Here is a 67,163-nt window from a genome sequence, read left to right as displayed (position 1 = left end):
CTCTGCCCATGTCTACTGCTGGTTCTGTTTTCGCCACAGGTGGGGGAGGCCAGGGGGAGGCACCCACACTGCCTTCATCAGCCTGTGTTCGTGGGAACTCAGGCCCCCAGGAAGCTTGACCAGAGGGCCTAGCAGGGAGGGTCCAGCCCAGCCCAAGGGACCCCAAGGGACCCCAAGGAGCCCAAGATGGTGATAATGGGCAGGTGGTCTCAGCTGGGAGGCAGGGAGCTGCCTCAGTCAGGATGAACACCCTGGGCAGACAGGTTGACACCCAAGTCGGGCATTCACCATAGCAAAAAGCTTCCCTTGGTTAGGACAGCCTGGGAGGTGAGAGGCAGCACCCTGCTTTTCAAGTAGGGAGGCTGAGGGCCGGCCTGAGGCCTGTGGTCAGAAGGTCAGGGCAGGTTGGGTCTGGGCCCTGCTCACATGTGCCTCCTGGAACATGGGGGCCCCAGGGCACATGCCTGAAGGTGGAGGTGGCAATAGGGGAAGGAGCCTTTGCTCTTTCCCAAGTCCATGGGGAACAGCTCCCCTTGCCTGGCCTAGTTGGTCAAGCCAGGGAATCAGCAGGAGGCGGGAACTCAGCTGCTCTCCCTTCCCTTGGGGCTGTGGGGCCAGTTTCTGAGAACCCAGTCCTGGGTTCCACCCCCAGGAGGGTTCCTCCACACCCTGGAGGTCCCTGGGCCACGGCCAAGTTTGGCCTGGACAGGACCCACCCATGCCCTGTCCAGGGCCTCCCCCAGGACATGCTAACAGCCATCTGCATCAAGGGGTTCAGATATGGAGGGGGAGGACCCCACTAGTGGGGGCTAAGCTCAGAGCACACACCCTCACAGAGAGGAGGTCCCAAGGGGGCCCAGGGACACACATGTTGGGTTGCACTCAGCCTGTGGGAATCCAAACAGGAGAAGCAGCTTGGGGTCCAGGCCTCATGCGCTGGAGGAGACCCCAGTGGAGCCTTATACCCCCAGGGGGTCTTATACCCCAGGCCAAGCTCTGTCTGGAACTGCAGGGCCAGGTTTGGGGCCTGAGAGAACAAGGTGACCTGGGAGTGAAGGAGAAAGAGGAGAGCTTTCCAGGAGGACCCAGGGTCCCCCTTGGACAGTCCCAAAGTCCCTGCTGGACCTGCCCTCTGTCCTTGCCAGAGCGACTCAGGGTGGCCCTCCCCCACACACACCCCGTCCCCTCCTCCCAAGGGGACTGTGACCCTCTGGCCTCCCCCACCCTCTCCTCCCAGGGCGTCTATGACCCTCTGCCCCCAGGCAGAAGCTGCATCCATCCTTCAGGCTGAGACCCATTAGCAGACGGCCAGCTGGCAGGGACAAAGGGCTTTTCTGTGCCTGTGGCCTGTCAGGATGTAATTCTTCACAAAGAGCCAAACTCACTGCCTCTCCTAACGTCTGCTGTGTCCACTGGCTCAGGGCCAACGGGTGTCCCGACATCTGCTGTTCCTGGGCTGGGTCAGGCTGCAGGGAACAGAACCTGGGGAGAGGTCCTCAGGTATGGTGCCCCTGGGATGCTCTGCAGCCCCCAGGCAGGTGGCATGGCCCACAGGTGTCTACCACACCTGGCCTGGCCCATGGGCCCCTGCCTGGCCTCTGAAGGTACTTGAGTTGCACCCAGCTTCCAGCTCTTAGTTGTCAACACAAGGGCCTTCCCTGGAGAAGGGTGACTACAGGGCGATTTCTGTTTAAATGGTCATTTTCAGCAGTGGCAATTCAGTGCTTGCCAGACACTGGGCTATGTACCAAATATGTAGCTGGCTTGCCCTCTTCATCCTTACGATGGCCTCATGGGTGGGGACAGTTAGCACTCCCACTTAACAGCTGGGGAAATGGAGACTCAGAAAGGTGCCAGCTGTGGGGTGTGGAGGGAAAGGGAAGTTGAACTGCCCATCATGCTCACTGGGCCAATGGAAGACTTGGGAGCAGATGCAGGCCCAGGAATCCCATTTCTTCCCAGCCACTTCCTCACCCTGCAGAGTGCTCCACCCTCCTCTGGAATATGTTTGTAGATAATTAACTACTTAGTGGAGAGGCAGGCGGGTGTGGGGGTGGGGTGGGAGCAGAGGCACATGGAACTGTGAAACTGGAGGCTAGCGAAAGGCAGAAGATCGATATGGTCTGAAAAGATGCTGCAAGGTTTTGGAGGGCTAAGTCCAGTTCACGGGAACCCTGGTTATGGCGGGGTAGGAGGGGCGGGGGGTTCCTGAGGGTGGGGCAGTGGGGCTGAGCCCTTGCCAAGTTGGTTCAGGGGCGAAGGAGGCCCTGCAGAGCACTGGAAGGGAGGACACCTTTCGGCATGACTGGCTCTGGACAGCACATTCCTCCAGCCAGGGCTACAGGCTGCTGAGAACTCAGGGCCATGAGGAGACAAGTAGGCCCTGATCCTAGCACATTTTGGGTTCCAGCTTAAATCCAGAGCTCAGAGGAGGACTTGCCAGTGTCTCAGAAGGGCCAGCCTTCACTTCCTCTGTGCTACCATCCACTCCTCCCCTGACAGGAAACATTCCACGTTTCTTAGATTTCAAGGACTCTCAGCCTCGCTCTGCCCTCTCCCCCACCCCTCTTCCTAGGGCCCCTGTGGCCTCTGGCTGGTCATCAGGGGTGTCTCTCTAAGGGGCCTGGTTGGAAGTGAGGCAGGAACTAGACGGGCCTCAGGCTGAGCAGCCGGAGTTCATCCGGCCTAGTTCATTTGGGCAGACACTCCAAAATAGCAGGAGTGAGAAGAGCTGAGCCCTGCCCTGATCAGAGATAAAAGCCCCCATACTCCTTGAATTCAAGGAGACCCTCCCAACTACATATGAGCATAAAGGCTCCTCAGAGATGAAAAAGAGAGGAGTGCCACTCCATAGTCGGTGATGTAAACCCACCCATAGGCCTCTGCGGCAGAATCCATCTTGTCTGAGAGATGCATGCATATGTGAGAGGCCCCTGAAGGTAAAAGTGAAGTGAAAGTCATTTAGACATGTCTGACTTTTTGTGATCCCATGGACTGTATTCTCCAGGCCAGAATACTGGAGTGGGTAGCTGTTCTCTTCTCTAGGGGATCTTCCCAACCTGGGATCGAACCCAGGTCTCCCACATTGCAGGAGAATTCTTTACCAGCTGAGCCACCAGGAAAGCCCAGGAATACTGGAGTAGGTAGCCTATCTCTTCTCTGGCAGATCTTCCCAACCCAGGAATCGAACAGAGGTCTATATAGACAGAAACAGCAAGATGATTAGGTGGAGGAAACCCAAAAGAAGTGCTTCACAAAAGTGATTCAAACCACCCTGAGGGCACGACTCTCTCCGAGTCCACCTGCATGTCTATCCACACAGACTCTTTTTCCTCCTAATAAACACTTTACTTTTCCACTACTTTCCCTCTCTCTGTGGGAATTCATTTCTACACAGATGACAGTCCAGGGCCTTGTCCCTGGCCACTGTCCCTGGTGGTCTAGTGGCCAGGATTCAGTCTCTGGTCAGGAACTGAAACCCTGCTTCAAGCCACTGCAGACCAAGGCCCCCACAAGGTCAGAAGCATGTTCAGGTGGGGAGAGCTGAGGGCACGTCCCCTTTGGAGAAATGGCCCCGATTCTCTCACTTTCTTCCTGCATTTGATGGTTTTCCAAATGTTTTTGAAATAAATGGGCAAGGACAGAGACTCAGAGATAGGCTATCTCCCAAAAACCTCAGGGAAGGCATTTGGTCTCCACTGAGGCTGGGCTTCCCAGGTGGTTCAGTGGTAAAGAATCTGCCTGCCAAGGCAGGAGACACAGGTTCGATCCCTGAGTTGGGAGAATCCTTTAGAGAAGGAAATGAATACCTACTCCAGTATTCTCGCCTGGAAAAATCTCATAGACAGAGGAGCCTGGTGGACTATAGTTCGTGGCGTCGCAGAGAGTCTGACACGACTGAGCACGCACATGGGAGGCTGGAGCAGGAGTGGAGCTGTCCGTGGTTCTGACAGCAGGGAGGCCACCAGGGCCAGGAGGCTGCGTGTTTCCCTGTGGCACTTAGAGTGACCCGGGGGCTGGACACTGCACCCCTCCCTCAGGGCCTCACTCTCATGTGTGCTGGACCAGGGCTCCTGTTTGGGGATTTGAACCCCAGGCCAGGCCAGGATCTTCCTAACAGCCCCAGAGAGATGGTGCAAGGGCCAGCCTGGGGCTCTGGTGGGGCAGGGTTCCCTGTCCATGGGGGCAGGGAGAGGTCCAACTGCAGGACTGACTGTGAGGAGTGGGCATGACCTCTGACCTGAAGGAGGGCAGGGTGGCTTGCCAGGACCAGGGAGGCAAGGCCACTAGTCTCACTCTGGATTCATTTCTGATGAAAGATGGGGAGAGGATGAGGAGACAGGAGGTCTCTGAACCCTCCAACTCCCAGCATCCTTCCTTTTGCCTCAGCCAACATGTTACCATCCCTCCCTCCTGGCAGCACCTGCTTGGATGCCAGGACCATCCCTCAACACCAGGATCCTCTCAGTCTGAATATGTGGGGTTCAGCCAGGGTGGGGTTGACAAGTGACACACAGGGGCTCCCCATGGACCCAGCCTCCCTCATGCCTTCTTGCCAGACATGCACTCCCCACTCATCCATCCATCCATGCATTCAACACGTTTACCAGCCCTGCTAAGTGCCCGGGGTGTGTGTGTGTGTGTGTGTGTGTGTGTGTGCAAAACCTAGAGCTTCCATTATTGGTGGTGGTGGGGGTCAGCGGGGAGCAGGGGAGGGGGAATGAAGGTTCTAAGAAGAGAGGGAAGCACTTTCATGGAGCAGAGTGGAGGTGGGGTGAGAAATCCATTCAAGGAGAGCTCTGCCTTGTCAAGCAGCCCCTCTCAGGGGTGTTTGGGTCTTAAAGGACCTCCCTGGCTGGGTTATGTGTGGGGGCGTGGTGCTGAGAGAAGAAGGCCAGAGAGAGGGTGGGAGCAGGGTGGGCCTGGGAGGTGAAGGGGGTTGGGGTTGGTGTCAGGGTGAACCATCCCCTCCCCTATGGGTGAGCCTGGCTGAAAGCCTGGAGAGGAAGTCCCCCAGTGTGTGGATGTATAGGCAGGACCCCTCCTCCTGGTCTGCTGGGCTCCCAGCACTGCCCTTGGGCTCACACGGGGCCTGGTGCTGATGGACCCCCTCTGGTCCACTCCCAGGTCCTCCCTGCTATCTCCCTCAGCCCCCACCTTTAATTCCAACCTCTGTTTATGCCAACAACTGGTTACCATGGGAATGTCCTTGGGACAGGGTGGAGGGCGGAGAGGGCAATGGAGGGAGAGAGGGAGACTGTATCCAGCGGCCCGGCACTGGACGGGGGAGCGTGTGGGGAGGGGTCTTTGGAGGGCCTGTTCCACATTGTACCTACTCTCAGGCCCTGCCCGAGACCACCTCAGAGGACATCATTCCTGCTGCAGGACTCGGGGCAGTTCCCCAAAGCTGGTCTTACTGCTTGTGAATGGGGGTTTTCCTTTCCCTTGAAACAGCACTTTCAGGAGCAGCAGAAGGGAGGGGCTAGAGGCCTGGAGTAAGAGTCTAATTCAGCGATAGGATGATGACTAGGTTCCTGCAATAAGTGCTTTCCAGCCAGGCGCAGGTGGGGAGGGAGGGCCCTGCAAATTAATGAGTTAGGCCCGATTAATCTCTCTGCATTAGCAAATCCACAGGGAAAGCCAAACGAGGTTGGACAGATGTGTGTGAGTGTGGGCACACAGTGGGAGCTCCACTGGGCCTGCCGGGGCCCCGACAATGGGCACTACCCCAGCCTGGCCTCCAGCACGGGAAGAGATGGGCCTGCTGGCCACAGCTGAGTTCCCTGGCTGTGCTCACCCATGGGAATGGCCATGGAGAGGCTCCTTGTCCCCCGTGTGAGCTGGCCAAGGTGAAGGGAAAGGATGCGGAGCTGACCCAGCTGAGTGAAGCTGTAGGCTCCTGAGAGGGCCCAGGCCTTGCTCCCTATTCAGACATGCCCCACCCCTGGCAAGGGTAGCACCTGGACCAGGCCAGGACGCCAGGCTGGGTGGGAGCCTGGCCTGACCCTCTTCCTTGTCCTTGGGCCCAATCGTCTCTGATTCCGAGGCTTCCTGCATTAGGGTGGTCTGGAGACAGTTGTCAGCAGATGGAGATTGGGGCCTTGGCCAAGAATGAGTCCTTGCTGAGGGTGGGGTGCCAGGGTCTGAAACTTAAGGCAACTCCCCAGGCGATTCCCTGTGCACAGCTATGAGCAGACATACACGGTCCCAGGGGCTGCATTCATACATTGGGTACTTCTTCCTCCGGGAAGCCCTCACAGATTGGCCCAGTTCACCCTCTCTCCTGACTCCAACCTAACATTCCCAGGAGCACCCAGATCTCATCACACAGACAAATCCCATCCCTACCTCACCTTTCTAGGTTGCCAGATGAAGGAAGGCTGACCTCTGCTTCCCAGGGATCCTGAGGTGGTTGGAGAAGACTTTGGAGGGACCTGGAGCACAGAAGGCCTCTGCCACCAAGAAAAGGTCATGGAACAGAAACCTTCTGTCCTGGGACAGCACCAAGCAGGGATGGACAGAGAGCCACCAGGGCTCGTCCCCTCCCTGAGGGGGGTTCCCAGGCTCTGAACCTCATGTAATCAAGTGTTTACTGTGAGTGGGGGAGTGGTCCAGGGGAGGCAAGGGGGGAGGTTTGCCAGCCCAGGGCCTGCTCCCCAGCTCCTAGTTCAGGGCAGATCTTCACCTTAGAGAACTTTCTGGATCCTGGCACAGAGCTGACTAGGGGAAGGGAAAGAGGCCACAAACTGGAGCAGGCTCTGGGTCTGCGGGGAATCCGAGGGAAGGCCATGCACTGGGGGGTCATTGTCCAGGAGGACTCCCAGAGGGCAGAGCCCTTGAAGGGCAGACTGTGGGGAGCTCCAATTTGCAGGGGCACAGGCCAGCTTTGGGACACACTATGCCTAAGGCTGGGGGAGGCCAGGGTGCAGACCCAGACCTCCCAGTAGGAACCCTGGTGCTGACTGCATCACCTTGGGGTGTGTCCATCCACCCCTCTGTCCATCCATTTCCTTACTGGGACATAGAGATAACAAAAGAACCCACCTCATAGGGACACTATGGGAGCCATGTCCACCTATCTCAGTAGCTTGGGCCAGTATCTAGGGAGCCCATGGACAGGGTAAGGGAGCAACCGTTGCTGTTGAAGTTGGCCGTTGCCCAGAACCAGGCGTTTCAAAAGCTCTGTAAGCACCAGCCAGAGTGGACAGATTGCTCTGGGTGGGGAACCTTGGAGTCCTCAGAGCATTTGGCCAGAGTGGGGGGAAGGGGGCTTGGGGAAGGTGGGAGAGGGAAATGGGGAGGGGGAGGAGAGATGGAGGAGAGAGAGGGAAGGTGGGGGAGGAGAGGGGAGATGGGGAGGAGGGAGAAGAGGGAATACAGGGAAACCAGCTGGAAGGGGGCAGGAGTTGGGGGATGCAGAGGGGCGGGGTCCTCCCCTGATTGAAGCTGCTACCTTGGGGCCAAGCCTGTTACTTGCAGAGCATCGTCTGTGAGGGGTGGGGACCAGGGGCCTCCGGGACCATCATTCAGTCCCCCTAAAGGCCGGGCGCCAACGCGGGAGGAGCGCGGGGGCAGCTCCAGCCCCTCCTTCTCTGCCCTCATCCTCGACCGGAACCGAAGTCTCGGTTTGGGAGCTGGATTCCCCCCACCCGCCTCCGGCCGCAGATTCCCAGGAGCTGCGCACTGATGGCTGCGGGGTTCGCATTTCTGCCCAGCAGCGCGGTGTGCGCGCCGCAGACTGTGGCTCCTCGGCACAAAGCGGCCCCTCCCGGTCCTCCTTCGAGAACCTGCTGCTCGGCCGGCCGGCGGCCACCTCGACCCACCTAAGGGCGGAGCCCCTGCGGGGTCATCGAGCGTGGCACCAGGTCATCTCGGTTGCGGCCGATGTAGTTCAAGACTAGTCCAGGGGCGCCGCGGACTGCTCTGCGGGGGTCTCAGCCGAGACCCTCCACAGCCGCCCCTCAGCCGCTGCCCACCGCTCGTGGGATGCGGGCTGCCCTCTCGCCGGCTCAGTCCACCCGGCCGCAGACCGTTCAGAGGCGGGGACAGCAGACCCCGGCCCAGGCCCGACCCGGAGGCGGCAAGAAGCGGCTTCGCCTGGGGAGGGGGCGTTAGAGTTCTCCTCGCCCCAGAAAGGCCGGCTGCCGGGTCGAAGCTCTTCTGAACGCTTCCCGGTCCGCGGGGGACAAGTCGATTGGGGGGGATTCTGTCCTGAGCGCCTGGTTGGAGAATACGACCAGGGACCTGTAATTTCCAAACTGCACAGGGGAGCGGGGGTGGTGAAGTTAACCACATCCGCCCGGGCGCCCCTCCTGGCGCCCGGAGAACCTAGGGCACGTCCTGCCTCCAGTCAGGCGGTGGAGGCGCGGGGCTGGGGACAGGGCGAGGGTTGATGTCTCGTGGTCCGCAAACCAGCCCGCGCCGGGATCCCCGAGACGCACGCAGCGATTGCCGGGCCCCCACTCGTGGCTCGGGCACGTGCCCGGCCCTGGGAGGTCAAAGGAAACTTTGCCCCCGCGCGAGCCGACCTCAGCCCCCGCGCCCCCTCTCGGTGCATCCCCCTCCCCCTCTCCTCCCGGTCCTCGCCCTCCCTCCTGCTCCCTCCTCCCCCTCCTCCTTGCCGGCTGGAGGCGGGCAGGTCCGGGCGGGGCCGCGCCGCGGAGCCCACAACCCGCGATCCCGGTCCGGTAGCCGCCGCCGCGCCCTCCGGGAGGAGCGACCGAGCTAGGCTTTGCGGACAGAGCGGCCCGCGCGGCGCGGGGGGCATGAAGTTGGGTGCGCACGGAGCTCAGAGCAGCGGCGCGGCGGAGCCGGGAGCCGCCGGCATCTAGAGCCCGCTCTGTGCGCCATGGAGCTCGGGGGCCCGGGGACGTCGCCGCTGCCGCCGCTGCTGCTGCTGCTGCTGGGGGCCGGCCTCCTGCCTGGTAAGTTTCGGGGCGCTGGAAGGACCCCCTTTCGCCCGGTTCAGGGCGGCCTCGGACCTCCGGAGCCAAAGGAAGGGAGGCCCCCGGCTGCGGTCCCAAGCCGCGGGTGCGCGCAACGGGGCAGCCGCTGAGGCTCCCCCCGCCCGCATCCCCCAGACGCAAAAGACTGTCCTGCGGGCGCGGGCGGAACCAGGCGAAGAAAGAGTTAACCTGTTCGGCAATTCGAAGAAGCGGATTGGGGTGGGTGTGGGGGAGATGCTGTTTCAAGAGCTGGACCCAGAAGCTCACTTGAATGGAGAGAGGTGCGGCCCACCCCCATTTATCCATTCTGCCCAATTTCCTTGCAGGCTGCACTATGCCTGCCCACCCCCCAACCCCTGGGGGCTGGGGAATCAGAGGGCTGGTCTCTGCCCTTGGCAGGGCCCCACCCAAACCCCCTCTGCTCCCCCAGGCTCACTAGGAGTGTCAAGGTTCCAGCCCCCTGCTCCTCCCCATTCCTTGGGAAGCCACCTTGCTATTTCAGGGGTGCATGGAGGGAATTTAATCCTCTGGTCTCCCCAGTGAGGAAGGAATGACACTGTACTGTCAGAGGGACCCTGGGCTGGGAGCGCAGGTCCTGGGGCTCTAGGACTGACCCCAGGCGTACTTGTGAATGCCCTCATGGGTCCAGCTGTAACTCCCAGGTGAGCAGGACCAAGCTGAGAGGAGGAAGTGAGCAAGGGTCTCCTGTCCTGCCCTCAGATGCCCCCCACCATGCAGTGGTCGCAGCACAGGTGCCCAAGAGTGACAGGGAAGCCCTCAGACCACAGATTGGCCACTGCGCTGGGCTGAATGAGGAAGCCCCTCCCCAGGTTCACTCCAGACCTGGTCATCGAGGAGAGACCATCCAGGAATGCAGCGTGCCAGAGTCACTGGGGGTGCCAGGTCACTCATGCATCCAGGATGATCTTCCAGGATGATCGCTTGCAGTTGCTGCAGCCACAGGAAACCCTTGGGGTAGAACCCTCACTCCTCGTCCTTCATCCTTCTCTCCCTGCCTGGGCCTGCCCCCTCTCATCCTGTGGTTACCTTGCTTTCAGACAAGGTGCTCAGGACTGTGCTAGTAGCTCGCGACAGAGCCCCTCTCTCCCGCAGTCACAGTCTGACGGGGAGCTGTCCAGTCAGCAATCATCTCATCAGTGATACCCTCTCACAGTGATGGACCCAGTGATCAGAAGGCTTCCCTTCCCTGTGGTAGAGGAGAAACTGTGAACGGAAGTAGGGCAGCAGGTGCAAAGGTCCTGAGGTAGGAGGGAGGAATGTGCTTTGAGGGGCTGGAAGGGAGCCCTCAAGTGCTGAGTGCGGCCTGGCAGGAGGCCCAAGGGCACAGCCTGGACGGCCACCGTCCCTGCCCCTGAGCCACGCACCCGTGTGTCCCCCCAGTGAGCAGCCACGCAGAGACCCGGGCTCATGCGGAGGAGCGGCTGCTGAAGAAGCTCTTCTCTGGCTATAATAAGTGGTCCCGGCCCGTGGCCAACATCTCGGATGTGGTTCTTGTTCACTTCGGCCTGTCCATCGCGCAGCTCATTGACGTGGTAGGTACTGGGGATGGGGTGGGGGTTGGCAACCTGGGGCCAACCTGTGTCAGGGAGCAACAAGCCTGGAGATGGCCCCGGGGCTGGGGCAGGGGGCTGGATGAGCTGGGAGGGCTGCATTTGAGTTTCAGCCCTGCCTGAGTCCTGCACACACACCTAAGCAACTCAGGGGGCAAGGACTGTTCCATGCGATGCCCCCACAGGCCCTGCCCATTCTTCCCTCTCCACGTAGAAAAGCTCAAAGGGCCAGATTTGCAGCAGGGGATCAGGGCTGTGACCATCAGAGACAGAGAGCAGGAGACATGTCTGTGGGGCCAGTGCAGGGTCTAGGGTAAGTCCTGGTACTGAGTAGGTCAGGGTGGGGCCGTGTGGTGCCCTGGCAGCACCTCTTGACCTTCACTTTGCTCAGGAGGTCCCCCCAACCCGTCTGGAATGGGGCAATTCTGGCGAGTCAGACAGGCTGTCTGTCAGGTGTGTTTACTTTCCTGGATGGGGACCGAAGAGGCTACTGGGAGGAGGCCAAGGTCCAGCCTCCAAGTGGCTGCAGCTCGGGAGGGGCAGGAGCGACCATTCAGGGTGGGGGCCTGTCCCGTGGGTCTAACTGCGTGTTGGCCCCACATCCTGGGGCAGCAGCCAAAAGGCCTTGGAGTGTGGGCCTGGAGGAGTCCTCTGGGAGCTGGCTTGCTGGCTGCAAGGGGGTCTCAGTCTGGCTGGGTTTGGACTGGGGTTTCCAGTTAGCTCAGGTTCCAGGAGGAGCTGCCAGGGGCTGTAGATCTCTCCAAATGTCCACCCCACACCCCTGCCAGGACCGCAACCCCAAGCGGGCTCTGTGAGGGGGAAGCCACCAGTTTCAGAGCCTGGAGGCCCTGGTTTCTGGCTTGTGCCAGGTGTGTTGAGTGGCCCCTGGGGCCCTGGTATTCTCACCTGTGGAATAGGATGAGTGAGCTGGCAACATCTGAGGGGCTTTGGGAGGTGGGCGGTGAGGGCTGTGGCCACATTCACACTGACAGAAAGAGCCATGCTTGTGCCCCATTAGCAGAGAGACCCGGTCAGTCCCCCATCCTGGCCTGTGCTCTCAGGCCTCCTGGAACCAAGCCTCAAATGCTTCCTGTAAAGTACTCCTGGAACTCCTGGCTGGGGTGCAGCCAGAAGGCAGCTCAAGATGGTGGGGGTTCTGATCCACTGCATTCGCAAACACTGTTCCCAGTATGGCTGTGGCTTCATGTTCCACTGTGGCCCGGCCTTCTACCTGAGCTCCTGGGGTTTTCTTGTCCCCCGGCCACCATGTTGCAGCATCTCCCCAACTCCCACGTCACAGCATCTTCCTCCCCTCAATCTCCCTAGTTTGCCCAGGAGAGACAGCCGGAGCACACCAGTCCTGAGACCCCGGTGAGGGCCCTGACGGAGGCCCCATGGCAACACTGGGCTGGACAGGAGCTGCTCCAGCCCTGCTGTCTGCAGCTGAGTTGGCCAAGGACACCCCTGCACCCGTGTGTGCTGACGAGACGTCCTTGCCTGTCCTGGGTGCTGGCCTTTTGTGGAAGGGGTTGCCTCCCTGCCCACTCTTTGAAGGGCTGCAGTGTTTGCTGCAGGTTTGTGCCCTGGTGTGTGTGTGTGTGTGTGTGTTCACGCCTGCAGAGGAGGCTGGGAATCCCTGGGCACCTCTGGGCCCTGGGTTGACGTTTTAGCTGCCCAAATGTACAAAGGGCACTTTATACGGGTGGGGTGGGTGGGTGGAGAGCTGCAAGGGGTGGTGTGAGGGGTGGGCACAAGGGGAAGGAGGCCAGGCCTGGCACCTGGAAGCTTGATTTGGGGGCAGGGAATGGGGCAGAGCCAGGCCAGCTGCTCCCGGGGGGAATGCAGGGACGTGGTGGTGGGAGCAGCACCACTGCAGGACTGCATTGCCAAGGTCGAGGTCGTTGGAATGGTGTCTGGGCCCCACTCAGGTCACACTTATCCTCAGTGTCCTCTGGCAGCTTGTCCCAGGTAGCCCCAAGGGAGATCAGGACCAAGGGCAGTGCCTGGGCTGGCAGGAGATATGGTCCCCTCCCGTGACCCAGTTGACCCAGGGCTTGTCCCCTGGGGGAGCAGGAGGGGAGGCTCCCAGGCCTTGCCTTTAAATAACCATCTGCCCCCGGCCCTGGTCTGGGCACTGGGTGCTTCACTTCTTGAGCATCCTCGGGTTTCTTTGGCCTGAGCAGTTGTCCTGACAACCTGTGTGTCTCTGGTCTAGAGCAGAGAAGGGAAAAATTTGGGCCATCAGAAAGTGGGGAGAGGCTGGTTCAAGCATCACCCCCCCAGTGCCTGTGTCCAGTCCCTCTACCCTCCTCAGGGGAACAGCCCCTGCCCTTCAGGCCCCATGGACACTCTGCTGTCTGAGAAATACCCTCCATCAGCAGCAAGTGTCCCACCCCAAACCTTGTGCAAGGAGCCAGCCCCCTCCAACCCCAACCCAACTGCCCTCTGCATGGGCTGGGTGCGGCATGGTCCCTGGAAGTTCAGGGTGGGGTGAGAGGACCCCTACGTCCATGCACAGAGCCTGGCGTTCTCCAGCCTGTGCTGGGGCCTGACTGCCTGTGTCCAGTGAACAAGGAGGGCTGGAAAGAGGAGTAGAACAAGGAGGGAGCAGGGAGTGTGTGTGTGTGTGTGTGTGTGTGTGTGAGTGTGTGTGTACTGTGTGTGTGTCAGTGTGTTTCAGTGTGTATGCGTGTGTGTGAGTGGTGTATGTAAGTGTGTGACTGTATGTGTGTGTGTATGTGTTGTGTGTGTGTTCCAGCCCTTCTCACCTGGCAGGTGGCTACTCAGTCACCTGGAGAGGAGCCTGCCAGGTCTCCTGCTCCTACTTCACCTGTTCTTGCCCCTCACCTGTCTACCTCCAGGTCCTGAGGCTCCGGGCCTGGAGGGGAAGTTTAGCCAGTGAGTGGGTGGATCAGGGGTAGTGGAGGGGGCAGGCTGGCCAGCTGGGAGGGAGTGATGCAGGTGCGCAGGACGAGCATGGGCTGCTGGGAAGGGGGCAGCTCCTCCAGCAGCCAGGAGCCCTGGGCACCGCATACACCCTTACTTAGGTAGCTGGAGTGGGCCAGGCCACCTGTAAAGTCAGCTGGACACTGTCCTCACTTTCCTTCTCTGAAGGGTCAAGGGGACTTACCCTGTGGCCCTCAGTCCCCTCTGGGCCTGCCATCCTGTGCTTGGTTGCCTCCAGGGGCGAGACCCTCCCTCTCTCCTGAGGTCACCAGTCCTCATGTTCGGCCCTGACCCGTCCTTGTGGGTAAGGAAGCTTGGCCAGAGAGATGTGTCCTGAACCAGAGGGGATCACACCCTGCCTTCCTCTCGTTCGTGCCCTAGGATGAGAAGAACCAGATGATGACGACGAATGTGTGGGTGAAGCAGGTGAGTGGGAGAGAGCCCTCACTGCCCCCTCCCCACCCTCTCCCTACCCCTCTCTTCTGACCCCCTCTTTCCTTTCCTCCCGCAGGAGTGGCACGACTATAAGCTGCACTGGGACCCCGCCGACTATGAGAACGTGACTTCCATCCGAATCCCCTCTGAGCTCATCTGGCGGCCAGACATTGTCCTGTACAATAAGTGAGCCGGGGCCTTAGTGGGTGGGGCCACGTCCAGCCACACCCCCACCAGGAATCTACCAAAGCCAGCCTGAGCAAGAGGCAGACAGCTCAGCCCTCGAACCAGGGCTGAGGCGGAGATAAAGAGGGTGCTGAGGCCCACTGAGAAGCAAAGCGGCAAGGAGATGGGGGCTCTGGGGGCCTGCAGGTGCCTGAGGGCCCCTTCCCTGCCTGTGCCAGCCCTGGGGCCTCAGTCTCTTGGGGGGCAAAGGAAGGGGTCAGAGCCTCTCCCAGGATGACTACAGGCCCTGCAGTTGTTCCCCCTTGGGCTGGAGTTGGTTCCAGAATCAGTCCCTGTCTGGGGAGGCTGGGCCCCTGCACATTGGTCACCCAGTCCTGGAGCAGAGGGCAGGGTACGGGGCATGGAGAGGGAGCCCCCAGAACAGCCTGCCTGCCCCCGCCCTCCCCTGGCCCTCCATCTGTGCTCACAGCTCCCTGCACAGGCATCACTGAAAGTCCCCAAACCCCAGCTCATCACACTCCGCAAACAAAGCCTCTGTCAGGGCTGTGTGTCCCGGCTGCAGAAGCTGAGCTGAAATCTCATCTCTGGAGAGTGTTTTTGTGCTGGGGGGCCAGGGGGCTATGGGCACTGCCGTGGCAGACATGGGCTCCAGAGGGCTGGCCTCCTTGAACGGGTCCTTTCCCAGGACCTTGGCTGGGTCCTTGACCTCGGGGCAACCTGACAGCCTCCCATGTCCCTGGTCTCTGCTGTGTCATTGCCAGGCAAGCTTACCCAGAGCTGAATCCATGCTTAAAGACCCAGGCTCTGGGTGGCCGCGGCCCCACAGCACTGACGAACACAGCCAATGGCAGCACTTGGTCCCCCTGCCCACAGCCCCCTGCCCTCCCACCCGGACCCTGGTGCTTCTGCACAAAAGCCCTCCTGGGCCCCGGGGTTGGGCCTGACCTACAAATGCTATTTGATTAAGAACGACTGGGCTCCACTTGCAGCTTAATTGATTCCAGTAATGGCAGTGGGGAGAGCGGCCGCACGTGGAGGAGAGGGTTTTAGGGATGCATTAAGGGGGGCCGCTTGGAGAGTGGGAGGTGGGGCAGGCTCTCTGTTTTCCCTCTGCAAGCTGCCCGGTCAGATCCTGAGCCCTGGAGTCCTCCACGGCCCCCTAAGGCCACCTGAAGTCCCCACTTAGCTCCCCCCGCCCCCTGCCCCAGGGGACCCAGCACTGAATCTGTCTGAACTTCTCTGACCCAGAACACAGGGACCAGGGTCAGGACTCTGGGACCCAGGGGAGCATCGTGCTCTGGGACTTCTCGAGACTGAGACCAATAAGCGGGTCTGGGAGGCATACAGCCCTCAGGATGGCAGCCCAGCCCCTTCCCTCTCTAGACTCCCTACCGAGACCCAGAGGTAGTGGTTTGGACCCTTAGCTTCCCTTGGGGATGGAGGCTGGCACCAAGGCCCTCTTTGGAGGGGGCTGGGCATGGGCACAGATGGACCCCAGGGCTGGTGGTGATGTTGGCCAGATGGCCACTGGGGAGGCCTGTTTCCAGGGATCAGGCCCATGGGCACTTGCATGTGGCACAGTGGTCAGCGCAGGCTGCTGGGCAAGGGGAAGGGTTGAGGGTGGCTTTTCTGAGAGCTCTGGGGTACCCCTTCAAGGCTGGAGGGAGTGCATGTGAGGCCGTGCTGTCCACGGGGGCTTCCCTCCACTGGCCTGTCAGGCAGAGGGGCTCACGTGGACGGCAGCTTAGGCCTAGAGCAGGAATCTGACCGGCCAGGTTGACCCCTTTCCCCACAAGCTATCCCAACGACCACTCCCCCCAGGCTTGCTGGCCCAGCCTCTGGTGGGTGCTTTGTCCCCTGGCATGGGAAGCCCACTGTGGGGGAGAGGTGGGACTTCCTAGAGCGGTGATGGGGGCGGGGTGGGGGTGGCAGGGAGGTGGGGGTGGTGACAACTTCCCTTGGGAAAGCTTCTTCTTCCTAAGGTTGCCCTGGGCAGCTGGGTCCCAGAGTCCCATATGCAGAGTGAGGGGCCGGCCCGGGGTGGAAGTGCCCTTAGCACAGGAGCGTGAAGACACGGGCTCGGAGACTAGTGTCTGTGGGGCTGTCCCCGGTGGGAGGAGGGGAGGTCTCCCATCAGCATTTCAGAGCTGAAGTCCGGGACAGCTGCTCCCTCACCTGCCTGTGGGTGCCCCACGTGGTCAGTGTGGGCAGCTTAGGCCTTGCAGGGAAACAGGCTGAGAGGGCTCTCCTGATCCAGGCAATAACAGCTTGGGACCCAGACTGGGGACTGGGCACTTCCAGCGGCAGAGGAGAGAGTGGCTGACGCTGGGGGCAGGCAGTGTTCTCAGCGGACTGCGGGCAGGTGTCCCCAGGACCCCATGGCATCAACATGCCCCTCTCCTCACCATGGGCATCTTTGGTGGCTGTCCCTGGAAGGCCCAGGCCTGGGCCAGGACAGCCGCCCCTAGCTCTGTTGCCTGCCAGGTCTATGGACAGGGTGCCCTGAGGCCAAGGAACAGGCAGGAGGGCCGAGGGCCTGGGATGTGATGGCTGGAATCCATGTTCCCCTCTGGGGGGCCGGTCTTTGCCTCGTTGGGCCCTGGAGTCTTCACCTGTGCAAGAAGGGGGGCTCTCACCTCTAAGTTTAGGGGGGATCTGTGAGGGAGAAAACACCGGCCTGGAGCAGGAGAATGTGGTGAGACAGGTCAGACTTCCGTCCAGCTCCCGGGTGACCGCAGGGAACGAGGCACTCTGTGTGCTGCGCTGGGGCCACTAGTGCCTCTGGAGCCCCTGATGTGGCATGGATGGCCCTTCTAGCCCCAAATAATCGTGGTCATCACCACGGTCAAGCTTGGATGGCAAGCGTGGTGTGGGCTCCTAAGACAGTCTCCACGGCGTGTCGCCCCCAAGGGTAGGGGAAACAGCAAGGTGGGCAGGTGAGCAGTGAGCTGGACATGGGCACCATGAGCAATGAGCCCAGAGCTGTCTGGTCCCAGGCGAGGCCTCACTGTGAAGTGAGGGTGTGTGTAGTGGGCAGAGGCATGAGAGCTCTGGACCTCGGGTGTCGGGTGCCTCACCCACCACCTCTCTCTCTCGCCCAGCGCGGACGGGGACTTTGCCGTCACCCACCTGACCAAGGCCCACCTCTTCCACGACGGCCGGGTGCAGTGGACGCCCCCGGCCATCTACAAGAGCTCTTGCAGCATCGACGTCACCTTCTTCCCCTTCGACCAGCAGAACTGCACCATGAAGTTCGGGTCCTGGACCTACGACAAGGCCAAGATCGACCTGGTGAGCATGCACAGCCGCGTGGACCAGCTGGACTTCTGGGACAGCGGTGAGTGGGTCATCGTGGACGCCGTGGGCACCTACAACACACGCAAGTACGAGTGCTGCGCGGAGGTCTACTCGGACATCACCTATGCCTTCATCATCCGGCGCCTGCCGCTCTTCTACACCATCAACCTCATCATCCCCTGCCTGCTCATCTCCTGCCTCACCGTGCTCGTCTTCTACCTGCCCTCCGAGTGCGGCGAGAAGATCACCCTCTGCATCTCCGTGCTGCTGTCGCTCACCGTCTTCCTGCTGCTCATCACCGAGATCATCCCGTCCACCTCGCTGGTCATCCCGCTCATCGGCGAGTACCTGCTCTTCACCATGATCTTCGTCACGCTCTCCATCATCATCACCGTCTTCGTGCTCAACGTGCACCACCGCTCCCCGCGCACACACACCATGCCCGCCTGGGTCCGCCGCGTCTTCCTGGACATCGTGCCGCGCCTGCTCTTCATGAAGCGGCCGTCCGTGGTCAAGGACCACTGCCGGCGGCTCATCGAGTCCATGCACAAGGCAGCCAGCGCTCCGCATTTCTGGCCAGAGCCCCAAGGGGAGCCCGCCCGGTCTCCATCCCTGACCTGTGGGGTGGACCAGCCCAGCAAGCCCCAGACAGCCCGTACAATGCCCTCGGACCAGGTGCCGACTCTGCAGCCTTCAGAGGCTGAGAAGGCCAGCCCCTGCCTATCTCCTGGGCCCTGCCGTCCACCCACCGGCACCCAGGCCCCGGGGCTCACCAAGACCCGGTCCCTAAGTGTCCAGCACGTGTCCAGCCCCAGCAAAGTGGCAGAGGATGGCGTGCGGTGCCGGTCCCGGAGCATCCAGTACTGCGGGCCGCAAGAGGAGGCTGCCTCACCGGCCGCCCGCCTGGCGGATAGCTCCCCCTCCTCTCCGACCAAGGCCCCCTCAGCCGAGCTCCCGCCCCCAGACCAGGCCTCCCCCTGCAAATGCCAGTGCAGGAAGGAGCCGGGGGCCCCAAAAGCCACGCTCAAGACCTCCAGCACCAGAGCGCCGCCCCTGCCCCTGTCGCCAGCTCTGGCACGGGCGGTGGAGGGCGTCCAGTACATCGCAGACCACCTGAAGGCGGAAGACACAGATTTCTCGGTAAGTCCCCACTACAGCCACCTGGGGGGAACCCGCTGCCCTGGCCATGTCGTGGGGACCCACCGCCCCATCCACTTTGAAGGAGGAGGTGACTGGTGAAAGAGAAACCAGGACCCCAACCCAGCTGTTCCCTGTACCCTGAGCCTCCATCAGCTTGGGGGCAGGAGGTCCCCCCAGTGGTGGCCCACTGGCTGTTGGAGCAGAGTGGACCTCTGGCGTCTCCTTTGGGCTTCAGGGCACAAGGAGTCTGCCTGCAGGTGGGGTGTTAGGCAGCCCCCAGCACCATCTGCACCTGGTGAGCACCTCCCTTGACCTCAAGTGCCCCCCACCCTGCTGTGGGCCCCCTGGGGTGGGTCTGCGGTGAGAGGTGCGGAGAGGAGATGGGATGAGATTGAGTGGCCTCTGTGGCCTAGCATGGGGAGAGGAGAAATCAGGCCTGGGACACTGGACCCTCTGGCCAGCACCCTCATGCCTGGCTAGAGAGAGGGCGTCTGGGGTCTGGGCGGACAGGGCAGGTGCTTAGACACGGGTCAGATTCAGGGCCCTGTGGAGTTGGGGACTGCAAGGGTGGGTCCAGGCTGAGGGCCGAGCCCCAGTTCAGATCCTGGGTGGGGTGGGGCAGGGGAACACACAGGCGGGCGGGGGAGGGCACCGCTCAGTGTGCTTGGTCGTTACTGGCCGCTCAACCTGGGCTGTGACCTTGCCCCACATCAGCTTGCTCCTGCAGGAATGCAGGCCTGTGGGCAGGCAGGACACTGCGGTTCCCTCCCCCACCCCTTCATCCCTCTGCCTCCTCAGGAACAGCCCATGATTGTTTCCCAGACACGCATGATCCCTGGGGACTGTCTGTCCTGTGGCTGGGCCACCCCACCCAACAGCGAGCCAGTCCCCTAGCCGACCCCTGAATCCCAAGGGGTTGTGAAGTCATCCGAGGGTTTTTGGAAGGTTCCACCCGGGAGACACTGGCTCTGGGCCCGTTGTGTTCCCCAGTTCTTGAGGAGCTCTGACGTGCAGGTCGGAGGGGCTGCTGAGAAGAGATTGATGCCTTTGAAGTGTCACCAGGATCTCGGAGGTGCCCAGAGGTTCTTAGTGCAGGGCCAGCCCCTTGTCCCCAGACCCCTCCATCCACATCACAGGCCCGGCTGTCATGACCTGGTTCTGGTTCCGGCATTGTGCCCAGGTTCTGGGAAGCAAAGCAACTTCAGAGGAACCAGCCCGGGATGGGGGCTGGGAGGCTTTGTGAGCAACGTTTCAACCTCCGAGGGGGCGGCTGGAAAGACTGTTCCTGCTCAGATGCAGCAGAACCACCGGCTGCTTCCTGGAACAGAGGGTCCTGTCGCTCCCTCGCTTACAAGTGACCCCATTTGCTCTGGTTACCCGAGGATAAACTTGGCCCTTTCAGCTTTGGCTTAAAACTGTCACGATGCTGATGATTACTTTAAACATCAGAGCAGAAAACGGCAGTGAAAAGTTCTCTTTCTCTCAAGGCCCCCCCTAACGGGAGGCTGAGCCTGCCCTTGGACAGAACTGTGGGACCTGCTAGGGTCCAGTGGGCCCGAGCCCAGGTGTCCCTCCTTTCTGGTCACTCAAGTGCCAACAACTACCCACCCAGGATCTGCCTATGGGCTCCCTGAGGCCTTGCCTGGGGGCACCCCAGGTGGGGTCGGGACCTACTACCCCAGCGTGGACATGTAACATGACCTGTCCTGCCTCTGGGCCTCTATGTCCCCCCTGCAGCCCAGATGGTGCAGCCATCTTCCTCATCAGGTCCAGGGAGTGGCCACAGGTGGTGGGCTCAGCGTGTTCCCCACCTCAAGCCTGGGGTCCCCTCCCTTGTCCCCGGGGAGCCCTCCACCCAGCAGCTGCATGCTCAGAGCCTGTTCACAGCACAGGGCTGTGCCTGCATTCATGTGTGACCCTCGCCCTCAGGGGCTTTGGGGACAGACCTGAGCAACCCACTGACCATGAGGGGCTCAGGCCACCTGGGCAGCCAGCCGTGAGCCCCGCCCTGGACAGAGGCAGGAGTGAAGGGCAGTCAGCTGTGAGCACTGCCCTGGGCTTCTTGCTGAAAGTCAGCTCCCCCCGCCACCACCACTATCCAGGATGCTCTGGCTGTTGCCTTGCACCGCAAGGGGCTGTGGGTGCCTGCCGACTCCAGCCTCACTGGCTCCATCTGTAAATGCGAGGGCTGGGTGGTCCCCATGGTGCCACCAACTATCAAAAACCCAGAGCACACTTCACCATGTCACAACCTGGACCCTAGTCTTCTTTCAGAGGCGTCCCCATCGCTACCTCCTTGGAGCTCAGGCACCTGCCAGGCTGGTGGAGTTGGTAGGGCCACCATGCTGGACCCCATTTCCCTCAATGGCTTTGCTGCCACCCACTATAGAGAGCGTTGACACCTGCAGCCCAGGGTTTCTGAGCCCAGACTTCAGACAAAGCTGTTTTGCTACATCCCCTCCACACCCCTTACCTAGTACAGGTATGCCTGCAACCTTGGTGACCCTGGTGGCAAGAATAGGAACAGAGGTTCTAGAAGTTTCTTGCTGTGGCGAGGCCTGAGGGAGGCGGCTGGGAATGACCACGTGTGTCTGTCTGCAGGTGAAAGAGGACTGGAAGTACGTGGCCATGGTCATCGACCGCATCTTTCTCTGGGTGTTCATCATCGTCTGTCTGCTGGGGACTGCTGGCCTCTTCCTGCCGCCCTGGCTGGCCGGCATGATCTAGGGGCCCAGACTCGGGACTCCCTGAACTCGATGGGGTCAGGCCACTTACCAGATTGCCCCCCATCCTCTGTCTGCTATGAGACGGCCTTGGAAGGAGCCGCTGACCCCTGGGGACCTGCCCAGGGGACTGGTGAATGCCTGTCTGTCCGCAGGGCGGTGTCACTGCCTGTCTTATTAAAGTTTAACCAGAACATGGCGACACGATGACCTCCCACAAGGACGTGTGGCTGATGGCTCTCAGCAAACGTCCCAGCATATCCCCAGGCCATGCCACTCAGACACCCTCAGCCCCTCTTAGTCCCAAGAGCCCTTGATCCCTGTGGGATCCCCGAGACCCAGGCACAGATCCCGGCCTGGGGCAACCCTGGGTCCTCATGCTTGCTCTCTCTGACCCCAGAGGTGAGTCAGAAAACACGTGACCCTCACCTGCCAGGGGCAGGGTCCAAGCAGGGGGTGTCTGAGTGGCTAGGGGGGGTCCCAAGCCGGGGAGTGTGGGGGGTTCTGAGCAGGGGCTGGGTTTGGTCTCTTCTGGGCACATTAGTCAAAGCCCAGATTTTGCACCCGAGGAGACTTGGCGTTGGAGTGGTTAGACATGGTTCCCATGGAGGAGAATCAGGTGCAGGTCCCCCTCGGGTGAGGAACCCTCAGTCCCAGGCAGCCCAGATGTCTCCCTGGCAGGGGTGCTTGGGTCTTGGGCAGACACTCTACTGGCCTGGTGATGCCCCCGGGTCACCCATGGACTTGAGACTTTGTGAGGGACCCAGATCTGAGCTCCCCACCCAACATCTCCTTTGATTTCCCCTCTGCTCACAGTCGGCGGACCCCTCGGGGGCATAGTAACAGGTAGGACCTACCTGACATGGCAGCCGTGGTGACTCCGGAGGCCCTGAGGACCGCTTGTCTGGCTAGCTCTGGGGCCCTCTGGAGTGTGGTGCCTTGCAGGGGAGGGGCTGAGAAATGGGGGTGGAGGGGACCCTCCACAGCCCAAAAGCCTCTGCCTCACACCATGTGGAGGTTGCCCTGCCCGAAGTGGCCGGGGGAGGTTGGAGGGCAATGGCCCCAGGGGCCTAGTGTCCCCTCCTCATGAAGGCTGAGCACCAGGGACCACCACAGTGTCCCCTGAGACCCCGGGAAAACACTGGCCTTGTGGTAATGTGGGGGTGGTTTGCCCCTGCTCTCCGGATTCTTGCAAGCCCTTAGGCTCCAGATGCGAGGTGTGTCAGGGATGTAGCTGGTAGGTTGGAGCCCTGGGTCTCCCCCCAGGCTGTGCCTGGGTCACGAGGAACTTGGGAGAATTGAATGAATAATTTAGTGAAGTTCAAAGACATTTCTACAGAGGTTCTGCTGGAGGGCACTGCCCAGGCAGAGGAGACTGGAGTTCACAGCCTCCACCTGGCCACCGGTGAATCGCAGACCAGCCCCCTGGACATTCAGGACCCCATCTGACTGGCACCTGCCCCCTGGGGGCTATTGGGGAACCAATCATCTCAGAATGCTAGGGGAGAGCCCAGACTGGCAGCTCACCAGGACACAGGACGGGCCCCAAGGTCACAGCCCGGACACAGATGTCAGACGTCATCACCCCAATCCTCCTTACGTAAGCGGATCTGGCGCCAGATGTGGGGCAGGAGTGGGGGCCCTGGGGCCCGCGTGCAGATGCTCTTTCCTGGGTGGGGAGAGACCAGGAGCCCCAGGGAGGAGGACAACCCCCACTTTCTAGTTTCCATGTTTTCCGTTTTTTGAGACTCAAAAACAAGTCAGAAAATCCACGTGCAGAATAGATCACCCACATTCCCACCAAATTAACCACAACCACTATTTTGGGCTACTTGCCTCCAGGATTTACCTACGACAAAATGCCTGGTCTTAAGCCCTCAGATCAGTGAGTTTTAACTAGATTCGACCCCAGACCCCTCCAGCCCTTCCATCTCCTCCAGCCTGTGCCTGGTTTTCTCCCCGGAAGGGGGCTTCCCCCACCCTGAACTTGGTCTGAGTGGAGCCCCCGGTTCACGGCCTTTCTGTGCTGTTCCTCCACTGGGTGTGGTGCGGTCAGCACCCACCATGACCATGTCTCCACCCGTAAGCAGTTTGTTGTGCTGAGTCACGTTCTTCTGTCCGAATAAACTAAAACGTGTCTGTGTCTCCGTCGCCTCCACCAGCCTGTGGGCAGGTCTCTCTGGGCGTCCGTTTCCTCTGTTAGTGTTGACTGTGTCTCGTTTTCTGTGTCTTGTGATAACTTGACACCTGGGTGCCTCCCAGACCTGCCTGGGAGGGTTGTTTCAGCACCATTTGTTGAAACACTGACCAGTCCACAGTGAAATGCCTAAAAAGTTTCCCTTGTATATTTTCCCTGCTCTTTAATGGGTTTTGGTTTGGGGTGAGCTACTCCATCAGGGCTAGAAGCAGGAAGCTGTATCTTGCCTTTTAACGCAATCTTTTGAAGAGCTAACCCCCCACCACCACCACTTATTGTAATTTCTGCTCCACCAGTATCTGGTTAGGCCCGCTCCCTTATTTTCCTGTTTGCATGAGTTCTGTCCCCTCCCACAGAAGCAAACCTGATCTAGTTGGCTAATCTTAAAGGTCATGCGTTCAGTCTTTTCCCTCCTGGTGGCTGCCCCTAATACAACAGTGTTTGTAGTCTTCGAGTTCTTCTCAGGTGGCGCTAGTGGTAAAGAACCCACCTACCAGTGCAATGTAAGAAAAGTGGATCTGATCCCTGGGTTGGGAAGACCCCTTGGAGGAGGGCACAGCAACCTACTCCAGTATTCTTGCCTGGAGAATCCCATGGACAGAGGAGACTGGTGGGCTACAGTCCATGCGGTCGCAAAGAGTTGGACATGACTGAAGCGACTGATGCACACACGTATATATTCTTTAAGAGCTTGAGAAGTTGGTATGAAAACTGTCTCCATCAGGCCTCCCACCTCCAGACAAAGCAAGCACCTTGCTGCCCCTTGGGGATTCTGGAGCAACCTGGAATCTAGTTCTAGGTCACTATGGACGTGAGGGTCTGGGGAGGGCTTGATGATTCCGTGAACGGCAAACATCACTAGGGTTTTTTACTCACCCAGGTGTGCGTGCATGTTAAGTCGCATGCATGCTAAGTTGCTTCAGTCGTGTTGACTCTTTGCAACCCTATGGACTGTAGCCCGCCAGGCTCCTCTGTCCATGGGATTCTCCAGGCAAGAATACTGGAGTGAGTTGCTGTGCCCTCCTCCAGGGGGAATCTTCCCCACCCAGGGATTGAACCCGTGCCTCTTACATCTCCTGCATTGGTATGCAGACTCCTTACCACTAACACCACTTGGGAAGCCCACTCACCAGGGATTTCTGGGGTAGTGAGTCTAAATGCTGATGATTTTCCCTTTCTGCTGAAAATGCCCCTAGCCGGGTCAAAGGGATCCTGTGTGATGTGTGACCTGTCTTCTTAGGCTTGGGTCTCAGGATGTGTTTTCATCCTATTAAAATCAGTAATAGTTCTGCCAGGTTTAAGATTCAAGCCTTTCCCTTCAACACTCTGAGGTCATTTTCTCCCGTGTTCTGATGCCAAGCAGCTCTTGTCCTCTTGTAGAAAAGGGTTTAAAGACTTTCCCCACCATCTCTGTGTTTTTGCACCAGTGAATCTAAAGGCATGTTTTAAAACCTGGTCCCATTTGGCCCTTCGAACCCTTCAGTCTTGGATTTTAAGTCTTTAATTCTCAAATCTTTAAAAAGCACTTATTTCAACATTCCGGCCCCTCATAGACTCCCTGCTTCCTCTGGGAGCCCCTCGTGCGGAGGCGACGCTTGCTTTTGCTGTTTTATCCTTTCCCGAGCCTCCTGGGTAGCCTCTCTGGTGATCTCTCAGCCTGTCTGTGGTCAGGCTGTAATTACCAAGCCTGCCTCACTGACTTTATTTCTCCTTTTATGTTTCCATGCTGTATTTCCTCGAGCCTGTTAATTTTGGCTCTGTGTTATTACTACCCATCCTTCCAACTCTTTGAAGATACTGTGATTTTAAATTAAAGGACTAAACGGGGACTCACATTCCCCTTCTTCTCCCGAGTCCTGCTTGGCTCACATGTCATTTTTTCCCGGGTTACCTTGGCTCCCAAACCTGGAAATAGTGCTGCGAGTGTGGATGTGTGAGAGTGAGTGTATGCGCTCACAGGGAGATGCAAGAGTGTGTGTGCAGAGGGGAGATTGGGGAGGGACTTTCACTGTCCTCTGAGGCTTCATGTCAGCCCTTGGTCAGGTCAAACTGTGAAGGGCCAGGGCCCGGCTGGTCTCTCTCCAGCCCTCTGAACCCAGCCAGAGGTGATGCTGGTGGCCACCCACACTCTCATCTATAGGCCGTTCACATAGACACCAGGTCACGGCAGCCCATGCTTGAAACCCAGGGGCTTCCAGACACTCCGAGGACAAAACTCAGACCCATCCCTGCAGCACCCCCACCACGGTCAGCAGGTGACCCCTGGCTCAGCCTGTCCTCAGTTTGCTCTCTCCTCCTGCCGTTTCTGGGTTGGGCCTGGCGAGGCCCAGACCCAGCCTGCTCAGGTGGGTCCCTGCCTGCTCAGGTGGGTCCCTGCCCAGAACATTCCACGGTCTCCCCCTCCCAGCCTGTCCTGCTTCTGCCCCCGGGTCACCTTGGAGCCCTCACTGGCCCCGCCCCCAACTCTTCCTAGTGTTCAGAGAGCTACTGAATGGGCCACAGCAGGTGCCGCCCCAGGGCCCATGGCTGGTGGGTTTCCCTGGCAGAGGGGGAGCAAGGGACACGGTCACTGCACAGGCTGCGGTGCCCAGGTTGGTCGAGGGGAGAGGCACTGGGCAGTGGCAAGGTAAGGGGCCAGTAGGTTGGGGTTCCATGAGGCCAGAGCCCCTGGGGGTGAGCCAGATGTTACTAGAGAGGCCACTACGAGGGAGGTAGGGAGCCCCTGGCTGGGCCCAGGATGGTCACCTCAGCATCTGGGGGTGGGCTGGACATGTTCTCCAAACCCACCCCACCCTGCAGACTCACAGTGTGCCCAAGGCTGAGAGCCCTGAGTAGGGCCTGATCCCTAGAGGGGTGGGGCTGTGGGTACCAGGGCCTGGAGGCTTCAGTGGCCTCACAGGAAGAAGCGGGTGAGGGAGACCATGGTGGGGGCATCCACACAACCAAGGATGAATGGCGGCTTCTCTCTGAGTGGGTTGGGGAGGGAATCTGGGACTCCACTCGATGGGGGATGGGGCAGATGGGGGAATCCCTGGCAATGAGCAGCCACCTCCCTTGACAAGCATGCATGTTTATCTGAACAGGAAACGCACAGAGGGAAGGTTTCCACGCTGGCCTCTGCCTCCTCTCCTTGCACCTCTGGACCCTCTTCTCCAGCAGCTCCAGGGGTTGGATGTCGGATGTCCAGGATCCAGGGGGACATGTGGGCTCACTCGAGGCAGCAGGGGGACCGTCCTGCAGAAGCAGAGGCTGGACAGGTCTGGTGGACAGCTGACACCATCAGGACATGATGCTATGTGCACCAGGCCCCGGGTCCCAGTAGGACAGTGAGCCCTCTATCTGAACCAACTCCTCCGGGCACTGACCCTTGGGCCGGTCCCCAGCCCCGATTCGCCAGCCTGACCAGATGTCCCGGGTGCTGACCCCCATGAGGACCTCCTGGTCTCCAGCACCCACCTGCAGTCCTGCTGGGCCCCTCCGGGGTCCGTGGACCCCCACACGCCAGGCTGCCCATGCCTCTGCGTGCCCTGATTGAGGGCTCCAGGCTCCAAAGGGAAGGAGGATGTGCCTGAGCGAGGGGTGCAGGTAGCACTGCCTTCCTTTCTCAGGGGCCCTGCTCTGACCTGGGGAAGGTGGGTCCTGAACCCCCTAGGGCCTGGGAGCAGCAGGTCCAGCCCTAAAGTTGAGGCTAAAAGTTTAGGGCCAGCAGTCCCTGACCTCAGACAGGCCCTAATCCTTGTTTCATCTCAAAGGCTGAGGTTTAGCATGGTGGTGGGGGGGCTAGGGAGGGTGTCATGACAGCACCTGCCAGCCTTGTCTGGACAGCGGATACAAACTAGGGGGGCGCTTACAGCAAAGGCTGTGTCTGGGGGACTGTGATGGGTGCTGGGTGGCTAGGACCCCTCTCTTTCCACAAATGCATGAGCCTGGGCAAGGTGCTGTGGGTGGGTCCCTTCCCCTTCCCCCGTCCTCCCTCACCCACCTAGGTGCAGAACTGTCCCTCAGCCAGCCTCAGCCCCACCCCCAACCATCTCCTTCATCCCCATCAAGACTGTGAGCTCATCCCCTCATCAGCCCGTCCATCCATCTCAGCATCTGAGCCGTGAGCAGCCGCAGCCCTGTCACACAGACGATCATGACAAGGTCACTGGACCAAGCCTCCCACTGTGTCCCAGCAAGGAGAGAGGAGAGGAGGGAGGGGAAGGGGAGGGGTGGGGAAGGGGAAAGGGGAGGGGGGAGAGGAGGGGAGGGGAAGTGGGGAGGGGCGGTGGCAGGTGGGGGGCAGAAAGGGGACCCTAAGCTCAGGGTTCCTGGGAGGTTGGGGAAGGGGAATTTGGGAGACCCTAGGCAGCCAGGCAGCCCCAGGTCTCTGTGGGCTAAGAGGGCCTGTCCCCTCACCCGTGGCCACTACACTTAGAGCGTGCAGTCCCAGGACTGGGGAAGACCCCTGCCCCAGGAGCCAGTACCTCTGTCCCCAGGGTGGGGGCCACCATGCCCCCCTTCTCCAGGGAGCTGGGCCTTGCTGCTCATGCCAAGGGCCCTGGGGGCTTCCAAGATGGGCATGGGGGGCCGGGTGCTCTCGTGGGTGCAGGTGTGGAGCTTCAACACGTGCGCTGGTGGGGTGGGGGAAGATGTCAGCGGGGGTGGGGAGATCCTCCCTTGCTCCCTGCCTTGCCCAGAGGCAGCGGCCCAGGAGAACTGCTCAAGGCTGGGGCACCAATGACCCGGCGCGGGGCTCCCTTCCCTCCAGTGTGAAGACAGAGGCACTGGGCACCACAGAAGGCGGGGCCACTCACTCTGGATGGCAGACTCGCAGGCCTGGCCCACGAGCTGGTAGATGGTGGCCAGGGACTGTGGCTCTCCCTGCAAGGGAGGACAGGTCACATGGCTGACAGCTCAGGCAGTGTGGGGATCAGTGCCTCCCCGTGCTCCCCCAGGGTCGGCCCAGACCCCAGACTCTGCACACTCACCTTCTCTCCTCGCTCCCCCTTGGGCCCCGGCAGCCCCTGAGTGGGAGGAAAAGGAGAAGTGCCTGGACCCCCCAGCTGTCCAGAGACCCAGGAGTCCCCAGAGAGCAGAGGACCCACCTCTGCTGCTGCAAGAGGGAGACAGTCGGCCAATTCAGGCTTCTCTGTTCCCAGGCCCCACTCAGCCTGCAGGCCCGGTCTGCCGCCACCCTAACCCCTGGAGCCCAAGCGGGGGAGCCCCACCCCCACCTGTCCCCCACTTCTGTCTCGGGCTTGGCAGGGGGCAGTTCAGGGCTCCCTCTGCTCTGAGCTTTGTGTCAGCCTCGTTTTACAAATGTACCAGCTGCTGGGCACCCCTGGGCGTCAGTGCACATGACTGGGCCCCTTGGCTGTTGGGCTGGGTGGGGAGGGGACTTACTGTAGGCCCCACGGCCCCTGGGGGTCCTCGCTCGCCGTTGCTGCCCCTAGCCCCTGCAGTACCTTGGAAGCCCTATGAAAGTGGGAGGTTGGGTTTGGCGACTGCCCCCCGGGGGTGGCCTCTCCCTCCAAGTCCCCCCACCCTGGACCAAGATCAGACTCCTCAGCCTGTCCCCAGCCTCACACCAGCTGAGCCCCACATCCACCCAGCAGGCCCTGCTTTCCTCACCCACCCAGGGCAGTCCCGGCCCATCCTGACCACTGGCACTGGTTCTATAGGAATATGTCCCAGTTGTCCAGGTGTGATTGCAGGCCGGGCCTGCAGGGGTGGCCTCTTGCAGGAGGGGCAGCTTGGCCTCCCTGGAACCCAGTGAGACTGAGCCCAGGAGACCCTGGCCGGGTCTGGGCTGCTGGCCCCAGCCCCCGACACAGGGCAGCTCCCCAGCTCTGAGTTCAGCTAGGACCTCTGGGAACACTGGACTGGGAGGAAGCTACTTCCAAGTGAGGGGGGTGCCCCCACTCTCTAGTGGAAGGGAGCTAGACCCACCCATCCGCCCTCCCCAGGCCCAACCAGGGGCTCAGGCACCTTCCTGCTGTGTGCAGTCAGGGTACAGGCGAGGCTGGGGGCTGCACAAATGCAGCATTTCCTACCAACCTCTCTGGTGGGGTGGGATGATGGGGGGCTACCTCTGTGCTCCTGAGCACAGGACACTCACACCCCACCAAAGTCTAAGTCCCTGCCCCAGCCCAGGAGAGAGAGGCCTCCCTGGGTCACCATGTTCAGCTCAGCCTCAAGGAAACTTGAGGGATGCCAATGGGGTGGGCAGGGCTGGGGGGCTCATGGAGGAGGCAGTGCTTACCCTAGGGCCTGGGGGGCCAGGCAGTCCAGCAGTCCCCTCCAGGCCTCTCATTCCCTGAGGGCAAAGGAAGGGTGGGCAGGGGCAGGGCTGGTATCCTTGCAAGCCCCTCCCATGATGACCCCCAAGACCCACAGCTGTGGGGGGCACATGCCTGTGCCTGGCTGAAGCTGGCCCATCTCAGGGCCTGGCCCCGCCCTGGGCAGTGAGCGCACCTGCCCCTGGTCAGTATGGACTGACACTCCCCTCCCCACTGGCCAGGCCATGCAGAGGGCAGGGTGGGGTAGAGAAGGAAGCCCCCCGCTGCCTCCATCTCAAGACCCTCCAGCCAGGCTTCTCTCCCACCTTTGGTCCCTGAACGCCAACCTTCCCGGGGGTGCCCTGGAGGCCGGGGTGGCCCTGAAATAGAACAGAGGTGCTCGGCCAGGCTGGGGCTGAGGTCCAACCCAGAGGAGGAGGTTCTGCCCCGAGCACATGGCCCTCACATCCCCAGTGTGGTCTGACCTGCAAGCCGGGGTGTCCATGGTCCCCCTTCTCTCCTTTGACCCCTGGCGGACCCTGGAGGGGGAAGATGGACTGGGCGGGAAGGCGAGGGGAGGGGGTGGGGGGACAGGGCGGGGGGAGGCAGCACCTACCACGGGTCCCTGGATGGTGCGGCCCTGGGTGCCCGGTGACCCCTGCTGACCGCCAGGACCCTCGGGTCCCATCTGTCCAGGTGGCCCGGGCTCTCCCTGGAGACATGGGGGTGGGGGGCTGAGGAGGCATGTGGCTCCTCCTGCAGCCCCTCCTTTGATCCTGCCCTGGGTGGCGGGGGCAGACCCACCAGCACACAGGCATCTTCACCCTCACGGCCCACCTTGAGAGGGTCCTGCTGCAACCCCGCTCTATAGATAGGAGCTGGGCTAGCTCTGACCGTCCAGTCACAGAGCTCTGAACCCCAGACACCGGAGCATCCTACCAAACCTCTAAGGGACAGAGGCCACCAACACTGTTTAAACAGCTTGATTTGCAGTTGTTTTTTTTTTTTTAAAGAATGCTTTCAAATAATTGTGAGTTAAAGCGTATCAATGCACCAAATTCTATAGAGAAAACCACAGGCATTCCTATTTGCTAATATCAATGTGAAAATCCTAAATAAAACATGAGCACACAGAAGCCTGCAGCCTATTAAATGAGTGGTGAGGGCTCAGTGACCATGCCGGCTTCTAGTGGGAGCAGGAAGAGTTCAGCATTTGAGAGAGATTAAATCATTCACCAAACTAATAGCTCCAAAAAGGAAAACCATTTGCTTATGTTCAGAGCAGCTGATGAGGCACTAAATCTTATTTAACACCCATTCTTGATTTTTAAAGTCTCCTAATAAAATAAGGTTAGGATTTGATGATCACATGACAAAATCCATCTGTCTCAGCTCCCAGGCCGGCCCCACACTCAACGGGCAAGCCCCAGAAGCACTTCTGCGAAGCCAACATGGATATGTCTGCTATCACCAGGGTTCCTTAACAAACTCTGGAGTGTCACCCACACCAGAGAAATAAGCAAGAAAAATTTTTTAAAAAGAAAGAGAAAATCGAAAAGGAGACAGTGATATGATTTTTCACAGGTGCTGTAAATAAAAACCAGGAAAGTCCAAGGAAACCACATGAAACTAAAAAACAATTGCAAATAAGATAATTGAGTAAGAAATGGGGCCCCAAAACAATACACAGAGAGGACAGGGGGTTTAGGGGAGAGGATGTAGAGCCAGTCACCAGGACCCATCCCTGCCTGGACGGTGTCTGCTCCTGTGTCTGAAGAGCTATTTGGATTCTGGAGTCCGTGCAAAACTGGTGATGTGATTAGACCGCATTTGAAGTGGGGGTGGGGGACTGGCTACTCAATAGAGGGACGAGGGGCAGTGGTCTGGGGAGGAAGGAGGAACCACAGTTCCAGGCTGGAAGGTACTAGAAGCACTTTGAGACCCAGGAGGAGGTGGTTCTCACAGACTAAGGAAGGCCTTTAAATACAAAGCAAGTCAGGAGCCGTGGAGACAGACCCACACAGCCGAAAAGACAAAGGGGATCCTAAATCTGCCTGCCACACATATCATAAGCTAGGTCAGGAGACCACACCTCGGTACACTAGTCACAGCTCAGGGCACAGGGTTCCCATAAAACCTAGAGCCCCTTGAATGAAGGAGAAAAGATAAGCCAGTTGAACTGGGCCAGAGGACATGCATCCAACAACAAAATGCCAACAACTTCCAAGGGGGTGGAGAGGCTAATGGGAGAAACACAGGGGAGGGCAGAGCACACATAGTCCGGGCAGGCACCCAAGACTGCCCGTCACACGGTGCCCAGACTGGGGTCCTCCTCCTGCCTAGGGTTGGACTGCAGGGGGCTCACTCCTGCATCCACCCCCAGGATGCCCCATGACTCACCCTGGGCCCTGGGAAGCCTTGTTCTCCTGGGGCTCCGTTCCTCCCAGGGAGGCCCTGCAAAGGCACAAGCAAGGTTAAGCCAGGCTGCACGTTGGCCCCCCTGGCAGTGCCCTGGACTCCAGTCCCCACCTTCATGGTAGAAGAGGGAGGGACTCCAGGGGCCCGTGCCTCCTGGCCCGCCTCCCCCACAGTCACTGGTTACTGCACACATGGGCTCATGGCTTCCAGCCCTGGCCCCTCCCTGGAGAGGTCTGTGGACCTCCAGCCGAAATGGGTCCTGCAATCTCCAGGCGGCCAGAGGGTCTGGACCTGCCCCACAGTGGGGCCCAGGCCTGGAGCTGTGACTCATGGCCAGGCCATGACCAGCACCATGCTGCAGCCTGACGGGCTGGGCTCCCACCCCCGGGGTGAACATGTGGGCTCCAACACCAGAGAGGGGCTGGCTCAGGAGAAGGCTGAAATGGGAAGGAAGGGGCTTCCAGGAGGGAACTCAAGGGCCAGGGGTGGACGAGGCAGCCAGGACACTCATGAACTCTGGCCATCAGTGAGGCAGGCCCAGGGACATCTGCTGGGGCTTGGGGAGGGGACCATATCCATCACCACTGGCAGTGAAATGTTGCTGGGGTCCCTGGTTACCCCAGGGAGGAACTGCTGGACTCACCGGAGGTCCTTGGGGGCCTGGGGGCCCAGGGGTCTGCGAGGAACATGCACAGGCAGAAGGGAAGGCAGGGCAGGACTCTCCCTCCTGCTGGGAGAAAGGAGACCCTCGCCATTAAATGCACCCCCTCCTCAGCTCTTGTTTAACCCCAGAGCTCAGTATCTGCACTGGCACCAGGGTCCAGGGAGGCAAGGGGTAAAGGGTGGGGACCTGGTCCTGGCTGCTACCTTCCTGGCTGCCTGGTACAAGCCTGCTGACAGGATGCTGTCTCTCACTCCCTTGCAAGCCCTCGGCAGGGCCAAGTCCAGTGTGGACACACAGGGGAGTCAGTGAGGACCCCTTCCTGCACCTTAGCCCACAGAAAAGGGTAGTGGCCCTGAGTACATGGCAGCAGCCATCCTGGAGCTGGGGGCTGCCTGGCCTGCTCTAGGTCTCCTTGCCCCAGGGCCTCCAGGACACCCATCCAGCTGCCCTGAGCTCCAGCTCCAGCCCTGTGGGTCACCTCCTCCAGGAAGTCTGTCCGGATTTCTTCCAGAGCGGTGATGACCTGGATGGCCTGTCTACCCCCAGACTCTTGCCCTCAGTGAGCACTTGGCCACCTACCGATGCTGGGAGCTCACAGCACCTGTCCTCCTCTGCCCAGGAGTCATTGCACACAATCTGTAGCACCTGGAGCTGGAACTTCGGAGAGGAGGAGAGAGGGGTGGGGTTGGTCAGGTGTGGTTGTCACAGGGGGTGGGAGGGGCCCACCAGCCCCAGATGGTCTGGCTCACCGAGGCTGAGCTGCTCCGGGGGCCCCGGGCCTTGGCCAACCTCCCCAGCATGACGAAGCCAGCAGCAGGCAGGCTGCCGGCCTCCCCGATGGGCCTCTCGGCCACCTTCCGGCAGTCCACATAGAGCCTGACCTTGGAGCGGCCCACGGCCACGTGTACCTGGGAGACAACAGGAGGTTCCCTGGGGCTCCGGCCAGGATGGGCTCCCTCCATGTCCACAGGCCAGGGCCAGAGCAGGGAGGAGCAGGGACCATTCCTGGGGCTGGCGTCTGGATCCTGACCATCCTACATCTCCTGAAACCCCTCACAGGTCCTCAGTTTCGTTCTGTACAACAACATCCCCACGACCCCTCCCAGGGGCTGCAGGACCAGGAGCAAGGGCTGGATGCTCTTTGACCCAGATTAGGGTGGGGGCATCCAGGGCAGAGGAAAGTTCCTGTGTTCTGGGGGTGCCATGGTGACAGGGCAGCCTGTGTCCTGCAGAGCCCAATGGGGGTCTGTCCCAGAACCTGGGAGCACCGAGGGTCTCAGGCAGGAAGGCACGAGCTGTGGTCCTTCCAGGACTTTCCAGTACCTTGTGGAAACTCCCAAAGAATATCCTCCTCACTTCGGGCAGGTCAAAGGTGACCTCCTGCAAGGTGGCCCTGGGGTCACGGTTGAAGTAGGTCAGCGACTTCCTGCCGGCTGGCGGACGGGACAAGAATCACATGAAACCCCCAGGCAGAAGGTGGGAGAGGACCCCCAAAGCATCACCTGGCCCACTGCTGCCCCTCCAACTGACCATCCAGCAGAACCCCGAGGATGGGCTGGAAGTCCTCGCTTGCCACCTGCCACAGTGCAAAGGCCTCTCGGGGCGTCTCAGGGAGCAGGCGCAGGAGGAAGACGACCGTGTGCTCTGGGGGCAGGGTGGCCAGGTGGATGTCACTGTAGGGAACAGGAGGGGCACCGCAGGCCCAAGAGGAGGTCGGACCCTGGGGACCGAGAGTGGGGTCCTCGAGGCCAGGCTGGGGAGTGTCAGCAGTGGAACTCCCCTCTCCTCCTGGCCTATCAGGTCTCAAAAGGAGCAGCTTGGGACCCACGGGACGGCCCCACAGGGACAGAAGGCCATCCCCTTGGCACGTGCTGCTTCTCCAGTGCCCTTCCCCCACATTCTCTCCTCATAGCTCTCTGCCACCTCCTGGGAGTCCTCCACTCTTTGCAATCCCAGAGTTGCAATTTGTATTTTTCAAATTCCTATCAATATTATAAAGCACGTGTTTTACCTTTGCAATTTAAAGCATTTTAACTTAAGAAAAATTATGCTGTGTGTGTGGAAGTTCCAATGTGTGGTTAAAAACACCTCCGTATATGAAGTGGGGTAATTATTAGACATCAGGGGCCATACAAGCCATGGTCATAGTGAGTCACAAAGCAGTGGCTTCTCACAAACCCTGGATATGTGCAGATTTGCAGGATCAAATTAGAGCACACAGGAAGCTGAAGTTCTCAGGGCGACAAAGGTGGTGGCCCCTGCTCAGAAGTGCCACCTGGGGAAAAGCCCTCCCACCCCACCTCCAGGGGCCTCATTCGCCCACAGGAGATTTATTAATTTGTGGAACTCGAATTCCCGGAGTCCATGTGCCCCAGAAGTCTGCACAATTAACTCCCCCAGGGTGCCCTCCTGCTCTCCGACCCACCCTAGCTCCCACCTGGCCCGACGGGTCAGCTGAGAGTCCTTGAAGAGCGTGAAGGTCCTGGTGGGGCCAAAGGCCGAGGGCTCCATGGCCACGCCGCGGATGGAGGCGTATTCCTTCTCCACCAGCCCGAAGGCCACCATCAGGTCAAAGCCTTGGGAGGGGGGAGCCACCAGACAGGAGGGGAGGTGGGGGTGAGTAGGAGACAGAGCAGAAAACCACGTGTCTGGTGAGAGGAGAGTGTGGGAGCCACAGAGACAGTGCAGGGACATCAGCCCTCAGGGGTCTGGTCCCCCTTCCCTCTATCCTGGACTCAGGAAGGACATGCAGGGAGCACCAACCTGGCCCTTCCATGCCCATAGCCATCACCTCCCCACAAATCTCAGCGCCCAGACCCTCGCCCATCCCACTCCCACTCCCACCCCAACTTGGCCGGCCCTGCAGCTTGGTCTGAGCAGCTCTGGACATCCTTCAGGAGACCCAGCTACCAAGATAGGTCCCCGGTTCTCACCACCCTCACTGCCCCCACCTGACAGATCTCCCTGACCACGTGGGGCCTTCTCTCTGGGGAGGGTCTCAGACCCAAGCAGTGAAGATGTGGTGCTGTGGACCCAGGCTCAGCCCTTCACCCGCCCACCTCCTGGTCAGTACAGGTTCACGAAGGCCACGCAGGACCCACAGGCCCCAACATTGTCTGACCCCGAACCCAGGCCACCCTCCCCCAACAAGGACCCAGAGGAGGAAGAGTGAGTGGGGGCTGCTGGGAAGCAGCTGCCACACCAGAGTGGGACCTACCTGGGAGGGAGCCATCCAGGTGGAGGGCCGGGCAGGCTGCTGAGAGGGGACAGGGTTAAGGGTCAGCGGGGAGGGGCCCCTTGTGGCCAGATGCCCTGCCCTGTGGTCCCCACACTTCAGGGATAGGACAGGGACAGTGTCCAACCCCCAGGAAGACAGCACCCAGTCGGGTGTTCCCATCGGGTCTGCGTCGAGAAGTGAGATGCCCTCGGTGCAGGCCAAGAGAGACCTGGGTATGTGGACATGCCCGGGTCCACACTGTCCTGGGGCCAGGCTGAGCCAGCCTGCTCCACTTCCAGGCACTGAGTGGACACTCTGTTCACGTATGAGTGCGGACAGGAACTGAGACTCTCAGGGCAGGAAGTGGCTCCCTGCCACCCAAAAGAGGAAAGGTGCTGAGCCTGGGGTAGTAAGGCCCCTGTCCCAGTGGTATTCAAGTCAAAACTGGGCAACACCATGGAGGGGACACAGAGGGAAGCTGGGGTGGTTGGCCGAGGGCCTTCTGCTCTGAGCGTCTGATTGTCGAGAGAAGCAGCCGGAACAGCAAACAGAAACTGAGGCTCCTCTCAGCTGGGTCCTGGCCTGGGGGTGGTGGGACCTCAGGGACCACTGATACCCCAGGAGTGGGGCCAGCCCAGAGTGGGCCCTGGACTATGCTGCAGCCACCCCGTCTGTGGCATGCATCCGGCTTCCCACTCCTACAAGCTGCACATCTGTCCTGCACCTCCTGGACACAGACCCAGAAGAACACCGCCCGTCCCCCAGCCCCGGGCCTCTGCAGTCCAGCCACAGCCACGATGCCCTCCATGCCAGCCTGCACGTGCTCAGCTGGACTGCAGTGGCCTTAATCCTGCACCAGAGGGTTTCTTGCTAAGCTCTGCAATGCGGGGTACATCTGGGAGTCACAGGGCCCACACGTCCTGGCTGCCAGGGTCCTGGGCCTGGCAGGGGTCTGCTGGGATCTGGGATCTTGGTGCCCATTCACCCGTCCGGCCCGTGGCAGACACCGCCATGCTCTCCCCTGCTCCATAGACGGCTGAGACCAGGACCCGGTACTTGGTAGCCGCCAGCAGGTCAGGGATCGTCACGTGGCTCCCGGGTCCTGGAATGGAGATCTGGGCGGGGGCGAGGTGAAGATGGTCACTTGAGCATCTCCGCTAGTTTGGGCATCTTGGTTCCCTGTCTGTGGGTCCTGTTGCAGAAGAATGGCCCCCTCGACAGGCTGGATGCGACATGTTTCCCCAAGCCCAGGATCCAGTGGTCTGTGAGGGGTGATGGCATCCCCGGCTCCAGGGAGACCCACCGACTTCTCAGGTCCGGAGCCTGAGGCCAGTGCGTAGGAGAGCCGGTAGTGGAGCACGTGGCTGCTCGGGGGCGTCCAACTGACCCGCAGGCTGTCAGGAGACTCTGAGGCCAAGGCCAGGTTGGAGGGTGGGCTCCGGCTGACTGTGGGGGAGCATGAGGCGTGGGGCACCTCAGATGGCAATACTTCCCCTCCACTCTGCACCATGCCAGCCACCCTCCCACTCCACAGCCCCCACCACGCCCACCACACAGCCCAGTGGCCCCAGCCCAGACAGGGCCACCAGGCCAGATGTGGAACCACCTTGGGTACGGTGTCACACCAAGTGACCTGGACCCTTGGCCACCCCAGGGATGCCTGCCTGGAGGGCTCAGGGATGCTCTGTGGACCCAGTGGCCCACTTGCAGGGTCAGGACCAGGGGGCTGCCTGTCAGGCCCATGGAATGGGGGGTTCTGGGTCAGAGCAGGATCACCTACCGGGGGTGTAACGGAGGGACACAGGGTCGCTGCGGGACCCATCCTGGTAGTAAGCCAGGATGGTGATCTCATACTCTGAGTGTCTCCCCAGGCCAGGCAGGATGGCCGTGCCCAGGTTCCCTGGGACAGAAATCTGTGGAGAAGAGGGACTGGTGTCCACCTGGGGGAGGTGTCCTTCCCTGGGGGCCAGGCTCATAGGAGGAGCTGGGGTGGGGAGGGTCCACTCCCCCCACACCTCACGGGCCTTCCCCTCTCCCAGGGGCATCCACGTGATCTGGTAGACGAGCACGCCGGACACCGCTGCAGCCGCCCACTTGAGCTGGACTTCGTCCCCAGGCAGTTCTGTCACTGACAGCTGGCTCGGGCTGGGGACTTTCCCTGGAAGAGGAAGACTGAGGCTGGGGTGGCAGAGGGGCCCCCGGTCCCCACTCACTGTGCCTGCAGTCCCCTTTCCCAGAGCAGGCTGTGGGCCGGGCACTGGTCCCGGACCCAATCATCACACCTGTCCGGGTACCCATCCTCACTTGACTCGCTTTGGTCTGAATCACCCAGGGAAGCAGAGGGAGGTGGCCTGGGAGCCCCAGCCCCACTGCCACTCACGTGTGGTCAGGCGGCCAGTCAGGGTAGAGGAGCTGCCCCCAGGGTAGAGACAGGTGACGCGGACCATGTAGGTGGTGGAGGAGGAGAGAGGGCCCAGGGTGGCCGAGGTGGCGTTCCCAGGAACCTCCGTCTGCGGTGCGGGGGGAGCACAGGCAGCTTGAGGGGGTCAGCTCCCCACCAGAAGGAGACCCAGGCCTGCCCCACGACCACGCCCAGACTGGAGAGAGGGGACCGGGAGCGGAATCCATGGCCCTGGGTGGGGTCTTGCCCATTCCCCCAACACACCAGTGTTTTCGCCTCTCAGAGCCTGCTCCCCCAGCACATCCCATCCAGCCTGTCACGTGTACGGATTCTTACAATTCTTTGCCTTACTTCTGCCTCATTCCCCCTGACTAGGACTGGGGCCCACAAGGGCTGGGGTGGGGTCAGCTGCCTTCCACTCCCCCTGCACTGCTGAGGCTGAGCCTTGGGGGATGCGGCCACACCCACTGTTACTGAATTCAGGGGGCCCGGTCGGGGAGGCTGAGGGCACTGGTCCCCGTGAACAAATCACCCCCCTGGATGTGCAGGCCTGCTCTCACCTGTCCCGAGTGGCCTCCCTTGCCAGAGATGTAGCTGACCCTGAACAGGCGCACAGGTCTTGCAGTGCCCTCCCAGGACACGCGGGCTGAATCATGGCTCACGTCCGAGAAGCTCAGGTGTCTCGGGGTGGCCAGGGCAGCTGCAGGGCACACCAAGGCCTTAGGACTGCTCCGTGGGTACCAGGGAAGGTTAGGCAACAGCTGAGGTTGGGGGACTACTAGATAGGGTTGGTGTCCCCTACCCGTGGAAAGTTGGGGGGAATCAGAGTAGGCAGCAACCTGCGGGATGCACTCACGGGTCCTGGCACGGATGCCCTGGGCCTCGCTGGTCTCTGCCCCTCGAAGGCTCTGCACCCACACCTCATAGTCCCTGCCCGGGGCCAGACCATCCAGCAGCACCTCCGGCCGCCCCACCCGCACCTGCAGGGACACTCATGCTTGCCCTACCCTGCCTGCCCCCTTCCCCCCTCCCCCCTCCCCTACGCCCCTCCCCCCGTGCCCGCCCCCTCTCTCCTCTGTGCCTCGCACCTCTCTCCTCTCCTCCTCGCCCTTGGGGGAGGCAGGTGACCACCGCACCAGGTACTGGGTGGCCTCTGCTGAGGGCTGCCACGTGAGGCGGACAGTTTTGGGTGTCACTGCAGCCAGGGTCAACGCCTGGGGTGGGGGCAGGGGTGCTGGGGGAGACGGGGGCAGAAAGTTTAAAAATGCAGCAGCAGGCAGAAATCAGACCTATAAACCAGCGGGAATGGGGGGAAGATAGACACCTGTCAGCCCCCTGGTAGGTGCGGGCTAGGTGTGTCCTGACGGAGACAGAGAAGGGAAGACCAGCAGGGGTGGGGAGGACAGACGACTGTCTGTAAGTCCCGGAACTGATTTCACCCTGGACCACCCCGCAGGTTTCTGTTAAGGCCACCTGCCCTGAGGGTGGGAGGGCCGCGGCCTGGGGTTAAGAAGCCACAGCCTGTGTGGTCCCATTTAGATGGAAGGTCCAGGATCCACAGACCCCAGGGACAGAGAGCAGATCAGGGGCCGGCAGGGACTGTGGGGGAGGGGAGGACTGGGGTGACCATGAAGGTGTGGGGCTCCCTTCAGGGTGACGGGTGCACAATGCTGGGACTGTATGGAAAACCACAGTATCACCCACTGTGAACAGGTGGCTGTGGGGTGTATCTCAATAAAGCTGCCAGCTGGGGGTCTCACGCAGTCCTGGGGGAACTGCAGGCCAGGCAGGGTGGGAGTGCCACAGTGTGGCAGCAGCAGTAATGCATCCCTGCTGTGTTAGGGTGAGGATACAAATGATGTCACTTGCGCTCAGAAGAGGCCACAGGGTCAGAGAGGCCCAGTGACTCGGCCTTTGCTGAGTGTGGTACCCTGCCTGGGTTCAGACCACCCTTGAGGGTGTCGGGCTCCAAGGGGAGGCTGCAGGTGGGGGAGGCCCCTACAACCCTGAGCCCACACACACACCTGTGGCCGCCAGGCCCTGCAGGCCCTGGCCGACGCCGGCCTTGTAGATGGGGAACACAGAGACCAGGTACTCGGTGCTGGAGGTCAGGTTGCGCAGCTGCGCTGACGAGGTGGGCCCTTCCACCACCAGCTGGAATAGGAGCCACGAGCAGCAGGTTGGTGGGGTGCGGGGGAGCAAGCAGGGGTGCTGGGTCAGCCTTCTGCGCAGCTGTGTCCCCAGGGCAGGTCTGGGCCATCAGCCTGTCACCCAGGCGTGAGCACAACCCTGCTATCCACGGGTGCATGGGGCCGTGGTTCCATAGACCTCCTGCACCTGCTCCTCCTTCACCTTGATTTTTGTCACCCGTGGGCGTTACTCCAGCCCTGCCTGCGGTCGGGGGTGGGGGACTGGTGCTCACCTCTCTGGGGGCGCCACCCTTGGAAGGCCTCCACACAATCAGGTACTTGAGGGGTGGCTGTGGGGCCGGGATCCAGGACAAGAGGATGCTGGAGGAGGTCACTTGGGTCAGGACCAGCCTGGTGGGAGCAGGAGGGGGGTCCAGGGCCGATGTAGCTGTGGGAGGGAGAGGAGCCCAGGCCCAGGGGGAAGTTGGTGTCAGTGGCTCTGACTGCGCCCCCTGGTGGCCACTTTCAGGAAGGACAGGGGCTCCCCAGTTGTCCTGGGAGCCCTGAGAGTCCAGTGGGAGGGGACCTGGTGGGGCTGCCCCTGGTGTGGCGACCCTGCTCCTGCGCCAGCCCCGTCGCTCACCTGGGCCCCCACGTGGGCTCCTGCCCTGGACCTTCTGGCAGATGAGCCGGCTGAGTAGGCCGGAGAGTGTGCCGAGCTGGGGGAAGTCCTGCACGTTGTGGACAGTGATGTCCAGCGGCTGGGATGCCAGGAGCCTCAACTCGGTTTCGTCAGCATTCTTCACACCTGCCGCAGGGTTGAGGGGAGGGTTAGCCCACCCAGCACCCTTGTTTGTTGTGCAGTCAGGACCACTGTGCCCCTGCTGGTCACCCAGTCGGCAGAGGGCCCTTCCCAAGGACCCCAGACCCCACAGGCCCCAGAACGGGGTCACCTGGCCAGGTGCCCATGAGAGACTGGTTAGTGTGAAAGTGCCTGTGGCATGCCTGCCCAGGTCTCTGTGGAACTTGCATCCAGGAGAGAGGTCAGTGTGCTTTCCTCGGGGTCCTGCTCACCCAGGGGCTGGGGTCAGGCACAGAGTAGGGTCTCTGCTTCCAGGAACCCTGCCCCCAGGTCTGGAGGTCCCTCCCAAAGGATGGAGTTAGTGACTGGCTGGCTACGGGAGCAGAGCGAGGTCCCAAAGGCATATGGTGTGGGGAGCAGGGAGGGGCCACAAACATGTCCACAGATGATACTGCCAACTGGCCACTTCACCAGGGAGTGGCCAGGATGCCCACGCCAATTCGTGTGGCCACCTCCAATTGTCCAGGTGGGAACTCAGGTCTTCAGAGCAGGGACTCTTCCTCCCATTCACAGATGGGGTGGGGGGGACAAGGGGGTGCTGAGGCTCAGAGGCAACAAGACCTGCAGCTTGGGGAGCCAGGAGCCACCCTGCTGTGTCCTGTGAGAATGCCCACTGAGAGCCTGGGGAGGAGGAACTGCTTACCCACAGTAAAGATGTCGACACCCAGACCCTTAAGCACGTGGCTAGCAGCATGGGCATCATCCTGGGACTTGCCATCTGTCACCAGAATCACCAGCTTGGCCGCCTCTGGACGGAGACCTGCTCTGGGTTTCAGGTTCTGCTCCAGCACGTGGGTCAGGGCCAGGCCTTGGGCACAGTGAGAGCAGAGTGCTCATGCCCCCATGCACTCTCCTGCCCACCCGCGATGGCTCCACCAACCACTGGCCACCCTCTCTGCCCACCAGGGCAGTCCTGGCCCCTTCAGCCTGCGGGTGCCCGGAGGGCAGGGATTCCCCGCTCCTTCCCTCACAGGCACCTGAGACCCAGGGGCCGGCACCCCACACCCTGCTGCTGCAGGGTGCACAGGGTGAATGGGGATCACGGAGGGAATTGCGCCATGGGGGTGTGGTCTGCCTGGGTCAGCAGTCCTCTCCCCTGAAGAGGACTGCTGAAAACGGCTCTTCTGAGCTGTTGGTGGGCCCTCCCAGGAGCCTCTATGACCAGAGGAGCCGCTTGTTTTCAGCAGGACTGCCCAACTTGCCACGTTCACCACGGATGAACGAGGCAGACTGGCCCTCTGCAAAAGCATGAATACACAGGCCTCGGGCGTGGTTCATGCACGCCTCTCCTTATCTGAGGGTGCAAGGGAGACTGACCACGGAACAAGACCTGAATAGATCTCAAGGGTGGGGCCGAGACTGGGGCTGGGGCCGCGCAGACCTGTGAACGTGTTTCCTCCTCTGTAACGGAGGTTGTGCACAGCATTCAACACTTCCTCCTTGGTGCCAAAGGCATTCAGGTCCCACTCGGTCTGGGGGGCTCCACTGTACTGAGTCAGGCCTGGAAGGGGAGGAGTCCCCACTCTACTGAGTCAGACTGGGAGGGGAGGGGTCTCCTCTATACTGAATCAGGCTGGGGGGAGGTGGGCACACAGCAGATGGGCAGGACACATACAGCCTTGCCTGGGTCACCGGGAAGGCATGTTTGCAAAGCCTCACTTTTCACACAAGGTCTCCCTGGGAGCTAGTGCAGGTGGGGACCTCAGTTTTGCCTGGTCAGGTGGGTGAGAACTTAGCCTTGGTTCCTCCCTCACTTTGCACTCCCTTCTCCAAGCTGGGGGTAGGGAGTGGAATTGTGAGGACCACCCCAGCGGGGCACAGGGCAGGGCTGGGACCCACCTACTTGGACTTTGCCTGGCCCGATTTCAAAGGGCTCGATGATGCTGGCCAGGAAGTCTTTGACCTGCTGGAAGTGACTGTGGCCTATACTCCAGGACCCATCCACCAGGAAGATCATGTCCGCAGGCATGGGGGGTGTGCAGCGGAACTGGGGTCTGCCTGGGGTGGGAGGGGAGGGAGGTGAGGTGTTGGGCAAGGTCATCACTGCTACAGGACCCTGAACTGCCTGTGGCAGGGCTCCCGTCCCCAGGCTCTCCTTCCCTGAGGTTGGTAGAGGGGGAGGGGCCGCAGGGCTCTGGCTTCAAATGAGATGGGCAGCAAAGTGTTGGGGGACAGGTACCAGGGTCTCACCAGACTTAGAAAACCGCACGTGAAGCTCAGCCCGCTGTCCCAGCCTCCCTGATTCCCCCCAAAGGGGGTTCATAGGACATCTAGTTGCTCTGGAACCTCCACCCTCTATTGGCCTGGCAGTGCTGGTCACTGTGCAATTGTCCAAGGTGGGGGTTGCACCTTCCCTGCCCACCAGCTCCCAGGCCCAGCTGACAGAGGCTGTCCAAAGGGGAGCCGACTGGGGTGAGTCAGCACCATGGACAGCGCCAGGTGGATACCCATTCCACCAGCTCTAGGCTGAGGCCTCACCGTGTGTGTGAGAAGGATTGTCCTAAGGACCAGGAGCTCTTTGGAGACAAAGCCACGCCCCTTGATCTGGGGCTCCCAGAGGTGTGCACAGTGTTTCCAGGCCAAGACCCAGAGCGAGGGCCAGACACCCTCTTGGAGGCTCCTGACTGGGTAGGTGTGGTGAGACCCTCACCGAATGCGGGAGGCACCCTCTGGCTTCAAGGCTCTGCACTGTGGGTGAGACCACCCTGTAAGACCCCAAGTCCACTGGGAGACAGTGGAGGGCCTGGACCCCAGGACCCCATGTGAGGTCTAAGGAAGGTGTCTTTTGTCCATTCCAAGTCTGATGGGGGAGGCAAAATCAGAAACATCTCAGGTCTGGTGGGGGAGGCATATCTCTGCCTGCAGGGCCTCATGGGAAATGCTGTGCTGTGGTCCCACCCTCAAGCCCGCAGATGCTGGCACCCCAGCCAACTCACCTGGCTCCCCTCTCCCTCCAGCTGAGATCCTGGCGTGGTTCTGCCCCTCCAGGTCTAGGGTGGGCTGAGCAGGGCCCTCCCCTATGGGGCCCCTGGGTGGGTGCTGCTCCTTATCAGGTACTCCTGGGGGGGTTCACAGCTGTGTTACCCCTCACCAGCCACACTCAGGCTGGGGGGCAGCTGAGGGAGATCGAGGTAGTGGGACCAGGCACTGGGGGCCAAGGACATTCCCAGCAGATGACCTGCCCCAGTGGGTTAGTGAAGTCAGGATTGGGCAGCCAAGCTTCAGTACAGGAGTGTGAGGGCAGACGGAGGGAGGACTCTTGGTCGTGTGGAAACCGTGAGGCACTGAAGACTACCCCCTGTTCCCAGGCACCTACCGTCGCCTGACTTGGACCCACCAAGCGTGGGTGGATCTTGGCTTGGGGCCAGGGCCCCTGGGGGCTCAAGGTCTGGGCTCCCCACAAGGGAGGGGGTGGGCTCCAGGGTTGCCTCCAGTGGCCTCTGGCCGCTCCTGCTCACGGAGTTACTCTTCAGATCTTCGACTGCAGAGAGATGTGACGGGATATCAGGACCCCACCGCCCGGCAGCGGGAATAGAGGCCTGGGGGCTGCCCACACAACCCTTCCCACAAAGGCCCATCCAGGCTCCATGGGCTCCCAGCCTCTTCTGCACACATGCAAACCCAGGGCACTTACTCACAAACTCCCTGCGAGCCAGCAGGACGTTCCCTGAGCCAGTGAGCTCGAAGATCTGCAAGGTGTACCCCTTGGAGGGGCTCAGGCCCCCCACGGTGGCCTTGGGGGTCTTGGTGGTCAGCATCACCTCCTGCTCTGGGTCCCCTAGGGTGGGGGTGGGGAGAAGGATCAAGGTGGCTGAGGTGGGTGGTATCTGCATGCGTATGTACACTTATGCCTGCAGGTGTGCGTGTGTGTGCATGTGTGTTGGGAGTGGTGACACCCACCTGGCACCCCCTTTTCCCCTCCTCTAGTTCCTCCCTTTGGGCCAGGGGAGGGAGTAGGGGGAGAGATCTGTGCGTCTCTCTCTAGGACCTGATGGGCATGGCCTGGGCTTCTCCCTAGAGGGACTCATCTCAGGGTCCACCGGAGGATCTGTAAGTTCTCCAGGTGCCATCAGAGCAGCGCTGGGGACACCATGGAGGTGTCTGTGCAGACAGGGCTGCATGTGGGGAGGGGCCTGCCGCCTGTGCACAGGGGCTGGACAGCACATGCCTGTGAGCCTGTAAGCACATCCCAGTGTGACTGTGAGTCTATGCTAAAAACAAAGAAACAATTACAAGGGCATGCTGCCGTGCTCTCAGGGGAGGCAGCCGTGGAGGTAATAGGAGCGACTGATCAGAGGTCAGGAAGCACCTGGCAATTCTTGGACCTCAGGTGCTTGAAAGGGAACTAAGAGAGGAAGGACCCACAGGCCTGGCCATTGTCCAACATCCTGCAAGGTGGACGCCCCAGCCCGGGCCCAGCCCTGCATGGGAAGCTGGGACAGGCAAGGAGGGTGAGGTCCCAGGTGCTTCACATGACTCACGCTGCATAATTTTCACAAGCCCCCATCCATTTTGTAGACGGGAAATCGAGTCACACAGTTGCTTGGAATCAGGATTTAAGCCCAGGTCTGTTGGGTTCCTGCCGCCTGCCAGGGAGGGATGGACAGGCAGGCCCTCTGAGGAGTGCATCCTTGGCACATCCCCCCTTAATTCTTTGGGGTTGAGACCCTGAAGAGCTCCACCCAGGAGCAAGGATTTCTGAGGACAAGTCAGCTCTTGAAACAGCTGAAGCCCAACATCAAACAATCTTAACTCCTAAATTGGAGCGAGTCTGCCACTCGGGCTTGGCACTGTCAGGGTCCTGAGAGCTCTAAGCTGGGGGAGGGTCCTTGTTTCTGCAAAGTCATTGACTGCCTTCTGCACGTACCAGGTGTGGGGATACATGGTGGGGACATTAAGGGCCCTATTCTCCCACCACAACCTCCCTGTGCTAGCGGGGAGACAGCGAGGAGGGCGGGCAGAGCCAAGGGGAGCCAGCACTGTGACCGCCGTGCTGACCGTGTTCACCGTCGTTCTGCACAGAGGCGAGGCGTGGGCCCCTACCTGCCCTGGGCTTCACCTGCACCAGGTAGCCAAGGCTGCTCCCCTCTGACTCTCTCCACTTCATCTGCAGCCGGTCCTCAGGCAGCACCACCAGCCTCAGGCGGCCATTCGCTGGGGAAGCAGGACAGGCGGTCAGGACTAATCCTCCTCGGTGACCTCCCCAACCAGCTGTGGGGCCCCATCCTGAGGTCCCGAGGAGGCTGTGGCTTCTCTGGGGCTCAGCCCCTCTGAGGTTCAGAGGGGACTCCAGTCCCACTGCGGGGAACTTTGAGAAGAGGAGCCCACCTCCCCGCCCACCAGGGTTGGAGGAGGACTGGTCCCCTCGCAGTCCAAGGCTGCCGGGCAGATCTGGGTGGGGGAGACTTCTGTCCAGAGAGGCCCTCTTGGCTCTATTAGGGGTGCCCGGTCACATGGATTTAGGCTCAGGCCAGCATCCCAGAGTGGCCCTAACTGCCCACCCACCCAGTGGAGACACAGGCTCTATGCCAGCAGCGGCAGGCCACCCATCCCAATTCCCCGCCTGAATCCCTGAAGCGCAGTGGAGACACAGCTGCAGATCCCCCGCTGCCATGGTCACACAGCCCAGGAGGTGGGTGTGCCTGGGGGCGGGAGCTCCCTGGGGTGGGTGCCCTGGCCGTCCCAGGAGGAGGAAGGGGCCATGGAGGCCTGAGCCCTCCAGCACAGCCTGACTTCCAAGCTTCCGGAAGCTCCTTGGTGTGGGTGACTATTTTTGGAAAGTGGGGACAGAGATGGGCTTCTTCTGGCTGCCCCTCTCAGAGTAGGGGCACAGGGGAAGGGCAGGGCTGGGGGGAGCCTGTAGCAGACACAATGGCCACTTCATAGTGGGGAGCAGCTGAGCTGGGCCTCCGGATGGGCCCCCTGCTCCCTGGAGCATGAGCTGAAAGGCAGGAATGTCTCAGCAGTGGGGGCCTTGAAAAGACGCTTGTGAGTGGGGGGCCCAGCTCATGAAGAGCCTCTGTCTCCCTGCACCCCTGACATGTTGTGGGGGGGCATCCCGAGCTGCCTTCTGGGTCTGCAGGTTGGGGACTTGGCAGGCGCCGGGGAGACAGCACCCAGCCAGGGGCACCCTCCCACAGGGCCATTCTCGGGGAAGGGCAGCCTGGATGTATGGGTCCCACCCCCATCTTCCAACCACCCCCTGCAGCAGTCCATCTAGAGCCTGCAGGGGCCTCGTGCTGTCTGCGTGTGAGTGTCTGGGGTTCCTTACTGACTTGGCCCCCTTGGGGGATCTTGTCAGAGACCCAGGGATGGAGGGCCCAACCATCTGTGAGCAAAATCATAGCCAGGAGGATGTGTCACTGGTAAGAAGGTAGTTAGAGGAGCCAGGACTCCAGGCTCGGTGGCTGTGACAGGCCCCTGCCACGCCCCTGTGAGGACTAGCTCAGAGGTATCCTACCCTCTCGGCACCATGGGAGCTGGACACATGCCAGGGATGTGGCTGGAGGGGGTGTGTGGAGGAGGCTTGCTGTGTGACTCAAACACCACCTCCCAGGGTTGGTCTCCACAGCCTTTCCCAATGGGTTTGAGCATCACCCTGAAAGGGACATGCCCCATAGGGAGCTGAGCATCCCCTCGTTGGATGGGGGACAGCCGATCAAGGTGCTGCCCGTGGCCATAAATGAGCTGAAAGGATCAGGAACCTGCTGGAGGTGGCGTCTTGGGCTCTCCTCAGGGGTGTGGGGGGGGGTCACTTGTCACTCTAGATTCTGTTGTTTGAAAATTTCACAATGAAAAACGTGCCCAGAGAATGATGAAAAAAAAAATCACTAATGCAAGAGTGAATCAAATGCACAGTGTGTTAATAACTGTTGAAAAAACAAATGGATAATACAAAAAAAGCCCAACTAAAAGGAAAAACCGCAATGCAAAGGTCAAGCCACACAGCTGAGGTGACGCTGGGGGCAGAGCTGTTCCGTCTTTCTGTCTCTGTCCCCTGAGCACCTGAGCCCCTGGGAGAAGAGCTGCCCAGGGCCAGAGGGAGACTGGTCCCGTAGGGGGGCCTGTGCCCTGGGCAGGTATGGCCTGGGGGGGTCAGGCGGGAGCCACAGTTCCAAGAACCCTCACCCGTGTCCTCACCTTGTCCCTGGCTGAGCCCCAGGGTGACACTCAGATACAGACAGAGGCCGACTCCGAGGTGAGGGCGCACGTGGACGCTCATGGTGCGCAGCCTGCAGGAGGAGAAGAGGCCACTCAGCCACCTGTCTGATCGTCCGTTCGTCCATCCATCCCTTACTGATCTCTAAGCCAGAGTTTGTTGATCTTTGCCCTTGTGGGCTGGCGACTGAGCCCCACCCAGACGCCTCCGGACACCCACCCTCTTGTCTATAGGGGCTGGTGTCCAATAGGCCTGGGGGGCTTCCTGGGTCCACGGGTCAGCTGCCCTTCACCTGCCCACCACCAGCTTCTGCATCCCATCCTTGTGACATTCTCAACAGCCCCACATGGGGCCTGGTTGCTGCTCTGCCCACTTACTTGTCATTAGACCAGCCTGGGGTGGCCAGCATCAGGGCCGAGAGGTCTGGGGAGGAAGCGGGGGCAGGTGGGCGGTCCTGCCTGCAGCCCTGAGCAGCGTCAAGGTGGGACCCCAGTTGGAGCAGGACCCTAGCTGTGCTGCCCACTTGCCAGCCCAGGAGAAGGTGTCCTGGCCGAGAATCTGCCCCCCAGGACACGAGCCTCTCAACCCCAGAGCCGGCCTCTCAGTGAGTCAGGGGGAAGCCCTGAAGGGGGATTGGGTCCTGGGGGGCTCCCTCCAGGCCTCTACTGACAGAGAAGAAAGGAACGCAGGGCAGGATCTCAGGCTCCTGGGACCCCCAGCCCAGCCACACCCCTGGTGGTGGGGCTCACAATGTCCTTGGGCTGTGGAGGGGCTAGAGGACGAGGCTCAGTTTACCTGGTGACCTCACTTTCTGACCCTCCTTCACACTCTGAAACCAGGCTCCCCTCCCCGGAACCTCCATGGGGCCCTTCCAGGGGCACAGAGGTCAAGGCTGTGATCAGGATCCCTCGACAGTGTCTGCTGTCCTCCACCCATGGCCCTAGGGGTCCAGGCTCCACCCCCACCAGACCCATGTATCCGGTCCTGCTGCACCCCCAGGAACTCAGCTCCCCCTACCCTGAAACCTCTCTAGAAAGTCAAGCTCATCTTCAAATCACACACCTGGAGCAGCCCCTAATGGGAGCAGCCCCTGCCCACCCAGCCTCCAGGCGAGTCACCAACCTGCTCCTGTCCTCAGGCAGCGTCCCCTGGTCCCATGTGCTCCCGTCCCACTGCAGTCACAGGAAGGCCAGGACTTATGAGGCCCCTTTCTCCGACGTCACTGCTCTGGCCTATCCCCACCCACCCGAGCCTCCGCCCCTTCCCCCACACCCCCCACCAGCTCTTCCATCTGCTGCCCAGAACGTCTTGCCAAGAACCGGGGAACACAGGCCGCAGCATGAAGGACCCATTACCCTGCAGGGCGAGGCCCAAAGCAACAAGGGATAAACACCTGTACCCCTGGCTTCACAGGGCCTGTCCCAGAGAAGCCCATGGAGGAGGCCCCTCAGGGACCAAGGTCACCACATGTCGCCCCAGGGGGCCAAGCTATGAGTAATGGGCAGGGGTTTCTGGCAGCCTGGGTGAGTGGCAGCCTGGAGCAGCAACTGGACCCCAAGGTCACACCAGCAGCCACAGCCTCCTCTCTCGTACAGCATCACCTCCCAGGACCCGTGACCCCAAACCCAAGCCACTTGTGGGACTCTCCAGTGCCCAGGCCACCCCCACTCTGCCCTCCCCAGTCTGTGAGGGCCAGCCAAGCACAGTCCCTCCCGAGCCCTCTCAGCCCACCCAATAGCCTCAGGGCCTGACCCAACCGAGGCTTGTGGGGAAAGGCACCCAGTCTAGGCCCCAAGCACTCCCCTGCTGGACCCCAGGACACACCCTCCAGAACCGCCCGACCCCAACCTGGACCAAACCCCTCTCCCAAGTGCTCTGAAGCTGCCAGGGCCCCTCTGGGTTCAGCTTCTGGAGGCAGAGGTGCTCTGGGGGAGGCAGGCACAGCACAGGGCCCTTGGGCTGCTGGCCGGCAGAGGCCACTATCCAGTGAGGGCTGTGATACTCGCTGGAGACTGGGAGGGGCTGGTGGGCAAATATCAGGGGCTGGATGCTGCTGGAGAGTGAGGCCCTTCCAACTCCCATGGAGGCTCCTGTCCTCCTCACCAGACCCATAGCCACTGGGCAGGCGCTGCTGGATCCAGCCAGCTCTCCAGCCTTGCTCTAGGTAGCTTGAGACCCCTCTGGCCTCCGTCCTGCCCCGTGGTTGGTGCTCCTCAGGTCTGAGGACCTGAGGCGAAGGCAGTCCCGAGACCTGCCGTGGCCTGAGAGCCACCTATGGCTTTGGACTCATGGCTGGACACCAGACACTGCAAAGCTGGTGGATGCCCTGCACTGGGCACTGGGGGTGCAGGTGGGCCCTGCAGACCCAAGTGGAGGCCAGCAGAGGGCGCCTGGCCCAGCAGCCTCAGACAGCACTGACACACATGACCTTGCACATCCATGGCTCACAGGTGCTCGGGACACAGGTGCACACAACCTCACAGCCCACCAAGACGCTCTCAGAGCCAGTCAGGTCCTCAGCACTCCCGGCCGGACCCCATCCAGCCCCCGTCCTGTGCATGCATCCAGGAGTCCCTGCATCCAGCAGGTGCTCCATGCACCTGAGCCTCACAGCCCACCTGGCAGGGTCAGAGCTCAGCCAGGGTTTGAGTTGCTCTCAGAAAGGGAGAATTGGAAAAAGAAATGGCAACCCATTCCAGTGTTCTTGCCTGGAGAATCCCAGGGACGGCGGAGCCTGGGGGGCTGCCATCTATGGGGTTGCACAGAGTCGGACATGACTGAAGAGACTTCGCAGCAGCAGCAGCAGTGGAAGGACGGGGCCAGGCTGGCCACTGCTGGGTGAGTCCGTCAACCTTCCGGAAACTGCACAGCTGTTGTGGCCCTCACTCCAGTGTTCAAGTAGGGCCTCTACAGTGGGGAGATGGCCCCAAGAACCCCAGTCCTGATGTTCAGAAAGGGGCTCTCAGGGCTGAGCAGAGCTTCCCTGGCCCCTTGCGGAGGAGGTACAGGGGGCAGGGCCTCCACGCCCAGACAGTCCCCAGGAAGCCCTGCTCCCTGTCTTCCTATCAGGCCTGGCTCAGGGCATGGGGATCCAGGAAAGCCACCATCATCTGGCTTGCAGGCCTGGGCCCGCTGGGCAGGGACACCATCTGGGAGTGATTACTGGACACGGTAGCAGCAGAGGGATTTGTATATAAAGCAGGGGCCAGAAAGATGAACAGGTCATTGGGGAAAGTTCCCAAAAAGGAAGCTAAGCTGGGCAGACTGGCCTTGAGGTGTCTCCTAGTCAACCCTGGAGCCCTGGCCAGGAAGCCTGAGGCAGACAGGCGGCGGGGCTGGCCAGGCTCCAGCCGGTGGTTGGCCTGGCCTCCTGGAGCCAGAGCCTGGGTGGGACAGCACACAGCAGCCAGGGGGCCGAGGGTAGCTGCATGGCTGACAAGTGCGCTGTCCAGAGAGGCAGAGGCCTGCCTGGTGGTCACAGCTGGGACTTAGCTCAGAACAGGCTCTAAGACCATCCCACCAGGGACCACACCGCCCCAAAGTGCTGCCCCAGGACAGGACACAGAACCACCCAGAAGGCACAGCTCTGGTCCAGAACCTCCAGTGGCGGCCGAAGGTGCCCAGGGTCAGGAGGTTTAGGAAAATGATGGCCCAGTCGGCCACCTGCTGGCTGCCCCATGTCTAACCAGGGCAGGAGGGGGTAGTGCCGGTCTCTCCTTACAGAGCTGCTTTCCCAGGCAGACACCCACTGGGGACCTTTCTCCCCTTCACTGGTGAAGGTGATGCCCAGACCACCCTGTGTCTCCAGGTGCTTTGCTGTGACATCAAAGTCTCGCAGGGGCAGGAGAGCTGGATGCTCAGGCCCTTGCTGCCAAGTCAGCCAGGAGGACAAGGCTGGCAACCACCTGGGCCCAGCACTCCCATGGGAGCCCAGTGGTTTGGATTGAGGCCAGGCGAGCTGCCCCTCAGGCAGGGGTGCCGCAGATCAGCATTAGTGCAGACAGGATAGGGAAGGGGAGGTGGAAGCAGCACTCAAAATTCAGGCAATTTCTTGCAAAGAAAAGAGAGCAAACAGAAAGTTAAAGTCGCTTCAAGGAGAATCAGGCCTCTAGCACGTGGCCGCGTGCAACACCGGGAGAGCGTTTATTACCGAGCTCACTGGGGAGGGGCTGGGTGTGCTGGCCCTGCAGCTGCAGGGAGCCCTGCCTGTGACAGCACCCAGCTTGGGTCCCCCGGAAAGCGAGCACAGGGACGCAGAAGTGCCCCCACTCCCACAGGCACGTGGCTCTTGGGTCTCGGCTGAGGCTGTCTTCTCGCATGTCCAGCGTTTTTTGGGTGGAATGCAAAGAGGGAGGCGGCAGAGAGGCCGCTGCACCTGGCCTTGGGGCCCTACCAGTCCTGGTTGTCCCAGCCATCGTCCACCGTGGGTGGCAGCATGGCCTTCTTGGTGACCTTGGCCCGGCCCTCCCCACCACCCCCCCAGGCCTCCCCGCCGTCGCTGTTGTCACTGATCCTATTGTTGGATGCAGATGCAGAGCCCGAGCCCCACACATCCCAGCTGTCCGAGCTCCTCTTGTCAGCTGAGGCGTCCGCGCATGTCCAGCTGTCGCTGCTTGGGGACCGGTGGGCCCTGGCAGGGTCGGCGCTCCCGAAGGACTCCCAGAAGCTCTGATCGAGGGTGTTCTGGGAGTTGTCCCCACCACTGTTCTGGTAGCTTGGGCCCTCCGGGGGTCTGGGACAGACAGGGCTCTCTGAGCTCCCAGAACCAGAAGGTCACCATGGGGGCCCCAAGCCACCTGGCCTCCCCTCAGCCTCTCCCTAGCTAAGTTCGAGCTCCAACCCAGAGTCCCAGTCCACGCCCCTCAGGGTCCTGGAGCCGGTGTTTTCCTCGAGGGTAAAGGACGCCCAGCCTCAGGGTGGCTCCACCATGGAGTTGAGGCCGTGGAACCTGCTGGAAGGACTCAGGCAGCTTGCCACCAGAGCCCACCCTCCATCAGTCCCACCCACGTGGAGGATGTTTCATAGAAAAATGTAAAATACTACCTTCCTGCAACAAATAAGGGTAAGAAAACCCAGAGACTTGACCCTTCTCTACACCATGGAACCAGCTCAGGACAAGAAATCCTCGCCCAACCGCAACCTCACCACTGAACACGTCCAACAGTGCCAGGAGGAAGCAGCTGGTCCACAAGCGGGCAGACCGACAGCACCCAGCTTGGCAGAGTGGTTGCCGCTCTGGGCCGGGCATAAGCTCGTCCATCAGAGCCCCAGGGTCCCATCCGAGTCAGAGGAGAAAGCTGGCCCACCTGGCTCCCAGCAGGAAGGCTGGGCAGCGCCCTGAGTGCTGGAGACCCCAAGGAGTTGGGTCAAAGCCCAGCGGCCCTTCCTCTCCCTCAGTCTGTCCTACAAGAGCAAGGCTGAGACCACCCTCACCACCTGGGCAGCAGTAGCTCAAGAGGTAGAAGGCAGGGATTCAGAGCAAGAGGCTGAGAGAATGACATGCCTCTCTGCACCCCCAGGGCTCCAGGGGCTTCTGATTATCACCCAAGGCCCTGGGGGAGACGTCCTGCTTCTGAGATCTGGGGGAGATCTCGGAAGGAAGCCCACTTCAGGAATGGACACAGCATACCTGTCTGATGAGTCCTCTGCTCTCCCAGAAAAAAACGTAGTGACGTCCCGCCAGCCCCGGCTACCAACTCCCTGGACCTGGAAGAGAACGGAAGGCAGCTCAGCTGGGCTCTGCTGGGAGCACGCGGTGTCCAGAGACCAGGGTAAAGATTAGAAACGCAGTTACACTGCCAAACTCAGGCCAGTTTACTGGACAGGATCGGACGGGGACAGCGGGATGCCTGCCGTGTGGGCACAAGAACATATGGCCAGGAGAGGCTGTGGAAAGGCTCTGGGCCGGGAAGAGGGACGAATGCGCCCCACCCATAGCGCGAGGTGGAGAGGCAGGCCACCCACAGCACACTCACCAGGAAGGTTGGCCGCAGCAAGCAAAGAATGAAAGAAAATAGCAACAGGTTAGTGGCTGGGACCGGTGCTCGTCCAGGGGTTTCCATGTTCCTCAGGCTGTCGGCACCGGAGCGTCTGCTGACCCTCCTTGGTCCTACAAGCCCTTTGGGCCAAGAAGAGATGCGCATGAAGCGCTGGCCCTCCCCACTCGTGGTTCCGGGTGCCTTGGAACATGGAGACGCTTCCAGCCGAGCCCGCATGTCAGGCGGGGCTGCCCTACCTTGGACGCCAACTCAGAGAACCCACTGGACACATCATCAAAAATCTTCCCCTCCTTCACCTGGTGGATGGGAACAGCGTCGTCACAGCCCAGCAGACGCCCGCTGCCTGCACTGATGAAGGCCGCCACCCACCTGCACTGGCTCCAGAGGCTCTGTCTCTGTGCTGTCCCCTCCCCAGAAGCAAAAGGGAGGGCTGGCCGACCACCCTGCGGCCCAGGCCGGTCTCACGGGACCCCCACCCCTGGTATTCTCTGTGTCACCCCCTACCTCCCACACAGGCTGGCACTGCCCTGCCCTGCCCACCCCATGTTCCTCTTGCCTGTCTGGGCCTCCAGGGCAAGTGGCAGGACGCACACCCAGCCACGCAGGAGCAGGGTACAAGGCCAGGCCTCGCTGAGCCCAGGACGAGGGCCCACAGGCACCAGGCACCCAAGGACACCAGGGAGTCTGAGGACCCAAACAGAGCCCCCAGGAGCAACTGCCCCTCGAACGAGGGCCCTGGAACTGAACGCAGCTGAGCACCGGGAGTTCTCCCCATGTTACCTTCTCCTGGGCGGGTTTGAGGACGCTCTCATTCAGACTATGGCCCAACTCCGACGCCTGTTAGAAGGAAAGACACGATGAAGAAAAGTCGTGTGCACACTGTGGCAGGTTCACTTCAGGATGATGAACTCTGCCCATGGAGGGAAGGTGGCTGACAATGCCTAGCCACTAACACACGATGCTTCTGGCTGTTGTGGAGGCTGGGCACTGCCATCCCTGACCTATGGGCTCCTGAAGAGCCCCTGTCGTCCCTCATACAGACAGGTGTACCGCCAGTCCCATCTGCCCTCCAGGGGCCCCCAAGGGAGCTCAGACAGAAGGGATGGAGCTGGGGGTGGGGGAAGGCCAGGCCAGGCCAGAGGCTCAGGTCGGGGGCAGGCAGGACAATGGGGAGACGACAGTGCGGGCCCTCACCACTAGGACCGGACTCTTTCAGATTATTCAGCTGAAGATAATGAAACCACACTGTGAAAATTTCCCCTTAGACCTCAGGGTACCCCGGCCCATTGGTGCCCCTATGGCAGCCCTGAGCTCTGGATCCCATGCCTCCTGCCTGTGAAACGGATGCTCAAATGGGAGCCCATCGAGCTGGGGAGCAGCTCTGAGTGTGAGCACATGGAAGCACCAACATGCAGGCTGTAGTGCAGGCGCGTGCCGGATACTTGGGGGGCGGGGTTTGGGGGGCATGCACAAGCACAGACGGGGCCTTACCAGCTCTGGCTGCTGCTTGGAACCCCAGAACTTTACCCAGACAGCGTGGGGAGACAGGGGTGGGGGAAGAGAGAGAGCAAGGCGGTAGGCGCCACGGTCGCGACAACCAGGACAGGGTCCCCCAGGATGACGAGAGCAGGCGGGGTGGAAGTCAAGTGAAACGGGGGCTTAGAGACGTCCCTGAGTGGGGCTGGGGGAGCTCAGCCCTCAGGGTGGGAGGGGCCCGCATGGCTCAGAGGCTCCTCTGCCTGCCCCCAAAGCCATCACCCCGAGTCCTGAACCCAGCCCAGGGCCAGACACCACGTGGGAGACCGCCGGGACTGCGAGTCAGGGTTTGAAAACAAGCCAAACACTGGGCCCCGCTGCAACCACAGAAAGGGAGGGCACTAACAGAGACAAGGGATGCTGAATCCTTGGGACAAAACCCCCATCCCCAGGGGGTGCTGGGTCTCCCGCCCGCGGCTGTTCCGACCCGGCGCGGGGCCTCCTCCCCAACAAGGCCAAAGGCACAGTGGCCTCCACCTCCCAAACCCACAGGCGCCTGAAGTGACATGGAGATGTGGACGCCTGCCTACTGGCGTAAAACACTCCTCCCCTGACACAGGGCACACAGAGGCCCCCCAGCCTAGAAGCCCGCACAGCGCCAACGCAAAGGCTTCCTCCAGTACCTTCTGACTTGCTTGGGACCCGAACTTTGTCGCCTGAAAGGAAAGCACAAAGAGGGTCTTCTGGTCAGCCGCCCGACACTGGCTGCTGAAGCTGAGCATCTGCAGGGCCTGGGTGCCCAGGCCTGTTTCCTGATGGCCATAAGGACTGGCACGCACCCGACAGTGGCTCTCAGGACTCGCAAAGCTGCCCTCCACATCTGCTCCCCCAAGAGCTAGACCATCAGGGTAGGGTAGGGGCGCCCAGGGCAAGGAAGCAGGCCTGACGCCTACCTTTGCGCTCTGGACACGGGGCCCCCAGGCAGGGTGGGGCCTTGTCCAGCGGGCTCTGCTGTTTGCTGCTGAGCACAGTTGGTCATACTTCTCACCTCTCCCCAGCACCCTGGGTGCTCTCAAGGTCCCTGGCAGAGGGGCCGCTCACAGAAACCCCCGTGGGGCAGATGAACTTGTGGCTGGAGCCCCGGCAGGACCCCTGGCTGCCTGGCCTGGGGTGTCGCAGGACGGCCTGGTACTTACGCCCTCCTTGGCCGCTGAGGCGAACCTGCTGGCTCCAGTAGCAAAGCTGCTCCAGCCCTGCAAGGAAGCCACACACAAGCCATGTGGCAGCTCCATGCGCAGACACAGGAGGGCGTCCTTCGCACCCATGCTCCGTGGGAAAGACACAGCCAGGGGCCCCAGAAGCAGCTCAGGTCCACTCCCTGGAGACAGGCCTTCCCACCAGGCCACGGAGTCATGAAACCTGTTCTCCTTTCTGAGTCCAAGGTCATTTCCCCTAAGCCTCCGCAACAGAAGCCAGTCATTTGGATTAAATCCCCACTGGGCCTGTGCCTCCTGGGAAGATGTGGAGGGACCTCACGAGGAGCTGACAGACGCTCAGCTTCTGGCGGTGGATGGAAGGGACACAGGCACACAGACTGCACACCCCGGGAGGTGCTTCTGAGAAACAGGCCAGGCTGACGGCCCCTTCTCCCCTGGAGCAGACTCAGCCCAGAACCCGTGCATTAGGACAGCCCTGCCAGGAGGGGCAGCCAGGCAGGCTCCACTCAGAGCCCGAGGTCTCTGGGGAAAACGTGCCTTGTTAAACCTGGGGCACGTGTATTATATGTTGTAACCAAAGTAAATGAAAGACAAAACACAAGTGGGATTACACCCTGTAGGCCCAGTTTTAAGGGGTGAAGTCAGTGAAGGAAAGGGAAATGGGCCAGGGCAATCCTAGGATGGCTGGTCTCCAGGAGGCCCTGGGGCATCGGGGCGGGGGGTGCTGGGACGGCATCCTCACCGAGTAGAGGGACGACATGGCGCTGTTGAGGAAGTCGTCTTCCCTCTTTGGAGGCGGCACCGTGTTCCCAAACCCCACGTAACGGTTCTCCTGGGCCCTGGGGGACACAGACAACAGGCCTGCTGCTCCTGACAGCCGCAGGGTGCAGGGTCACCCAGACCCAGATACCGGGTCACTGCCGGAAGTGGGACACGCTCGTCCACAGGTCAGGCAGGTTCCAGGAAGGAATCACGTCCTCTCTCTCAGTGGTTTTCTCTCACTCAAGCACCCTCCTGAAGCTGCCACTCAGGACTCCACAGGGCCTGCCAATCTTGCACCCATCGCACACATGGGCAGCAGCCCCAGCCACTTTCACAGTGCCACCGGCCCCCAGCCTCCCCTGAGCCCGCCTGAAACCCTACCCTTGACAGGAGCCAAGGTCATCATTCAGCCAGTCTTCGAAAGCCTTGTCCCCAGAGGCAGTGGAGTTCTGCAGCTGGCCAGAGGCTCTGCAATGGTGGGTCAAAAGTAAGAGACCAACAGAGGGTGGGTACACGCCCGCAGGGGTCTATGGTAAGTGCAGTCACGCCCATATGCTCACGCTTGGCTCCTCTGAAAACTAAGCTCTGAGCAGAAGGCAGCTCAAGCTTAGGTTCAGCGGCTGAAACTGGTGAGAAGCAGGGGAGGCACTGCTCTGGGGGGACGGGGGCCACAGTGGCTCCATGCCGGCCTGAGCCTCCAGGGGGAGCCGCAGGGAAACCAGGGGGATCAAGGCCACAGCAAACACTGGGCCACGGTCTGGAGCCCTTTTGACTAGAATCTCACTACTGAAGAGGGAAGAGGAAGGGGCTGGGCTGAACCCAGCAGAGAGCTGGCCAGAAGATTGGATGAGTAGCTACCGGTGGGCAGAGGATAGCAGCGTCCTGGGCTGAGGCGGAGTCCAGCTCTGGGCGGGCGATGACTCCAAAGACCATTCTTTGCCTTCGGCCAGAGCAGCCACCTGCCAAGGGAACCTGGGTCAGAGAGCAGGGGCCCATCAAAGCGGCCTAAATGCCCCTGACCGCAGCGCACTCCCTGTCCCCCACACAGCCCCTCCACCTTAATGCCACAGGCTGGGGGCTCTGCCGGGTGTGGACACCAAACGGGCAAGCGGTCTTGGTCTCTGAGGTCCCCTTTCTACACCCCAAATGATGGGTCTCCCCCAGCAGGCACTGCAGTTCTCAGGGGAGTTTTAGCTGCATGCACAGAGGTGTCTGGACACAGTGCTTCCCAGAGGCTGGGAGGAAAGCCCATCCTCAGCCCAGTAAACCACAGGCCCCCCAAGTCCCCCACGTGGGAAGAGCCAAGGCCATGCATGCCGTCTCCATGTAGACAGCACGCGGCTTCCATGCTGTGGTCAGAACCACAGGGCATCTCAGTGCCCACGGCCGGAGCAGCCTCCACGTGGCGGGTGGCCTGCCTCACCCGGTCCCTGAAGAGGGCAGCAGCCCTGCTGTTGTACTTCTCCTGCAGCGACCAGCAGGGGTCGTAGTCCTCCTGAGACTCCAGGAACTCCCGGAACCGAGCGTTCCCACCCGCCTTCATCTTCTCCAGCTCCACGTCCTTCCACTTGTCCATCGTGACGGAGCGGACAAAGCTGCACAGCAGAGGGCTGGCCTCGTCACCGATACCGCCCGCTGATTCAGAGCCCGGGGGTGAAAGGGGCCGACCTACATGGGGGCCCGCTCCTCCCCACCCCCGCGCACTGACCTGAGGTGAACCCCAAGCCCACGGTGCTTCCCCGAGCACTCCAGGCAGATCCAGATGCCATAGGTCACGCTCACCCACTGTGGGTTGAAGGCGCCGCACTCGAAACACACCTGCAAAGGGTATCCAGGGGCTTGTCCAGGGGCTGAGGCAGGACCCAGGGACCCCTAAGACCCAATGGTGGCCCTAAGAGCAAGAACAGGGAGGCTGGTTATGAGGCCAATGGTGACAGGGAGTGAGGACCCCGAGAGGTTCCTGAAACCTGAGCTGGGCGTTGAGGAAAAGCAGATGCTTACATTGTTTTCATCTTGCGCCCGAACTTCCTTAAGAACTTTCCTGGTTCTTGGGCTGGCCATGGTGCTGAGAAAAATAAGATTTTCACAGGAAAATCAACCGCCAGTGCAAACACACTACAAGATATAACCTCAAGGAACCCCAAGAAGCTGCTCGGAAGTTGTTAGGGAACAAGACAACTCACTGCAGGCAGCACGGGGGCCCCTCACTGCGGGAACCCACTCTCCAAGTGCAAGGAAAGCCAAAAGCATTGTAGATGCTGTGAGGCCAATAAAGTGATCATGAGGAGCAATGTGCAGTTACTAGAGGCCGCTTACCACGTTGCATCAAGACTGTGTAATTTATGGAATGTCGGTTTCTGGTGAAGCTCCTAGCAAAGGGCTGAGCTTTATATGAGGCTGGCCTCCCAGGGGCCATCTGAAGGATGGAGGTGACAGACAGCATGGCCACAGCAGGGCATGGGCAGGGGCCTATGGACTGCAGATCTGCCACAATGCCTCATGGGGACGCTGTGGGAAATAGCAGCCACACAACCAGGGCTGCTATATCTCCTGCTGCTGCGTCACTTCGTGTCCGACTCTGTGTGACCCCATAGACAGAAGCCCACCAGGGTCCCCCGTCCCTGGGATTCTCCAGGCAAGAACACTGGAGTGGGTTGCCATTTCCTTCTCCAATGTGTGAAAGTGAAAAGTGAAAGTGAAGTCGCTCAGTCATGTCCGACCCTTAGTGACCCCACGGACTGCAGCCTACCAGGCTCCTCCATCCATGGGATTTTCTAGGCAAGAGTACTGGAGTGGCTTGCCATTGCCTTCAAGTTCAACGGTGGCCTGTTTAATTCATGACCAGGAAAGTTGATACAGTCAGAATCAAGCCAGGGAGGGAAAGGGTGCCCAGCACGGTGCTGGATGTAAACTAACCCTAATCTGGCCGGGATCCTGGGACCAGAGTGTGCACACTGTCCCTCTAGCTTCCCTAGCAGGACGTGTCCCGTCGAGGTTACATAGGCCACTGTCAGAGACAGAGCCACATGCCTGGGTTGCTAGTAGTGTTTGCAACCTCCAACCCTGTTCCCACTGTCTGAGAGGGGCCTGTTCCCGCCAGCTTCCCTGCCAATGCAACAGCATGAAAACCCAGGAGCATCTTGGTCCACATCTGCCTGTTACCTTCAGCTACTCCTCAAGGGGACCCAGCTTGTCCCCCCAACCACGCTTCCTGAATCTAGAATGCCAAACACTCACAGGCCCACTTTTAAGCTAGGTAAAGTTAGGAAATAAATAGCAGATTTCTGCAATCCAGGGAAACAAACCAAGGGTTTGCCTGAGAGACCTTTCTGCTCTGTATGTCTCTGTCCTGCTCCTGAAGGTATCGAAGGCAGACACCCGAACCCACAAACCTCCCTGGCCCCTGGCCCGACCCATCGAGGGAGGACCCTGTCCTCATGCTGTAACCACAGCAGGAAGGCAGAAATGGGTGGCCCCTGGGAGCTTTTCCTACAGAACTGTGCCTGCCCAGGGCTCCTGCTAACTAGGGTGAGCCTGCCCTGAATTTGTAATTGTATAAAAGAAGGAAGAGCGAGGACTGGCAGAATGACAGCGGGGGGAAACACGTAAAAGTGAACTCACATGAAAGTGAATGATGTGGGCTGGATTTAAGAGCAACTTTTTTTTTGCATAAGAAGACCCTTTAATTCTGCGAAATACTAACTTTAATACATGAGAAACAAATACCTTCTTTCAAAACCATAGTTTATCTTGAAAAAGTATCCAAGAACTCCTGCTTTAATACTTGAAATCAAGATGTAACACAGAGCTCTCTGCAAGAGGATGTGGCTTCAGTAAACAGTGAACCAAGACTTTTTCTCAGCTCATGAGAGAAGCCACTTGTCAGACCCTAGAACACTGTTCCCTAAGTGGGAACTTCTTCAACACCTGAGATTAAAAGGGATGACCTAAGCACACCGTTGGGGCTGTCACCAGCGACACGGACAAATCATGCTGATATTTCTCTGAAACCACCTGAGCACTCAAAGCACCTACATGGAAGGACAACTGTTTCTCATCTTAAAGCACTGTTACTTGTGCACTTCTGCAGGGTGGGGAAGGGATGCCAAGGCCAACTTCAACACTAATTATCCCCTGGACCATTATGACAGCTCCGTTTGGCACAGAAATCCATGGTGGCTGGACCCTTAAGCCTGCGCCAAATGAGCACAGTTAACTCTCACATCTGTGGTAGGCGAGAAGCTGTTTAACAGGGCAGATGAGAAACACAGTCCTTCTATTGCTGTTGCTGCTGCTCAGTCGCTTCAGTCGTGTCCGACTCTGTGCGACCCCATAGACGGCAGCCCACCAGGCTCCCCCTTCCGTACATAAACTGAAGGAGGATTCCAAAGCCCTCCCTCGGTTTCCTCTTCCTCCGGCAACACGGTCACCCACGGCTAAGGAGTGGCTGCCGCTCCCGATGAGACCGGCCTCTTCAACACTGAGAGGAGGCTTCTTCCCTCTGAGGAGTGGAAGACCCTTCAGAAATCAGAAAGAGGCCTGACGGGACCCTGTGTCCGGACCACGTCTTGGCTCCGAAGGATGGGACAGAGCAGGACCGGCTCGCCCTACAGAAGGGGTGCAGGTGAACAAGGGTCCGTGACAGTCTCAGAGGAAAGAAGGCTGGGGATCTGGGGCGCCTTGCAGGGTGGGTGGGGGTCTGGGCGGGGACGGCCGGAGGAAGGGTGCTGCGTTGGGGGGGGGGGGCGTGAAGGGGGGGCGTGGACCAGCCCCGGAAGGACTGGGGGAGGGCGAGGTGGGCGCTTCCAAATCCTGTGGATGGCTGTCTCGAGGTGGGTGGGGGTCTGGCGGGGGCGGCCGCCGAGAGGGGCCGTGGACCAGCCCCAGGGGGAACCAGGACCTCCAGGTCTCGGTCGCGCGCTTACCGGGCAGGGCGCTAGATCCTTGGCGCCGGGCTGGGGTCGGGGCGGGGGCTCTCGGGGGTGGTCGGGCCAGGGTCTGCAGCGCCGCGAACTGCACAGAGGACGCGCGCCGGCCGCCCACCCGGTCGCCACCCGCTTCCGGCTACGTCGCGCTTCGCAGGGTCTCACGGGAAGCCGGGGGCGGGCCGGTGGGGGCGGGACTTCCGCCCTGCCAGCTGGGCCGGAAGCGCGACCCTCCTCCGTCGCTATAGGGACGCGTTCTCCTCCGGGCGGCTGTGCCAGAGATGTTAGTCTAGCGGGGACCGCGGTGTCCTGGGGACCGACAGTCACGCTTACCGGCGCTGCCCCGTCAGGATTCGGACGGGATAAAGATGGCCTGCTCAAATTAGGATGACTCATGGGCGTTTACTTACAAGGGGGCTGATTAGGAGGGTGTGAGCAGGTTTAGGGCACCGCAGGAATTCTGCGGGAACCCAGTGCTGGAACAGCAGAGCTGTGACGTCAACAGGCTCCAAGGGGATGGGAGAGGTTCCGACTCTGGAAGGACAGTGTCCTCGGGGCCGCGGCCCCAGAGGCGCTGTCATCTCTGGTTGTGGGTATGGATGGCCAGCCCAAGGTGATCCAGTAGGAAAAGATACAGGAGTGAATACCGGCTTCTCTGGTCTCTTGCCCTCTGATCTCCCGATTCTGCCTCCCACTGGCCAAGCCCACAGGTGTAATCTGAGGTAGAGAAGGATGAGGGTGGACGTGGAGAGCAGCTGGAGATGTTGCAAGCAGGCTGCAAAGCAGTGTGAATAGTAGGGTCCCAAGTATGGGAACTACGACTGTAGGAAGAGTAACTGTCCAGACTGGTGATCTCTCTCTGGGGAGTGTAACTGCAAGTGATGTTTGGTTTTGTTTTTACTTTGTGCTTTTCTGTATATCCACACACTCTGCATTGATCTGTGTAACTTTTGGAGCGATCCAGTTGCCTGGTAGCTCAGCTGGTAAAGAATCCGCCTGCAATGCAGGAGACCCCGTTTCGATTCCTGGGTCAGGAAGATCCCCTGGAGAAGGGACAGGCTACCCACTCCAGTATTCTTCAGCTTCCCTGGTGGCTCAAGTGGTAAAGAATCTGCCTGCAATGCAAGAGACCTGGGTTCCATCCCTGGGTTGGGAAGATCTCCTGGAATAGGGCATGGCAACCCACTCCAGTATTCTTGCCTGGAGAATCCCCATAGACAGAGGAGCCTGCCAGGCTACAGACTTGCAGAGTCTGATAAGACTGAGTGACTAACCACAATATGAACATTTTTACTGAGGTATAATTTACATTCAGCGATTTATACTCAATAGGTTTTGAGAAATGCATACCCCAGTGTAACCTCCACCATAGAATATTTTCATTACAGGTGACTACTGTTCTTATTTTTATCTCCATTTCTTAGTTTGCCTGTCCTAGAACTTTACATAAACAGAATCATTCAATAGTACTCTTTCAAATGGTTTCTTTCACTTAATATTTCAGCTCTTCATTCCTTTTATTGCTGAATACTATTCAATTCAATGAACATATCTCGTTTATCTATTCACATATTAGACAATGGAGTCATTTCTGAGTCTTGACTATTGTGGATAAAGCTGCCCTGAAATTCACACAGCCACCTTTTGGTGGCTGTATCTTAACATTTCATTTGCACAATTACCTAGACATGAAGTTATTGGGTGATGGGGGAGGTGTGTATTGAATTTCATAAGAAATTGTGAATCAGTCTTCCAAAACGGGGGCACCATCTCATGCCTCAGCAGCAGTGTGAGGGCTCCAGTATCTGCAGGTACTCTGAATTATATCTCATTTGTAATTCCCTCCACTGCTGGTTGAAAGTTGCCCTGGAGGTTTACCTCGGCTTCCTGGCCAGTCCAGTCCACCCTGTGCCCAGCTTAGCATGAGCACGTCCTGCAGGCAGGGGAAGCCCTCAGGAAGGAGCCAGCAGGTCTCACAGGGAGAAGCCGCTGGCATGCACAGAAACAAGAGGACTGAGGTGATGTGGACAGGGCACCCATAGAGTCTACATAGGGGCAATGTGAGGCAGTGTTGATTTCAGCACAAGACCCCGGGCTTCAGAAAGCAAGAGCCCTGTGCTGGATTCCTTACATGAGCTTCCTGGAGGAGGAGGTGTGAAGGGTGTTGAAAGGTAGGAGAGGAAAAGGGAAAGTGGTCCTGGAAAGGGCACCAGCAGAAAAGTTGATGCTTTCGAATTGGGTGTTGGAGAAGACTCTCGAGAGTCCCTTGGGCAGCCAGGAGATCAAACCAGTCAATTCTAAGGGAATCAGCCCTAAATATTCATTGGAAGGACTGATGCTGAAGCTCCAATCCTTTGGCCCCCTGACCTGAAGACCCGACTGAGTGGAAAAAATCCTGATGCTGGGAAAGATTGAGGGCAGGAGGAGAAGCGGGCAACAGAGGATGAGATGGTTGGATGGCATCACTGACTCAATGGACATGAGTTTAAGCAAACTCTAAGAGACAGTGAAGGACAGGGAAGCCTGGCGTGCCGCAGTCCATGGGGTCTCAAGAGCTGGACACGGCAGCAACTGAACAGCAATAACGACAAAGAGTAAACGCCGAGCAGAGGCTAGATGTTCAGTTTTCCGACCACAAAGCTAGAAGTCAATCCCCGCTCCACCACCGGGGACCCTGGGGCTGCGGTATTCCCCTGAGCCAAGAGCAAAGGGAGGGCCCTCCAAGGACAGGGAAGCCTGCCACCTTGCAGCAGCTGTGGCACCCCTGCCTATCTCTCTGCCGTCTCGAGGCTGGCACAATGACCGCGTGACAGAGGATAAATCTGGGTGTGACATGGTGAATGGGGCAGAACGTGGGACTGCAAACTGACGGTGTTTTATTGCCCCACCTAAAACACATAGGTAATTTGTTTTTCTTTCGGAACCACCAGCAGTCCATTAACTTCCAGTCAGAGTAACATGATCATCTTAGTGGTTTCGTCCCCAGAGCTCCTGAGGTTCTCGATGTGAATAAATTGAAGGGAACACAAGAGAAGCAAAATGAAAACCTCAGAGTAAATGGCTCCGTGGGCAAGGGCCAGCCCAAGCCACACAGTCCACCTGCAAAGCCACCGTAGCCCCCCTCGGGTGTGGGCCTGTGGATGCACACTTTGCAATGTCCACGTGGTGTCGACTCTCCCTGTGCAAGTGCTGGGTCAGCTCTGGTGGATTCGACCAGATTGTTCAAAGAGCCGTTGTACCAAATGCCCTGATGCCAGTGCACCTGTTTCTTAGGGATGACGCCTCCCAGCTGAGTGTCATCGGCAGCTCATCTTTGCCACACTGTGAACATATGTGTTGTCACTGCTGCTTTGATTTCCATTTTCACAATGGTGGTGGAGCTGGGCACATGCTCACTGGCCAGTGGACACCTGCCTGGCTTCTGTGCTCTCTTTCTATCCTCCACTGACCACCTTCCACAGCCAATTCCTCCCTGAAGTGGCTCCATCCTTCATCTGAGAGACAGGCATGGGGCTGGCTCAGACTGGGACTGTCACACTCCTGGCCTCTGGCCTGCTGCATGGATGGACTTGGCCCCACATGAAGAAAGGCCTGGTCAACCTGGCCTATCTGACCCCTGCCACTGGCTCTGAAAGATGCACAGGGAAGAACTGCGCCCTGGGATAAAGGAGGTGGAAGGAAGTCAGAATGTGGCCCTGCTGATTCTTGAGACCATGCATCACTGCAGAGCACAGCTGCTTCTGAACCTGAGTTGTCCTCATCCTAAAACACCCAGGAACTTGCAGTTGTGCCAGAGGACACTTGGTTACTCAGGCTAAGGAGTCATAGCCAAGAATGTGCTGAGACAGGGCCAGCTTCTCAGATTGCAGACCTGAGGGCTCAGATCCCAGGGCTATGACAGGAAGACCCACATACCCCCTGCCTTAGCCCCTCCCATGCCTATCTTAGTCAAGAATCTGTCCAAATTCTAGTTAGATACAGAAAATCCAACCCCACATGGCTTAAACAACAAAAGGATGCTATTGGCTCATGTAGTGAAAAGCCCAGTGGTAATCTGGCTTTTGGATGAGATTTGATCCAGCAGCTCAGCAGCATCACTAAGAACCAGGTTTCTCTCTGTATGTTTGCTCTGCTGTTCCATTTTCATCTGAAGGTCTCCAATATGCAGCTCCTAATGCTGTAAGCTCTGTGGTTCACATCCCAGCCAAAAGCCCAAGATTCAGTTGCTTGGGTC

General features: G+C 60.1%; 3 protein-coding genes across 8 annotated transcripts; 1 reads left to right on the top strand and 2 right to left on the bottom strand.

Annotated features, from left to right (window-relative positions):
- The first annotated feature begins 8,848 nt into the window (after positions 1-8,848).
- On the top strand, positions 8,849-21,247 carry CHRNA4 (cholinergic receptor nicotinic alpha 4 subunit). 5 transcript variants are annotated; one of them, XM_055425149.2, is made up of 6 exons: positions 8,849-8,924; positions 10,347-10,498; positions 13,844-13,888; positions 13,974-14,083; positions 17,185-18,520; positions 21,122-21,247. In XM_055425149.2, exons 1-6 carry the CDS (start codon positions 8,849-8,851, stop codon positions 21,245-21,247), a joined length of 1,845 nt encoding a protein of 614 aa, XP_055281124.2. The 5 variants fall into 5 exon arrangements, with proteins under 5 accessions (XP_055281124.2, XP_088700525.1, XP_088700524.1 ...); XM_088844399.1 differs by having other exon boundaries at positions 8,891-8,912; positions 10,362-10,498; XM_088844398.1 differs by lacking the exon at positions 8,849-8,924 and adding an exon at positions 20,784-20,833 and having other exon boundaries at positions 10,264-10,498; positions 17,185-18,568; positions 21,088-21,247.
- A 5,262-nt stretch (positions 21,248-26,509) lies between these two features.
- COL20A1 (collagen type XX alpha 1 chain) lies at positions 26,510-48,857 on the bottom strand. The gene is made up of 35 exons (XM_088844397.1): positions 48,532-48,857; positions 46,435-46,545; positions 45,026-45,169; positions 44,708-44,872; positions 44,328-44,450; positions 43,231-43,389; positions 42,773-42,892; positions 42,035-42,199; positions 41,173-41,337; positions 40,823-40,977; positions 40,425-40,554; positions 39,489-39,634; positions 39,257-39,380; positions 38,961-39,100; positions 38,380-38,509; positions 38,015-38,157; positions 37,780-37,912; positions 37,303-37,445; positions 36,985-37,114; positions 36,000-36,035; positions 35,220-35,358; positions 34,313-34,455; positions 34,106-34,215; positions 33,532-33,690; positions 33,362-33,439; positions 32,762-32,848; positions 32,101-32,154; positions 30,317-30,412; positions 30,027-30,239; positions 29,685-29,738; positions 28,826-28,897; positions 28,411-28,446; positions 28,237-28,303; positions 27,907-28,053; positions 26,510-26,674 (listed from the first exon to the last, which is right to left on the bottom strand). Exons 1-35 carry the CDS (start codon positions 48,611-48,613, stop codon positions 26,649-26,651), a joined length of 4,125 nt encoding a protein of 1,374 aa, XP_088700523.1. The 5' UTR covers positions 48,614-48,857; the 3' UTR covers positions 26,510-26,648.
- Positions 48,858-52,635: 3,778 nt separating this feature from the next.
- ARFGAP1 (ARF GTPase activating protein 1) lies at positions 52,636-63,077 on the bottom strand. 2 transcript variants are annotated; one of them, XM_055433507.2, is made up of 13 exons: positions 62,930-63,077; positions 60,006-60,069; positions 59,713-59,822; positions 59,428-59,599; positions 58,863-58,963; positions 58,386-58,472; positions 57,985-58,081; positions 57,222-57,278; positions 56,709-56,741; positions 55,330-55,386; positions 54,786-54,845; positions 54,180-54,256; positions 52,636-53,282 (listed from the first exon to the last, which is right to left on the bottom strand). In XM_055433507.2, the coding sequence occupies exons 2-13, from the start codon at positions 60,063-60,065 to the stop codon at positions 52,940-52,942; spliced, it is 1,254 nt and encodes a 417-aa protein (XP_055289482.1). In that variant the 5' UTR covers positions 60,066-60,069; positions 62,930-63,077; the 3' UTR covers positions 52,636-52,939. The 2 variants fall into 2 exon arrangements, with proteins under 2 accessions (XP_055289482.1, XP_088700048.1); XM_088843922.1 differs by lacking the exon at positions 62,930-63,077 and adding an exon at positions 62,372-62,566.
- Positions 63,078-67,163: the final 4,086 nt, after the last annotated feature.

The sequence above is a fragment of the Moschus berezovskii genome, chromosome 15, assembly GCF_049115385.1.
Source record: "Moschus berezovskii isolate FMDL1 chromosome 15, NW_MosBer_1.0, whole genome shotgun sequence".
In the NCBI taxonomy this organism is placed as follows: Eukaryota; Metazoa; Chordata; class Mammalia; order Artiodactyla; family Moschidae; genus Moschus; species Moschus berezovskii.
Note: the sequence above shows the minus strand (reverse complement) of the source record. Positions and strands in the feature narration are given on the sequence as shown.

What these genes read in the sequence shown, in the direction of transcription:
- CHRNA4 (XM_055425149.2), top strand. Translation starts at nt 8,849, where the DNA reads ATGGAGCTCGGGGGCCCGGGGACGTCGCCGCTGCCGCCGCTGCTGCTG. An exon ending in CGAATGTGTGGGTGAAGCAG is followed by an intron (nt 13,889 to 13,973) that starts GTGAGTGGGAGA and finishes TTCCTCCCGCAG; the next exon opens with GAGTGGCACGACTATAAGCT. An exon ending in CGGAAGACACAGATTTCTCG is followed by an intron (nt 18,521 to 21,121) that starts GTAAGTCCCCAC and finishes GTCTGTCTGCAG; the next exon opens with GTGAAAGAGGACTGGAAGTA.
- COL20A1 (XM_088844397.1), bottom strand. Translation starts at nt 48,613, where the DNA reads ATGAGCGTCCACGTGCGCCCTCACCTCGGAGTCGGCCTCTGTCTGTAT. An exon ending in GGCTCGCAGGGAGTTTGTGA is followed by an intron (nt 44,873 to 45,025) that starts GTAAGTGCCCTG and finishes ATCTCTCTGCAG; the next exon opens with TCGAAGATCTGAAGAGTAAC. An exon ending in AGGGGGAGCGAGGAGAGAAG is followed by an intron (nt 28,304 to 28,410) that starts GTGAGTGTGCAG and finishes CCTCCCTTGCAG; the next exon opens with GGAGAGCCACAGTCCCTGGC.
- ARFGAP1 (XM_055433507.2), bottom strand. Translation starts at nt 60,065, where the DNA reads ATGGCCAGCCCAAGAACCAGGAAAGTTCTTAAGGAAGTTCGGGCGCAA. An exon ending in GGTCCCAAGCAAGTCAGAAG is followed by an intron (nt 55,387 to 56,708) that starts GTACTGGAGGAA and finishes TCCTTCTAACAG; the next exon opens with GCGTCGGAGTTGGGCCATAG. An exon ending in TCAAACCCGCCCAGGAGAAG is followed by an intron (nt 54,846 to 55,329) that starts GTAACATGGGGA and finishes CCCATCCACCAG; the next exon opens with GTGAAGGAGGGGAAGATTTT.